We start from the raw sequence: 72,089 nt of genomic DNA, 5'->3' as shown, positions 1-72,089 counted from the left end.
AAAACACCTTATGTGAAGATAGTTTTTTACATTTTCATTTGTTATCAAGGTAACAAAATGGAATTAACCAATCACTCAATGACTAAATTAATTTAAGAATTGCCTAGCCACGAAAGCAGGAATGCATGATGAAATGGACTTAAACATTCATATACAGCTAGTTCTAGCAGGTGGGGTCAGTTGCCTGTAAGTTTTACTAGCTAGAGAAGTGAGTCCAAATGGCTCTTCTTTAGAAAGGTTCCTTATCCAAAATAAATGTATAGCCACATAGTTGGTACCTACTTTGTGACTCCTACATTAACTTCTGAAAGTTAACTGACTAAACACACATATATCAGCTCTGCAAATAGATAGAAAGGGAATAAAAGGCAAAACATGGAATGAGATAATATGTAACGCCTACGATAAGGAAGACAGCTATATGTATATGTGTGCATGTTTGTGTGTGTATCTGTGTCTTTGTATATCAACAAAGAATGCACCACTTTACACTATGTTTTCAATAAAAATTCGGGGCCAATGTTTGCACTTCCTACCTTTGGGATTTTACTATTCAATCTTAGATCTGTGAATGGAAGTTCCTTAACAACCACAACACGCCATTTCCCAATAAATCCATCCCGACCAATTTTCTTCCTGTCTGATTCCTGAGCACTCAGAGTAATATCATCCCAGAATGCAACATAGCAAACCTGAATCCATTCAAAACATTCTGCATATAAGTTAAATGAAATTGCAAGCTACATAGCTATTAAGACAGACTTCTAGATGTAACCTTTCTAATTTATGCTCCTGACATTCAATTTTAAACCCTCCATAGTCAAATTAAAAACCACAACGTACCACAGCAGTTTCATTCACCTGTAAGTAAAAAAATTTCTAATGAAATGAGCAATGCCTAGCATACAAGGAAACTAATTTCAGTGCATGTATAGGGTTCAAAATTCATCACGTTTTATGGTTAAAGGAGTTTCCAGTTTCCACAAAAAATTCAAGAGAGATCTGTATTTCAATTCATCTTTTAAGTGAGAATGAGCATCTATTGCCCTAGACCAAGTCAAATACATTAAGATGAAGCTTAAAACATTGAAACTTTTCTCTTTGATCAAGCATTTGATTTCCAGTAAATAAATTAAATACGTGGTTTCTGTGAGCTGCTGAGACAGGATACCCTCAGCAATCATATTTAAGTCACAATCTTAGTTAACCTACCTTCCCCACACCAATAAAAGGCATTACAACATACAAATTAGATGTGACCTTGCCAACAGAGAAAGACTAAAAATCAAACAAAAACGCAAGATAAAAGGGCAAGAACAGCACTGAGAGTTTCAAGCCCTCATTGAGTAATACCGGAATTTAAAACTGTACAGGAAACCAACGCCTAAGAAAAGCAGTTACAGTTCTTATGATTGCACGAGTAAATAATGAAAGCAAGAGGAAAAGAGAGCTTAACACCAAATCAAACTATGTTTCTTAAGCTGCGAGGCACCAAAATAAAAAACATGCTTCCAAAATACCAACATTTAAGAGGCAATCCAAACTGGAAATGGAACTGCCAATACATGATAACTAGGTTCCCCGAAAAGCAAGAAAACATCAATAAAAACACGAAAATAATATAGATGTACAGGCACTAGATGAAAGCTCAAATCCTTGATGGCTCCGACATTGACTTCCCACATGAGCAAACTGAAAATCGTAGAATCACAGCTACATAGTTCGGGACAACTTTAAATTATAAAGAAGAAGGAAAGAGGAGCAAAACCAAATCAAACATAGCCAAAGCTCCATTACCCCTAAAAGTAAATAAAACCAGACAATGCAGCCTGAGAAGACATCCAAGCTGCACTAATAGTAATATAGATTTTTTTATATATAAAAAAATTGTTAAGTTAAAAATATGCATCATTATTTTTTTTTTAAATGACAACAAAGAAAATATATATATATATATATATTTATAAGCGAAAATCCAGGAAAAAAAAAAAAAGGGGGCGCAGCAAAGCCAATAAGGTTATGATTAGTAACTATAATAAATATAAAATTCTTTCCTTTCAAAAAAAATATAAAAGTCAGTCATACTAATGGGAAAAGTACCAATATGAGATTATTGAGAAAACAAAACAGAAGCCTGATCCCAACCCCAATGTCAGTCCAACAAATTGTTTCTAACTCATACATATCTAAATTCCACACTTAAACCTTCTAATTTTAGGAGAAAGTACAAAAAAATCAAGAAATAAAGAAAGCTTATTGCCTAAGGGCCCCATCAAACTTTGTTGCCTAAGAAGATATACAACATTAAATTTTTTTGAACACAAGAATTAAGTTAATCAAGTCATAGAACCCCAAAATATACCCTTGCACAGTCCAACCAAACATTTTTTTTTTTCAAGAAATAAAAATCCATATAACTTTGAAACCCTATACAGAACACATAAGGAAGCACAGACCTTTACTTTTCTGACATTTAAAGAGCAGCCATGTTGAAAGAATACAACTGCTCATCATATTATTCATATAACAATGAATCATAAATTGATTATCTTAAGTATGAAAAAGTTGTCATAAGTGCAAGCCGATGGCAATAGAAAAGGAACCAAGACAATCATGCTGAGCAGTGCTAGAGTTTATTAAAGCCAGACAAATGTAGCTTGAAATGCACACAATGCAATACCAATTTTCATTTACAAAATGAATTTAGATTCTTGAACACATAATAACCTGCTAGACAACAAGGCAAAGGAAAGTTTACATATTTGTGCTCCTAATAAAGAGAACCAAATCGATCTATTGCTGCAACATACAGGCCTTCAAAAACTGCCAAGCAAGATAATCCATTAAATAAATTGAAAAAGGGACATGATCATGTTCAAAGGATCATTACATTAAAATACTCATAAGCAACACATGAAATCAAAAGAGAATGATAAAAAAAAAACTTTCTTATAACCTAAGAGCAAGAAAGATTAAAGACTTCTACACACTGTTGCGCAACTAAATCACAATTTCCCCATCTATAAACACATCGAGATTCAAGACTTTAGACCAACAACAAACCGCAGGACATAAAGATCCAACAATAGAAGAGAAAATTATATAATTTTGAGACCCTACCAACTCACCTATAGAGCAGACATAAGGAAGCAAAGCCCCACACTTCTCAGGCATTTAGAGAACAGCAAGTCTTTAAAGCATGCAGATCTCATATTTTATATGACTGCCAATGACAACAAATTTCCATACTGACAAAAACTCCAAAAATCATAAGAGGTAGAGCGAATGACCAAATTCACTGACTAAAATCTCAAGTTATAAAAAGTATTGATTAAGTACAAGTAGATGGTTGTAGAAATAGGAACCAGTGCTAACGTTATGAATTATGATGCAAATACCAAGACTCAAATTAAAACCGTTTAATTCACATAAAGCCAAAGTGCTACAAGATAAATGCAAGAAAGTTGGAATCACTTTCACCTCTTGTAAACAATCAAAATTAAATTATCAACATTGTGTCCAAAAAAACCACAAAGAGAGCACCACCAGCTTATAAAGACCTGTCAATTCTTGGTGATCAAGGATACCAAAGTTACGATCCTATAGAACAGATCCTGTTCAAGTAAGGTCGTGACCTGTCAATTCTTAACATAGAGGATACCAGAATCTCTGAACCAAGTGAAAGAAGCCCCCTCTAATGGTAAATCAACTAAATAATTACTCTCTATAAAATCCAAGATTGCAAACATAGCTGGGCTAAAAGACTCACAGCCAAGCCTCTCAATTGGGTATCTCATAATGTAGCAAAAACTTGGCAATAGAAGCCTGTTCTCAACCCAATTTCAGTCCAACAAATTGTTTTTCTAACTTATATATATCTTACTCCAACACTTAAAACTTCAAATTATAGAAAAAGAAAAATGAAATCAAGACATAAAGAGAGCTTATTACCCGAGGTCTCCCATCAAACTTTGCCATCCAAGTTGATATACAGCATGAAATTTTTTAAACACAAGAATTGGGGCACAGAGCCATAAGCCCCAAAATATCACCCCCCCCCCTCCCCCCCCCCCCCAAACAAAATCCAACTATACAAACCACATCCATTGAAGTTATAACTTTGAAACCTATACAAAACACACAAGGAAGCATAAACCGGTACTGTTCTGGAATTTAAAGAGCAGCCATGTTTAAAGAATGCAAATGTTTAACCTATATGATTGCCCAATAATGAATCACAATTTATTATATTTATTTTTCACAATATAGACCAAAGCTCCAACAGACATAATAGGTGCAACAAAGATGATCTTAAGTTCTAAAGTTGTCATGAGTGCAAGTTGATGGCAATAGAAAAAGGAACCAGGACAATCATGTTGAGCAGTGCTAGAGTTTATTAAAGCCAATCAAATGCAATTTAACATACACACAATGCAAACAACAATTTTTATTTACAAATTGAATTTTAAATACTTGGAACACAAAATAACCTGCCAGACAACACTAAGGGAAGAGACCGTATATATATTTGTGCTCCTAATAAAGAGGATCAAATTGATCTAGAAAAGTGGACATCGATCCAATATACATGCCTTAAAAAATCTGCAAAGAAACAAAGTCCAAAAAATAAATTAAACAAGGGACAAGATCATGTTCAAGGGTAAAAAACGTGAAATAAAAAGAGAATGATAATCAGAAGAATTCTACTCACTCTTGCTGCATAAGTAAATCATAATTTTCCTCTAGTAGAAACATCATGATCAAAGCCTTTTGAATGTTCAATTTAGTGTGTAAAACACCTTGAACATTTAGACCCCCAAAATACAAATTACCAATTCAAGCTTATTATCAAACAATGTATGTGCGGAATAAAAAAATAAGCTAAAACAGAATTGATAAAACAATCTAAACCAAATAAAATCACAACCACAACAGAAATTAAATGGCAAAAATTAAGGGAATAAAGATGCAAACACAAAGACAACACAGCAATGTGTTATCGAAGAGGAAACCGAAATCCTTGGCATAAAACCTCTCCGCCACCTTCCAAGCGGTCAATAATCCACTAGAGAATGAAGTTGAGATACATAAACAGCAGAAGACCCTCTAAGCCTAATCTACCCAATGTACCTAAGTCATCCAAGCTTCTTGCTCTAACGAGGTTACGCCGAACCTTTGTCTTCTCTAACTTACCAGATCCCGCTATAGCTCATAGCATCAACCAATATCAATTGGTCCCTTCCTAACTGCTTCCCAAGCACCAAAATAACCTTCTCACAGATATGAGTATGGTGAGAAAATGATTTGGCTAAATGTACCTCTCAAGGATATAACAATAGAGAGGGTGAGAGTAGAGGAATTTAGAGAATCAAGGATGAAAATTGTGGATGAGTCGATCTTGTTTTTCTCTAGGATTTCTCTCAAAATATTCCAAAAGGTCAGTTTTTCCCAAATAGAGTGGTCTGGCGACTTGACTGGTCGCGAGTCTAAGTCGCGAGCTAACTGCCTGGCCAGATTGGAAGTTTTGTCTTGTAGTGCTCTAGCTGGCGTGACTCTTCAGCTCCTCTGCATGCTTCACACGTGTGCCTCCTTTGGCAATTTGCCAACTGCGAGCCAGTCACGAGATCCTGCTAAGTGCACACTCTTGAGCTTTTCTTCACTCTCTTACACACTACCCTTACATGATTTCCACCTAAATACAAGGTTTCTAAATGCTGAATTACAAGCAAATTGACACGGAATAAATCCAACAAAATAGTTGATTAAATTCAACCTTACACCTTTGAACTAGCAATAAATAGCAGAGTATAATGAAACACCAAAGTTTAGCACAAACTAAAGAAATATTCAAGCAGAAACATTAATATTCACATGTTGGGGAGACAATGATGAGATAAATTGATAAAAAGAGATTATTACCGTAGGTCCTTATATAAAAATTCAACACTTCTATGCACTCTGTTGTAAACTAAATCACCATTTCCCCTATTGTAGAAACATCAAGATTGTGTATCACAATTTCCCCATCTATAGAAACATCAAGCTTCAATCATTCTGACTACCAACAAATAGCAAGATATAATAAACCTCCAGTTGTAGGTTGACGAAAATGACATCGATGATGAAATAGACAACAAATAGCAAGACTTCAATTAACAAAATGAAGCCACAGGCCGACCAACTAAAAAAACACACAAGCAAAAACACTATCATTCAGCTATTACGAAGAATAGTGAAATAAATTGATAAAGAGAGATTATTTCCTTAGTTCCTCATAAAACTCCATCCAAAGTAGACATATTAAACAAATTAATTTAGGGGTAACAAAATCATAAAAAACTTCTCCTATAATTAGAGAACAGCTATTTTCAAGGCATAAAGACAAGATAAAGCAAAAAACTATACTATTGATGTAGAACAGACAGCACATGCCTTCCTTGAACAGCAGGGGCGCAGGAAGTCACAACGCAAGATCAAAGGGGGGTGCCAGTAGGGGGCATCGGGGTAACAGTGTCGGAATTGCATGAAATTTAGCAGGTTGAAGGGAAACGACGTTCTGATCCAGATTCATGACAAATGCCATGAACGTCGCCAAAATTTAGGCGAATTCCTTCATTAAGGCCCCGATAACAGCGTTTTTGCTATTTATAGTAATATTTGTTTTTCCTTAATAACTTTTAGTTTAAAAGTCAGAATAAGGTCCCGTCTGTTTTGGGACGACCCTTAAGGTCAGTAGTTTATGATTCTGCAGTTAACTCAATTTTGCCATTTTTGGTAAAATTCGGTAATTTTGTCCCCTAATCGCTTAATTAGCGCGAACTAGGGTTTTAAACGTTTTTTCTTAGTATTTATATGTTTTGTAGCTGTCAGAGGCAAATTAGACTATTATCAATAAACACAGACTTTTATCAAATTTTCTTCTGGTGGATTCCAGTTTATCTCCTTATGGATTCAGGAAAACCCCTCGTGGATTCGAGGTTTACTACCAGAAACTAACAGTTGTTTTGCTTTCACATGACAAAAGTCTATTCCTCATATGTCTACAATATTTCAATAGAAACCATCAATTATAATGATAAATCAATATATATATAAAAGCAGAGACCTCATAAAAGAGAGCATGAGATTCTACCATGTGGCACTCTATGAAGAGAATTGAGATACCCTTAAGCCATATTAGAGATAAGAACAAATTTAAAAGTAGAGACTCTTTATTTCCTTTGGTTCAATGTTTCAAGACTAATTTTTTTTTTTTACATTTTTTATTCAATGTTTTAAAACTACTATTTATTTCATTTGGTTTAATGTTTCAAGACCTTCCATCTCTCACACACACAAAAAACTCTTTGCATTTTCATTCATCATTTTCACTTTTACTCCTTTATATATACATGTCCATAGCCTTTTATATCATCCTATCTCAAATACACTTAGACAAAAAGTGATGTCATTTAGCTTCAACCTTTCAATGACATATACATAACTCCAACGTTACAGTATTATTTGATTGTAACCCGTATTAGTAGGCTATGACCAAGGAAGGGGGCTTGCGTTTTTTATTCAGTGACGGTAGCTTATGGTTTTAATGTTGAAGTCAGACATTGTAGATTTTGGTTTATTTATGATTTTGGTTTGAGAAAGTTATAAATGTATTTTATTTTAGAACTAAAGAAAAATAAAAAGAAGCATTCTAATTGATTATTTATGAAGTTAGCTTTTTTTTTTCTTTTTTTAATTTTCTGTTAGAATTCATAATTTATAGGTTTCTTTGTATATAGCCATATTGGTAAAAACAAAAATCGATGTTGACTTAAAAGTTTTTTTTTTTTTTTTTTAAAGGATACAAAAGTCCAACTAAGGCCAATTAAATTTTGATAAATGAATGTGTTTTTAGCAAATTTCTCTTCATTTAATCACGTTTTCTTTATGTTGATACTTACAAATGATTTCCTTAATTCCATTGAGATAATTAATTAGGTGTTTATGATCAAGGTCTCCATATTTGGTTGTGAGAACAGAGTGATTGAGAAAGTGTTTAGTAGGTTGCTTAAATTTATGTAATTTTAGGATATAAAACTATTTTATATTTTAAATTCTTATTTGTAGATTTCAAAATCATTTAATCAGTTTGAAAAATAAAAATCTACTTTTAAGGGTAAATATTATAATCTTACAATGTTATACAATTTTTTAAAATAAATTATGAATTAAAAAAAAAAAAAATCAAGTTTCAAAGTGTTTAACAATATTGTGGGCAAACATAAATATTATAGAGCAAAATAAGTATTAAGTATTATATGTAGATTTTAATATACATAAAAATGATTTCAAATGAATTTGTAAAGTAGTCCGCGCATCGCGCGGAATATCATCTAGTTATTCTAACTATAAAAGCCCTGGTCTTCTCTATTGCCAAATATTTGACGACAACGATATCAATCAGCAACAATCCAAGTTCACAATAATGACACAAATATAATGTTAATTCCACGTAATTCCCAAAAAGTCAAACTAATCTAGGAGAAGAGAAAGAAGAACTTGTATTGTTTTCCCTCTACAACCATATTCAGGTCACACAGTCATATTCTTGCCCCAATCCAATCAAAGGCATTGTCGGATTAGCCTGTGAATTCATTATTGAGGTTGCAAATGCAGAATGACCAAAAATTTAAATAAGCCATCAAGAAAAAGAAACAAAAATTGCAATAGAAGTTGAAAACCCTCACTCAATGAGACTAGAATTATAATCCTCCTATGAAAGCTAGTCACAGACCCAAGTATTAGAAAGAATTAAAACAAAAAAATATATATCCTTCAAACTCTTATCATTGTAGAAGAAATAAAATAAAATAAAAAGGGAGGAAAGGAAAGCCTATTACCAAATCAAATTCCACGGCTTAAACTACTAAGTACCTAAATATATATATAACCTGCTTCCTGCATAAACACAATAAGTCTCAAATCAAATTGGATTTGGTGGATGATCAGTTCCCCTTAAAGCCAAAAAAATCAACAAGAACAAGACAAGAAGACAGATGTAGGAACCTCATACCCTTGGTGGCATTGGCATTGACTTCCCGCATGAGCAAACTGGAAAATACAGAGTCCTAACCACACAGTTCAGTGCCACATTAAATTACATAATAGTACTTAAAAGCATATTTCATTCAGAAGCAAAAAAGCCAAATCAACCTTAGGTCCACCGCAAGCAAGTGCAGCACCCCTACAATTAAATAAACCCAAATAGTGCAGACTGGGAAGCACAAAATCCAAGCTAGGAAAAAAAAAAACCAGCATTATCATTTTAGAAAAAATGATTTGAAGAAGGAAAAAAGTCAAGCATGTAGGTAGGGTGGAGAATAAAGATCAAAAGTATAATCTAAAACACAGTGGCAAAAAAGTTATGATAAACAACTATAATCAATATAAAAAACTTTTTAAGTCACAATAATGGGAAAAGTAGCAATATGAAATAATTAAGAAAACCAAAGAAAAGTGTGATATCACTCCAACAATTTGTTTTCCTCACTCATAAATATCTTAATCCAATATTTATATCTTCAAATTTTAGGATAAGAAAAATGAAATAGAGTGATAAAGAGAGCTTAATGCCTTAGATCCCCAACAAACTTTGTTTCCCAAGCAGGATACCAATTGATTTAGAGAAGTCAATTTGCTACAACAAACGCCTAAAAAAGCAGCCAAGCACCAAAATCTACATAAAAAAAATTTGAAAAAAAAAAAGCAAAAAGAGAAATCAAGAGAAGGGAAGAGTTTGCTTATTGTTGCAGTCAACATAACACGAACTCCCCTCCTGTAGACATATTGTTATCAATAACACCAAACATCACCCTCACAAATTTACAAAACAAACATTGGCAGCTTCTAAAGAAGAATATTGTTGTTTAGTGCATTTGAGTCCAAAATAATAGCACAACCTTCAAACTAACAATGGACTAGGCAGGATGTTGACAGTATTTCCTCATTTTCAATGACTACAAAATCAAATCAGCAACAATTCAAATTACAAATTATGGTGCAAATCCAGAGAGATAAGTTAATTCCAAAAAGCACATTAAATCAAACTAGAACTAACCCTAACACATAGCATATATTTATATTAGGGTTATAACATGATTACAAAAATACCATTAATAATATTCTAAAATAAACGACAACTATAACTAACCCTAACACATTAAATCAAACTTAGCCATTTAAGTTGCTAAGCACCAAAAATAATATAAAAAGTTTCTTGAGAAACAATTAATTGAAAAACTAGTTCACTAGGATCCAACAATTATAAAGATAAATTATTTAATAAAGTTTAGTTACAAAATTGGTTGTAACCTTATGCTATAACCTTACTCAATATCTTCTTATTGGAGGTGAATTTTGATAAATTTACAACTGGATTACATCTTCTTCTTATATCCAATAGCTATACCACCAATAAATTGTTTAAATTGCAAGTTTTGCACCTAGATCATATAGTAAATAATATCCGATTTACACAAATTTTGACGTGTATTAAGAGCATAAAGAACATGCAATTCAATAGTTGTAATCTTTATTTTATGTAATAATGCTTATTTTATTGAGTAAGGTTATAGCCTAAGGCTAGAGCCAAATTTGTAACTAAACTTTGTCCTAAATTATTCTAACTCTAAAATCTCTTGTCTTCTCTATTGTCAAATATTTGGTGCCAAGGGTATCAATTAGCAACAATCCAAGCTTAAGCTCTTGAACCCTAGAAAAACAGAGAGATCACCAAGATAAATCTATATATAAGTCTAAAATCCCTTTGACATTTCTTGAAAGAAAACCTAGAAAATCACCAGGTTTTAAGAAATAAACCCTAATCTCTTAAAGACGTGTATTGAAAGATACCATCGTAATCGGTAATCTTAACTAAGGAAAAAGAAAAAAGCGAGTTATGAAAAATGTGAGGAGGGTTAGGTACGGGCGGGTATATATAGGAAACAAAGTCAGCCTAATCCAGAGTTGGTTTCTTATTACGCGTTTACGACTCTAACTCTGACTCGAACTCGGACTTAAGTCATCGCTAATTTAATTTAGAGAAAATTACAAAGTTGGTTCTTATCATTTACACTATATTTTAATTTGGTCGCTAACATTTCAATTGTGTCAATTTGGTACTTAATTAGTCCTTATCGTTATCTCTTGCATGAAAAAATTGGATGTGTCAAAATTTCCCAAAAGTGACGTATCCACTCATTTCATTCATTCAATGCTTGTAGTGAGGTTTGTTTGAAAAAAATATTTTAAATAAATTATAAAATGAGTAATGCTATTTCTATTAGCTTACCCATTTAGAAGTTTCTTTAATTAAAAAAATATTGAATGCATTTCGTCAATCAGATAATATATCTCAGACCTATCCAATGGCAAAACCCACAATTATTTCATACAATTAACTTTCAATTGCACACTGGGTACATAAGATTTCAGTATTTTGAGTAAGTATAAATACCCACCCAATACCCACAAGAAGTGGCAGAAAATAGAGAAAATAAAGAATTAAAAACAATTTGCTAACGGATGCTCTAACAAATAAAATTATGGGAAAAGATAAAAATAATTGCCTTGTTTAATAAGTTTTTATATTTCTCATGAAAGTGATATTAACATTTTCTAAAATAGTTCATTAATCATTGTCCTAAGGACGTTTGTTAACAAAACCCAAAAAATAAAAGGTAAACACACAAAAGGGGGAATTGACTCACTTTTGTAATAAGTAAGTTAATTTTTTGAGTTCCTCACCAGATCAAATTAAATTAATGGTACTTTTTTATTTTTTTTATTTTTTATTCAATTTTTCTAACTATAGTTACATATTAGTGGATTATATATCAAAGCTTGTCCACGAGCATTGCATAATTTTCAAAGTAAACCTCTATTAGTAAAAAAAAATTAGATGCTTAAGTTAATTTAATTTAAAAATAAATTTTAAAAAGTGTTTAGATTATGAAACATGCTCACTACAGTGTGTGTATTACACTATTATAATTAAAGTATTTTTGTCATTAGCTCTTTGATTAAAAATTATTAACATAGTTAATTTATTTTATGTAAAAGTCTATAAAATTTTGAATGGACTCAGATAATTTTGATATTATTAAAAAAAACTCTTATATTTACATATAATTATTTTTATTTTAATAATATTACCTTTTTATACATATAATTAGTTTTAATAATATTAATAAAATATTATTTTTATCTACACATAATTTTTTATAGAAGATATCTACATATAATTAATACTTTTATACTTATATATAATTTTTAATTAATCTATGCGTGCCCATATTATTAGTAAACAAATAAAAATAAAATTAATGGATACCACTCACATATAATGTCTCAGCTTCTTTTTTGCACTTTCCCAAAAGCACAAGGGAAAATTCAAATCAATTATCGTGATTTTGAGATATATGTTTTTTAAAAATTATTTTAAATGAATTATAAAATGAGTAAATGTTAATTCTATTAGCTTGCCATTTAGAAATTTTTTTAATTAAAAATGAGATCACACGTCCATAACCCCGCCAATGACAAAACCTATGATTATTTCATACATTTAACTTTCAATCTTGGGTCCACAAAAGGTTAAAAGTATTTTTATATTGATATTATTATTTAGGTCATGTTAAAAAATGCAGTAATAGTTAATAAACCATTTTAGAAAAGTTTTAAGTTATAACACCGCTTTTATGAAAAATATAAATAAAAAAAACCGTCATAAAAACTATTTGCTTTTTTCTTATCCTCTACAAAGCTTCTAAAAATATATCCAAAATCCAAGAAAATTCTTATGTACTCCTGAAATACGAAGAAATGGTGCTCCATTCTCTCAAATTCATGCCCAACATGAATTTAAAGAATGGACTCCTCCATAAATGTGAGAGAAGCACCATTTTTTATGCTTCAAGAGTACATAAGAATTACTCAATCTACATCCATTAACTTTTTCCTTATTATTTTTGTGCACCTAAAGAGGCAGTTTACAATAATGGAAAAAGCAGTTAACATGTTTGTGCACCTAATAAAGAGGACCAAGTTGATCTAGAAAAGCAAATCAAACATACATGCCTTAAAAAAACCGCCAAGAAACAAAATTCATAAAATAAATTGAACATGTGACAAGGTTCAAGGGTAAAAAATGTGAAATCAAGAGAGTATGATAAGGGCTTTCATATTGCCCAAGAACAATAAAGATTCAACACTTCTATACACTCTTGCTGCAAAAGTAAATCACAATTTTTCCACTCATAGACAAACCATGAGTTAAAGTCTTTGAACTAAGAATAAATAGCAAGACATAATGAAAAACCAGTGTTTAGTAAAAATGAAGTTGCAAACTGACAAACTAAAGACATCGTTTTTTTTTTTTGTTTTGATAACCAAGGCACTCACATGTTTGGGAAAGAATAATGATTTCAATTGATAAAAAGAGAATATTGCCTTATGTCCTCATATATAAAGATTCAAGAATTTTACGCACTCTATTGCGAAAATCACCATTTCCCCTCCCTATAGAGTGTAGACACATCATCACAAATCAAGATTGTGAATCACAATTTCCCTTCCATAGACACATCAAGATTCAAAAACTTCTAACTAACAACAAATAGCAAGACATGAATAAATGTATAAAACTCTAGTTGCCGGCTGACAGAAAATGATATCAATGATGAAATAAACAACAAATAGAAAGACTTCAATTAACAAAAATGAAGCTGCAGGATAACTAACAAAGAAAAAACACACAAGCTGAAACATTACTATTCAACTAGCTGAAACATTTTTATTCAACTATTATGAAGAGTATAAATGAATCAATTGATAAAGAAAGATTATTCCTTAGGTCCTCATCAAACACCATCCTAAGTAGACATACCACACCTAAACATATTAAACTGATCGATTTAGGGGTAAAAAAATCATAAAAATCCTCAATATCCCAGAGCATGACCCAACAATACAAGAGAAAAGTTCATAACTTTGAAACCCTACCAACTCACCTATGGAGTGCAAATAAGGAAGCACAGACCTAAACTGGTATTCAGAGAACAACCCTGTATAAAGCATACCGATCATATCTTATATGGCTGCCAATAACAATAGATCACCATCGACTAATGCAAAATATCATATGAGGCTATAGAGCTAATGACATTCAAAATTGTAAATCTTATGTTCTAAAAAGTTGTGATGAGTGCAAATGGATGTCAATAAGAAAAAGAAACCAGGGAAAACATGTTGAGTGTTGGAATTAGTTAGAACTGTACTACGTAGCTTGAAATATCCACAATAGAAACTCCCATTTTCATTTACAAAAAAAAATTAAATTTCTTAATCCATAGTAACCAGCCAGCTCAAAAGAAAAAGGAAAAAAAAAAAGTTAACATATTTGTGCTCCTATAGAAGAGTAGCAAATTGATTTAGAGAAACCAAACCTTGCTACAACAAACAACCTTTGATTCCATAATATAAAAAATAAATAAATAAATAAATTAGAAAGACAACTTGACTTTTAAAATGACTTTAAAATAGCTTGATTTTGCTCTAGGAATTTTTTTTAAGGTGGTCACTAAGAAATTTAAATTATACAAAATCTAATAAAAAGACAACTTGAATATATTAACTTCGCAAAAAAACACTCAAATACATGAAGGATTACAATTTTTTTCTACTAACAAATTGAAAGGAAAAATAAAAATACTAATAAGAAATAAAGTGGAAATTGAAAATACTGAAATGAGAATAATAAAGTGACCACAACAATTTCATAACAAATCTTATGCAACGAACTATTATGCAACAAATTGTTATTGGTTGATAAAACATGTCAATGTTGAGCCTAAATTAGAATTAATAACAGCTTACCACATAATATTTATTGTAAAAATATTATGGATGTGGCATTACTCTTATTTTTGTTGAACTCAAATTCTTGTAATTCTCAAGTCAAGGTGTTTAGCATTTTTATTAAAGAGTCAAAATAAGTTAATTTAATATATAATAATTTTTTGCATATTCAAGTCAAGATGGTCACAGAATAGATTAGTTTAAACCAATTATTTATACAATTTTTTTTCTAAGTATTTAAAAAAAAAATTGGCAAGTGAGGGCAGTCCCGGGACCACCCTCACATACAAGTGGAGCCGCCATTGAACTCAACACCACCCCACCCTGCTCAAACTCCCCCCAAAAACAAATCTTGAAAACCCCAGTGAAATTGATTGTAATATCACTTCAAAATCTATATAGGTAATAGTCAAGCCATTAATAAAGGGCAAAAAAAAAAATACCAAACTTCAGACTTTTACATAGATGTACGATTCCTTGGTTTTGATAAAGGCATACAGGTTTTTCACATAAATCAGGAAATAAAGCATAAGGAATCCACTACTTCATTTACAAACTCGCTATACAAAGATGATTCATATATAGCATATCCATGAGCAGTATATCAAACGGTCAACCTAGCATGCCATATAATAAGCCTGCTACGAAACTCCACATCCCCCGGAACCAACAGACACAAAATCCACGAAAGGTCACATATCTACCAAGAGCCCAAAAACTTATTTCCTAATAGTCCAATCCAAGACAAAACAACTTACAGAACCTGTTACAACATAGTTAATGTCTACAAAGAATGAGGTTTAAAACAGCAGTACAGTTTTTTTTTTTTTTTTTTTTTTTTAAATGAATCCAAGAATTACACTTTTAAGTAATAATATCTACAACTTTGCAAGCACCCCGGGCAAGAACTTGCAAAACCTGCTCCAAGCACGCTGCTTAAAACACCTACAAAAGTAGCCGATGCAGATCCAAAGAACAAATTCAAACAGAAGAGATATAACAATTAATACCATTTTAAGCCCAAAAGAGCACCAAAATGTCAATAATGTATGCTAGACAAGCTCCCAATAAAACTTCTGAGCTGTGTCCTACAAGATAAAAAATATTTCATTTTATATAATGAAAGAAAAATATAAGACAATAAAATCACAATTTATAGAGCATGGCACATACTGGTGCCTCAGAAAGCATAATCACATATGAGGTAAAAGAAAATAGAAAGAACCCTAACAAAGGATACCGTTAAAGAAAATAGAAAGAACCCTAACAAAAGATACATACCACGTAAATGGGCAAGGAAAAAAAATCTCTTGCTAAATACTAAAATTAACCAAAGCACCACTGTACAAGACCCGATCCCACTTCACCAAAACCATCTTTCAAAAGACTAACCACAAAATTGTTCCTTCAGTGGACCTGGGAATCAATGAAAGACAAGTGCCACTTTCATAAAAACAGATTGCAAGAATCAGAAATAACCGATGAAGTGCATGACACTAAGAATCACAACATAACTACAATCACATCATGCTTAGCCAAAGAAAGAAGCCTCAATTTAAGAATTCTACAAAAATAAACAAAAACCAGCATGTTCATTCCGGAGCCACAATTTCCGGAGAGTGGACATTTTTCGTTACTACACACAGTTTTAAAATGTAGACAAATAATTTCCAAGGAATTCTCAATTTTTCAAACCAAATGTCCATGATCCACTCATTTGCAATATAGCAAAACTTTGACATAATATTTTAGAATAATTACATATAGACATATACTACATTTAAAAAATAAAATATTAAAGGAAACATGAAAGAAGGAACGCCAAACACAGCTGCTTAAAACAGACAAAAAAAATTCAGACAAAAGAAATATCTTTCGCATGAACACAATACAACTCTTAAGGTTCTAAAGACCAAAAACATTACTATAAGTTAATAGGCCTCTGAGAACAGAGAAAGGAACACCAAATTAATCCTTTATTAGACTGATAGGGTAAGTGCACCATTCAATGCAAACGAGCGCAAATTGTAAATTGTAAATTGTAAACCAAAGCAAGTAACTTATCCATGGGAACTGAGATATTATTAGCTCCCTCCACTTCAATCAAATTTACACCATTTGTTGATAATGTTTGTCCTTATAAGGCAATCTCATAGGACACATGGCACTTAAGTAAAGATCAATCCAACAACATAATAGCATCACTTTCCATGAGACTCGAAATTGAATATCCTCACAATTTGGATATGCCCTCCAAAAGAAAAAAACAAAACACCAAAAAGTTTTCTTATAACCTAAGAGCAAGAAAGATTAAAGACTTCCACACACACTGTTGCACAAGTAAATCACAACTTCCCTCCTGTAGTAGACACATCAAGATTCAAGACTTCAGACCAACAACTTACAGCAGGACATAACAATCCAACAATACAAGAGAAAACTATATAACTTTGAAACCCTACTAACTCACCCATAGAGCAGACATTAGGAAGCACAACCCCACACTTCATAGGCATTTAGAGAAAAGCAAGTCTTTAAAGCATGCATATCTTATATTCTATATGGCTGCCAATGACAATAAATCACCATCTTGACAAAAGCTCCAAAAATCATAAGAGGTAGAGCAAATGATCAAATTCATGATTGAAATCTCAAGTTCTAAAAAGTCGTGACAAGTGAAAGTTGATGGTAGTAGAAAAAGGAACAAGTGCTAATGTTATGAATTATGATGCAAATACCAAGACTCAAGTTAAAACCACTTAATTCACATAAAGCCAAAGTGCCAAACTATTGCCAATCACAGGACAAAGCAAAAACGTCTATTATTCTACCTCCACATCCAAATATGGGTCACTATCACCATTGATAAACCTGTCCCATACAAGTAAGAGATAAGTTCCCACATTTGAATAAGAGATGAGTTGTCCCACATAGAATGATCAAAACTAAACAAGACTGTAATAAAAAAGGAAAAGAATTGCACANACAAACAAACAAACAAACAAACAAACAAACAAACAAGCAAGCAAGCAAACAAACAAATCAGACTCCACGCTCCTTCCTGAAGGATTTCTCAGACTCATGCTTCTCTAGCTTCTTCTCTGGTTGCCTCTCTAGCTTCTTCTCTTCAGACTCACACTTTCCTTATAACAAGTAAGAGATAAGTTCCTACATTTGAATTAGAGATGAGTTGTCCCACATAGAATGATCAAAACTAAACAAGACTGTTGTAAAAAAGGAAAAGAATTGCACAGGAAGTTTCACACCACCACTGGCTGAAACTAACATGAGGAAAAGAGAGATCTCATTGTAAAATCAAACTTCCACCATTAAGTCCAAAAAAATCATGCTTCCTCCTGTAGACATTTAAGGATTGAGATTTAACAAACACTCCTAAAATTGCAGAAGTAGACAAAAAAAATTAAAAGAGAAAAGGAAGAACTCATCTCTACAAGATAAATACAAGAAAGTCAAAATCAGTTTCACCTCCTGTTAACAATCAGAATTAAATTATCAACATTGTGTTCATAAGACCACAAAGAGAGCACAACCAGCTTATAAAGACAGGTGTTACTCAATGCTCATATATGATGAGGAAATCAATCGACAATAACATAAGATTACAAATTATGATGCAAGTTCTCCATGTAATTCCCAGAAAGCCCAACTCATACGGAAGCATAAACCTATACTTTAAAGGAATTTAAATAGCAGACATGGTTAAGGCAAGCTACAGCTATCTTACATAACTAACCAAAGACAATAAATCACCATATCAACCAAAGCTCCCAAAACCACAAGAGGTTTTAATGAATAATCAATTATCTTAGATTCTAAAAAGTTGCAATAAGTTCAAGTAGATGCACTAACAAACATGCAAAGTTGTAATAAGACTGAAATGCACACATAACAATAATCAGCCACCCAACAATAAGGGAAAGTAAAATTTTCTTATTTGTGCCACTAAAGAAGACAAACCAGTTCAATCTATAAAACCAACTTTGCAGCAACAAATTCCTTAAAAACTGCCAAGTACCAAAATCACCAAAATAAATTAAAATGGAACAAGATCATATTCAAGGGAAAAACTTCAAATACTTATAAACAAAAGGGAAAAGTATGAGAGAGACATAAGATGTTACACAAAATCTGTTGCTCCAGTATATAATGTGAAATCTTCAGACTAATAAAAAACTTGTTCAATATGGGATGCATCTGGCTACTTCTATTCAGTTATAAGGATATCAATCAAAAAAAAAAATCTATGACATCCAGAGACAAAAGTTAAATCCATGTAATTCTAAGAAAGCTTTATAATCCACTCGGAAACCGAAGCCTAGATAAGCAATCACAGGCCCAAATATTAGAAAGAATTAAATCAAGAAGTTCTTCCCTATAATTCTAATCATTATAGGAGACAAAAACGAAAACAGGAGGAAAGAGATCTTATTGCCAAATCAACTCCACTACTTAAGCTACCCAAAGGGGGAAATCCAACTTCCTGTAACCAATAAGTAGCAATGCCAGATTAAATCCAAATTAGATATGGGGCAACTATCACTAGAAGCAGAGATTAACAACAGAAACAAGACACTAAGACAAATGCACAAGCACTGAATGAAAGTGCAATTCCTCAGTTGTGCAGGCATTAATTTCCCACAAGAGAAAACTGAAAATACATGCATTCCAAAGCTACAATTCCGGACAACTAGTTATAAAAAATATTTTTTCAAAGAGGAAAGAAAAAAAGAAAAGAAAAGCGCAACACTACTCAAAACACAAAATCATATGTATGATTGAAAATAGACAAAATCAAATTAGCCTTAGTGAAGGCACCACAAGTGCATCTGCAATACATCATACCCAAACAAATAGATAAATCCACATAATGCAGACAGACAATACACACAATCCTAAGAACACAAATTGACATGTGTCCTGAAAAAAAAAAAAAAAAAAAAAAAATGAAGAAGCAAAAGATAACAAGAATAAAGAGTCAAGCAAGTAGTTAAAGAGGAAATTACCTTCTTCTTTTTTTAATGCAAATTTAAGAGGAAATTACTGTCGATCTAAAACACAAAAGCAAAAAGGTTAAATGACAAATAACTATATTCAATATAAGCCATTTAAGTTACTTAACAAAAAAATATATAAGCCTTTTAAGTTATAATAAGGGAAATGGAAGTTTACATATTTATCCTCCTATACAAGAGAACCAAACCGACCTAGATGCCAAATTTGCTGCAAAAAATGCCTTGAAAAGTAGCCTAGCACCGAAATCTATAAAACAAATTGAACAACCAGGAATAGTAAACACATTCGAGGAAGAGTATATCAAAAGATTAATAAGAGAAGAACGAAGACGAAAGAATAAAAGGAGTTTTCAATTGTCACATTCAATTACACAGCTCAAGCACCATTTTTAAGCAAGACTTTTACAAAAACTCTGTTGCTCAAGTACAAGAAAGCCCAAATCACAATTTCCCCTCCAGCATACACATCAAGTTTAAATAATCAAACATTTTTGTTTCAACATGCAAAAAAATTGTAGGAGCTAGAAAAGTACTCGTCACAACCACAAAATAAACATCACCAACTTATTAAGAAGTCTTGATGGCATCTGCTCACTCATTTTCTTTGAATTGGAAATCAATTAGCAACATATTATATGAATAATGATGCAAAATTCAAATACGTAAGTTAAAAGCATTTCATTTACAGAAAACCCCAACTAATGGCAATTACAAGACAAACCAATTACATATATAATTCTCCCTTGGCAACAAAAGCATTGGCATCAATCTACCTGCCCCACATCAATAAGAGGAATCTACCTGTCCAATACCAACAAGAAGCATGATCAAAATCCAACGTCACCCACTGAATAGGAATTCAAAAATACCTTAATCTAATACTTAAACCTCCACTAGTCAAATGAAGAAGAAAATGTAAATCTATCTACTCCTTCAATAAACCAATGCGAAGAAATGCATTGCAGGCTGACAAACTAAATATCATATCATATATATAATAGCAAAAGCTCAGAGAAAGTAAGGCCCTACAATTAAGGATGTGTTGACATGTCTCAGAGAAATTAAGGCCCTACAATTAAGGATGTGCTGACATGTAGGAAAAAAACCCAATTAGAAATCTGCAACATTACCAGTCAAAAAACACGGAATAAAAAGTGAAAGGTTTTGCCTTTCGGGCCTTTAGGATTTAAAAAATCAAGCGTTGCACTTCTTCCCTATTGAAAGAAAAATGCTTTAGCGAACCTTTACATTAAAAGCTTAAACACTTAAGCAGACCGTTAGCAGCCAACTTTTATCAATAAACACTGCCTAAAATTCTTTCAGCCAATTCATAGAAATCTGAAACAACGTGATCCTAGGTAGTTGCGAAATTAACTACAACGGCCATCTTCCATTCAAAACCTCAATTTATATTTACCTTTTGAACCTTTTTTTTCCCTGCGAAAACAGTGATAGAAGTTCTGAATTAAGGTTTTGCTCTTCTGCAAGAATAATTTACTCAGGAAAGAAAGTTGTTGGATTTACTGCAGCAAGTCGAAAGGTGAGAATATTTTGCAGCAAGTTGAAAGGTGAGAATATTTTTCATGTGCTATTTTTTTATGAGACCAAATAATATTTTAAAAAAAAAAAAAAAACTTGAATATGTTGGCAGAGAAGCACAGTGAAAAAAAAAAAAGGATGATGGGAAGGGAGTTCACAAAGGCCCACTGACGAGGAAGAAGTAAAGAACTAAAGAAGAGCGGAGGAAAGGAAAAGTGATTTAATAGGAATAGTAGAGGAGAGATAAATCTCAATCACGGATGGGATTGGGAATAGTAAAAGTAATTTAATAGGAACCTTCTTCGAAGGTTCATACTTTACAAAATACCTAATATGTGTCTTTGTATACAAAAAGACCATTTTATTGCTTTATTTTTAATAAGAATCTAATCACTTTATTTATTTATGCTTTCACTAAAAAAAAAATTTACAATCATTATATATTGGGTCTTAAAAATAAACACTATCAAATTTATTAAGTTTAATTACATTTACTTTGTCCGTACATCTATTTCTTTTTTTCTTTTTCTGGATCCATCACGATCCACAACAATACAAGAGAAAACTATATAACTTTGAGACCTTACAAACTCACCTATAGTGTACATAAGGAAGCAGATACTCACACTTCTCAGGCATGTAGAGAACAGCAAGTCTTTAAAGCAGGCAGATCGGATATATTATAAAGCCAAATTATTGCCAATCACAGGGCAAAGCAAACCAGTATTATTCTACCTCCACAACCAAATTTGGATCACCATCACTATCAATCTACCTGACCCATACAAATAAGAAATGAGTTGTCCCAATCAGAATGATCAAAACTAAACAAGACTGTAATACAAAAGGAAAAGAATTGCAACGGAAGTTTCAAACCATCACAGGCAGACACTAACAGGAGGAAGAGAGATCTTATTGCAGAATCTAACTTCCTCCATAAGTCCAAAAAAAATTTTGCTTCCTGTAGACGTGTTAGGATTGAGATTTTAACACACTAAATATTGCAGAAGTTGCCATAAAAACTTTCTTTCAAAGAACATATCTCTACAAGATAAATACAGGTAAGTCAAAATCAGTTTTGCCTCCAGTAAACAATCAAAATAAAAATAATCAACATTGTGTTCATAAAACCACAAAGAGATCATCACCAGCTTATAAAGACGCATGTGTTACTCAGTGCCCAAATTGTAGAGAGTCCAGACTAACAAAGACTTCAGACTAACAACTTGGTTCAATATTGACAAGATCTGCCAACTCACTTTCTATGATGAGGAAATCAATCGGCAATAACCTTAAGATTACAGATTATGATGCAAATTCTTCATGTAATGCCCAGAAGGCCCAACTCATGCCAATCACCACAGCACGTGATCTGCCCACACCAATAAATGTAACTACTACAAAAAAATCATATATCAGCTAGCCAAAACATAATGACTAAAAATCAAATGAGTCAGCAGGACAAGGGGAAAAGAATTCCAATGAAAGTTTCAAACCCTCATTGTGTGACTGGAATTTATAATCCTCAAGGAAACCAAATCCTAAGAAATGCATACATGTCCCAAGTATTAGAAGGAATTAGAACAATTGGAAAAATATCCTTATAATTCATTTGATTGTAGCATAGAATAAAGAAAACAAGGGAGGAAAAAGAAAGCTTATCACCAAACCAAACTCTACTGCTTGAGCAGCCTGGCACCAAAAAAATCCAGAGAGAATTTTTCACATGGACCCAAAATTGCAAAAGTTGCAAAAACGACTAGAATTGATGACATTCAAAACAAACATGTTTGAAGCTGGCTGCTTTTATCTTATACGACTGCCCAATGATGATATTGAAGACCTAAGGTTCTTAAAAGTAGTAAGAAGTGCAAGTAGACAGCAATAGAGAAAGGAACCAGGACAAAAATCCTAAGTAGTTCTATAATTAGTTAAAACCAAAAAAATGAAGCCTGAAAAACACACAATGCAAGCACCAATTTTCGTTTACAATGTTAATTGAATTTTTAAACTTATCATTACCAGTCAGCCAACAATAAGGGATTGTGCTCCTACAGACAAGATCCAAATTGATCTAGAAAAGCCACCGTCACAGAAACAAATGCCTTCACAGAGTTGTCGAGGACCAAAACCTATAAGCAAATTGAACAAGGAATAGTATATTATCATGTTAGTGGGAACACTATACTAAGGACTTATAAGCAAAATGTGAAATTCAAGAACCAAAAAAAAAAAAAAAAAAAGACTTTTTATTGTTGCAGTCAATGCAGCCAAGTTCAAAAAAAAAGTAAAGACTTTTATACAAACTCAGCTGCTCAAGTACAAGAAAGTCCAACTCAATTTCCCCTGCTGTAAAATAATCAACATTGTCCACACAAAACAACAAGATGGACATCTACAGCTTATAAAGAAAAATGTCAATCAGTGCTCAAATATGAGACCAGAAATAGCAAAAACTTCAGACTGAAAATGAACCTGATTTGATATTGACAGTATCTGCCCACTCACTTTCTACGACAAGGAAAGCAATCAGCAACAATCTAAGGTTACAAACTATAATGCAATTCTAGAGACATAAATTTGATCCATGTTGTTCCTACAAAGCCCAACACATGCAAATCATAACAGGATAAAGCCAAAGCCTGTATTATTTTTCCCTGGCAAAGATCGGCTACAAAATTTGTTAGTACCTGCCCCACAACAATAAGAGGCATTACCATATTCAGATTGAATGAGAAAAAAAATTAAACAAGACAGGACAGAGGAAATATAATTGCTAGGGAAATTTCAAACCCTCACTAGGTGGGACATTGAATTTATGGCAGCCCAAAAAAGCTAAGCCTAACAAAAGCAGGCCCAGATATTATGAAGAATTAAAAGAGGCAAAATTTGTATAATTCTTAAGATGGCAAGAGAGAGATTAAAGCAGGACGAAAAGAGAGCTTATCACTATATCAATCTCAACCACTTCTGCTAAGTACCCAAAAAGAAAAAACCGGTTCCTGTAGATTTATGAGGAATAGATTTTTAACATGCACTAAGAATTTCAAAACAACGAATAAAATGAAATACTATATTTCAGAATAAATATAATCCAACAAATATAAAGATAAATACTTATAACACTGAAAGCCTAGCTCATCCCTATTGCCAGATATCTGGTGACAAGGAAAGGAATCAACAACAATCCAACTTAACAAATTATGACGCAACCAGAAATATAAAGTGAATTCCTTGTAATTCCCAAAAGGTCCAAATACTGCTAAGAGAAAAGAAAGCAAAACCTGTATTGTTTTACGTCTACAACCAAATTCAGGTCACACATGGCTATATTACTGCTCCACACCAATAAGAGGCATCATTGGCTTAAACTGGGTATTCATTACTGAGGTTGCCAACACAAAATGACCAAAAATTAAATGAGCCAGCAAGTAAAAGGAACAAAAATTACAATAGAAGTTTCAAAAGCTCACTTAGGAGACTAGAACTTGTAACTCTCCTAGGAAAAGCATTCACATACCCTATTAGAAAGGCATTAAAACAAGAAAAAATTATCCTTCAAATTCTTATGATTGTAGCAGAGGAAAGGGATGTAACATAAAAAGGGAGGAAAAGAGAGCCTATTGCCAAATCAGACTCCACTGCATACCATAAAAATAATAATTAAAAAAAATGTTGCATTCTATAATTCAAATGATTGAAGGAGAGAATAAAGAAAACAAGGGGGAAAGAAAATATTGCTTATCACCAAACTAAACTCCATCACTTAAGCTGCCAACAACAACAAGCCTTAAGCTGCCAAGCACCAAAAAATATTCTCAGTGAGATATTTTCACATGCACCTACAATTGCAAAAGTTGCCTAATGAATAGAATAACTCTTCCATACAAGGTAAATCTTATATTTTTCTGGCATTCAAATAACCATTTTTAAAGCTGGCTGCTGTTACCTTATATGACTGCCCAATGACAAAATTGACGATCTTAAGTTCTTAAAAGCTGTAATAAGTGCATGTAGACAGCAGTTAGAAAAAGGATCAGGGACAAAAATGCCAAGTAATGCTGGGATTAGTTAAAACCAAACAAATGAAGCCTAAAATACATATAATGCAAGCACTTGTTTATTTTTATTTTTTACAATGTTAATTTAACTTTTAAAACTCATAATTACCAGCCAACTAACAATGTGGAATTGTGCTCCTATAGAGAAGAACCAAATAGATTGAGTCAACTTCACCAAAACAAATGCCTTAAAAGAGCTATCGAGGACCAAATCCTACAAATAAATTGAACAAGGAATAGTATAGCATCACAGTTAGTGGGAACACTATATTAAAGGACTCATAAACAAAATGAAAAATCAAGACAGTGTGAGATTTCTTATTGTTGTAGTCTACACAGTTTAAGTTCGAGAAAGATTTAAGACTTCTACACAAACTTGCCAGCTCAAGTACAAGAAATTCCAAATCAGTTTCCAACCCTGTAGGCAAATCAAGATAAAAATAATCAATCATTGTCCACATAAAACAACAAAATAGACATCACCAACTTATACAGAAGCATGGCAAAAACTTCAGAGCTCCTCGGCAATTGTAACCTATTGACACAAACCTTTCAAAATTCTATCAAAAGAACTATGATGCAAACCTAAAGACATAAGTTAGATCCATGTCATTCAAAGGAATCCCAAATCATGCAAATGAAGACAAGATAAAGCAAAAATTTGTATTATTTTCCCTCGGCAACCATCTTAAGGTCACAAACTTTGTCATTTTCCTGTCCCACAACAATAAGAGGCATTACCATATTCAAATTGAACAAAACAAGACAAAGGAACAAGAATTGCAAGGGAAATTTCAAATCCTCACCAGGTGAGACTCAACTTATAGCAATCCAAAACAAGGGAATGGACTTTCCATTCCCTCCATTAAAACTCCCAAACAAGAGAAGGGAAAAATATTCTAAAATTATTCTTTTTATTTCTTTCAATTCCATTCCATTCCCTCCTCCCAAGCGGTGCCTAAGAAAAGCAATTATAGGGACATGAATTAGAAAATTAAAATGAGCCAAAAATTGTAAGATCTTATGATTGAAAGAGACTAAGGATCAAAAACAAAAATCTTGTAGACATATAAGGAATAGATTTTTGTCATGCACTAAGAAAGCAAAACAACTAATAAAAAACTACAATATTTCAGTAGAAACCAATAATTATAAATATAAATTATTCTAAGTCTGAAAACCCCTGTCTTCTCTATTGCCAAATATTTGATGATAGCGATATCAATTAGCAACAATCCAATTTCACAATATATGACACAAATTAAGAAATATAATGTTAATTCCATGTAATTCCCAAAAGTCCAACTAATCTATGAGAAATGAAAGTAGAACCCGTATTGTTTTCCCTCAACAACCATATCCAAGTCAGGCATAGTAATATTCTTGCCCCGATCCAATAAGAGGCAATGCCGGATTAGCTTGTGAATTCATTATTGAGGTTGCAAATGCAGAATGACCAAAAATTTATACAAGTCATCAAGAAAAAGGAACAAGAATTCCAATAGAAGTTGAACACCGCACTCAAGGAGACTGGAATTATAATCCTCCTACAAAAGCCAGTCACAAACCCAAGTATTAAAAAGAATTAAGAAAGTAAACAACTATCCTTCAAACTCTTATTATTGTAGCAGAAATAAAATAAAAAGGGCGGAAAGGAAAGCCTATTGCCAAATCAGATTTCACGGCTTAACCTGCAAAGTACCACAAGAAATATATATATATATATATATAAAACCTGCTTCCTGTATAAACACAAGAAGTCACAAACCAAATTGGATATGGTGGATGATCAGTTCCCCTTAAAGCCAAAAAAAATTAACAGGTACAAGACAAGAAGACAGATGTAGGGACCTCATACCCTTGGGGGCATTGGCATTGACTTCCTGCATGAGCAAACTGGAAAATACAGTCCAAACCACACAGTTCAGGGCAATATTAAATTACATAATAGTACTTAAAAGCATGTCTCATTCAGAAGCAAAAAAACCAAATCAACCTTAGGTCCACCGCAAGCAAATTCAGCACCCCTAGAATTAAATAAACCCTAATAGTGCGCAGCCTAGGAAGCACAAAATCTAAGCTAAAAAAAATTTTAAAAATTAGAAATATATATATAAAAAAAAAAAAAAAACCAACATTATTATTTGAAGAAAGAAAAAAGGTCAGGCAAGTAGGTACAGGAGAATAAAGATCAAAAGTATCTAAAACACAGTGGCAAAAAGGTTATTATAAACAACAATAATCAATATAAAAAACTTTAAAGTCACAATAATGGGAAAAATAGCAATATAAATTAATTACGAAAACCAAAGAAAAGTGTGATGTCAGTCTTACAATTTGTTTTCCTCACTCATAAATATCATAATCCAATACTTATATCTTCAAATTTTAGGATAAGAACAATGACATACAAAGATAAAGAGAGCTTAATTAATGCCTTAGGTCCCCAACAAACATTATTTCCCAAGTAGGATACCAGATTGATTTAGAGAAGTCAATTTTGCTGCAACAAACAGCCAAGCACCAAAATCTGTAAAATAAATTGAACAAAAATACTAAATAGTATCATGTTTGGGCAAACAATGTTTTAAAAGACTCATAAGCAAAAGGAGAAATCAAGAGAAGGGAAGAGCAGTCAACACAGCACAAAAACCTGCTCAGGTAAATTAAAGTCCAAATCACAATTTTCCCCTCCTGTAGACATATTGTTATCAATAACACCAAAAATCACCCTCACAAATTTACAAAACAAACATTAGCAGCTTATAAAGAAGAACATTGTTGTTTAGTGAATTTGAGTCCAAAAGAGCAAAACCTTCGGACTAACAAAGGATCAGGCAGGATGTAAACAGTATCTTCTCATTTTGAATGACTACAAAATCAAATCAGCAACAATTCAAGATTACAATTATGATGCAAATCCAAAGAGATAAGTTAATTCCAGAAAGTACTCCTCATGCCCGTCACTACAGGATAAAGAAATATCAGAATTACTTTCCCATGACAGCCATATTTAAGACACGATCTCAGTTAATCTACCTGCCCGACACCATTAAGACGCATTACCACACTGAAATGCAATGGAAGTTTCAAAACCTCTATAAACCAACACCTAAGAAAACCATTCACATGCCCAAGTATTAGAAAGAAATTAAACAAGATGAATAGTGTCCCTATAATTCTTATGATTGTAGCAAAGATTAACAACGGACTAGGTTCAACAGTATCTGCTCACTTTTGATGGCTACAAAATCATCAGCAACAATTCAAGATTATAGTTATGATTAAAATCCATGGACACAAGTTAATTCCAAACACATCGATCCAACGTACATGCCTTAAAAATCTGCAAAGAAACAAAGTCCATCAAATAAATTGAACAAGGGACAAGATCATGTTCAAGGGTAAAAAACGTGAAATCAAAAGAAAATGATAATCAAAAGACTTCTACACACTCCTGCTGCAAAAGTGAAATCATAGCTTTTCCACCTGTAGACACATCATGATCAAAGCCTTTAAACTAGCAAGACATAATGAAACTCCAAAATTTAGCACAAACTAAAGAAACATTCAAGTAGAATCATTAATCTTCACATGTTGGGGAGAGAATGATGAGATAAATTGATAAAAAGAGATTATTGCCTTAGGTCTTCGTATTAAAATTCAAAACGTCTATGCACTCTTTTGCGCAACTAAATCACCATTTCCCCTATAGTAAAAACATCAAGATTGTAAATAACAATTTCACCATACACATCAAGATTCAAAAATTCTGACTACCAACAAAAATGGCAGTTATCTTAGGTTCTTAAAAGTAGTAATAAGTGCATGTAGATGGCAGTTAGAAAAAGGAACTGGAACAAAAATGCCGAGTAATGCTGAGATTAGTTAAAGCCAAACAAATGGATCCTAAAATGCACAAAATGGAAGTACCAGTTTTTTTTTTTTTACAATGTTATTTTAACTTTTTAAAACTCATGATTACCAGCAAGTCAACAATAAGGAATCGTGCTCCTATCGACAAGAACCAAATCAATCGAGGAAAGCCAACTACACCAAAACTAATGCCTTGAAACAGCTATCGAGGACCAAAACCTATAAATAAATTGAACAAGGAATAGTATAATATCACAGTTAGTGGGAACACTATATTAAAGGACTTACAAGCAAAATGTAAAATTCAAGACAGTATGAGTTTTCTTATTGTTGTAGTTTACACAGTTTAAGTTTGAGAAAGATTTAAGACATCTACACAAACTCAACTGCTCAAGCACAAGAAAGTACAAATCAGTTTCCACTCCTGTACAAAGATCAAGATAAATAATCAAACAGTGTCCACATAAAACAATAAAATCCAACTTACACAGAAGCATGTCATTAGCTCAAATATGACTCCAAAATGGCAAAAACTTCAGCCTGAAAATGGACTTGGTTGGACAATGACAGTATCTACCCACTCACTTTCACAACAATCTACGATTACGAACTATGATGTAGACCTTTCTGAAGGTATTAGCTCCTTAGTAATCGAAACCTATGATGCAAACCTTTCAAACTTCTATCAAAAAAAACTATGATGCAAACTCCTTAAAATTGCTGCTGAGGACCAAAATCTATAGAATAAATAGAATAGAGGATGTATAGTAGGGAACAGTATATTGAAGACACCTCGTTGAGTAAGATAGAAATTTATAATCCACAAGGAAACCAAATACTAAAAAAAAGCATATATTGCCCATTCTTAGAAAACAATAGGGAAAATATCCTCATAATTCATATGATTGAAGGAGAGAACAAGGAAAACAAGGGGAAAAGAAAAGATTGCTTATCGCCAAACTAAACTCCATCACTTAAGCTGCCAACAAGAACAAGAAGCCTTAAGCAGCCAAGCACCAATAAAAAATTCCAGTGAGATTTTTTCACATGCACCTACAATTGCAAAAGTTGCATATTGAGTAGAAGAACTCGTCCATACAAGGTAAATCTTATATTTTTCTAGCATTCAAACAATCATTTTTAAAGCTGGCAGCTCTTATCTTATATGACTGCCCAGTGACAAAATTGACAATCTTAGTTCTTAAAAGTTGGAATAAGTGCATGTAGATGGCAGTTAGAAAAGGAACTAGAACAAAAATGCCGAGTAATGCTGGGATTAGTTAAGCCAAACAAATGGATCCTAAAATACAATAATGGAAGCACCAGTATTTTTTTTTTTTACAATGTTATAATAACTTTTTAAAACTCATAATACCAGCGAGCCAACAATAAGGAATCTGCTCTTATAGACACAGAACCAAATCAATCAGGAAAGCCAACTTCACCAAAAAAAAAGCCATAAAACAGCTATTGAGGACCAAAACCAATAAATAAATTGAACAAGAATAGTATAATATCACAGTTGTGGGAACACTATATTAAAGGACTTATAAGCAAAATGTAAAATTCAAGACAGCATGATTTTTTTATTGTTGTGGTCTACACAGTTTAAGTTTGAGAAAGATTTAAGACTTCTACACAAACTCGACTACTCAAGTACAAGAAAGTCCAAATCAGTTTCCACTACTGTAGACAGATCAAGATAAATAATCAAACATTGTCCACATAAAACAACAAAATAGACATCACCAACTTATACAAAAGCATGTCATTCAAAGCTAAAATACGAGTCCAAAATGGCAAAAACTTCAGCCTGAAAATGGACTTGGTTGGACAATGACAGTATCTTCCCACTCACTTTCTACAACTAGGAAACCTTTCTGAACGAATTAGCTCCTTGGTAATCGAAACCTATGATGCAAACCTTTCAAACTTTTATTAAAAGAACTATGATGCAAACACCTTAAAATAGTGGCTGAGGACCAAAATATATAGGATAAATAGAATAGAGAATGTATAGTAGGGAACAGCATGTTGAAAGACAATTATAATATATATATAATAAAATAAAACGTGAAATCAATAGAATAACATAAATTTTTTTTTTAATTTACAATTTTGACTGCTGTACACACATCAAGATCAAAATGATAAAAAATTGTCCTCAAAAACTACAAAACGAACATCTCCAACTTTTGAAAAAGCATATGTACCTCAGTTGATAAATATGAACCCAGAATACTTCAGACTAAGAACAGTATCTTCGCACCCACTTTCTATGACATCAATCAGCATCAATCTAAGATTACGATATGTATTTCCCAGAAAGCACACACCAATAAGAGAGTGTTACCAAATATTAAACAAGACGAGATGCAATGGAAGTTTCAACCCTTACTGAGGGAACCAGAATTTATAGTCCCTTGAGTGAACCAGAGTTTATAGCCCCTTCAAAACCAAAGCCTACAAGCAGTCACAAAAGCGGTCACAGGCCAAGTATTAGAATGGATTAAACAAGCAGAAAACTATCCCTATAACTTATACCCAAATCAAACCCTGCCACAAACACACAAATTTTCTTGTAATTGACATTTTTAACATGAACACAGAATACCAGTAGTTGCAATAGAAGATAAATCCATATAGTTCTGAAAGGAAAACTCTCTTCCACAAGAGGCAACACAATATAGCAATAAATCAATACCGTCTCCCTCGCAGCAAAAAAACGATGACCAGCTTCTTGAACGAAACCCAGGTTAACCATAGAGCGATAAATCCATATAATTCTGAAATTCCTGCAATTTCTTGAAACAAAACCTAGACAATCGCCAAGGTATTAAGAGAAATACCTAATTCACAAGTATTAACATAAATCCAGGTAACTCTAACAGCCTAAAAACAGAGCACGCGTAACTCTAACAGCCTAAAAACAGAGCAATCACCAACGTATACAAGATAAATCCATATAAATCTGAAATCCCTTTGCAATTTCTTGAAAGAAAACCTAGAAAATTGCCAGGTATTGAAAAAAAAAATCCCTAATTTGCAAATATAAACCTAAATCCATGAAACTTTGAAAGCTTAAAGCTCTTCTACAAGATAGCATCAACAAAATCATATCCGATTTGTAACAAAGAAAACCTGAATCTCTGATTTGTAACAATATGAATTAATTGCGAAAACCAAAGAAAAGTGTGATGTCAGTCCTACAATTTGTTTTCCTCACTAATAAATATCTTAATCAAATACTTATATCTTCAAATTTTAGGATAAGAATAATGACATACAGAGATAAAGAGAGCTTAATTAATGCCTTAGGTCCCCAACAAACTTTACTTCCCAAGTAGGATACCAGATTGATTTAGAGAAGTCAATTTTGCTGCAACAAACAGCCAAGCACCAAAATCTGTAAAATAAATTGAACAAATATACCGAATAGTATCATGTTTGAGCAAACAGTGTTTTAAAAGACTCATAAGCAAAGGGAGAAATCAAGAGAAGGGAAGAGATTCCTTATTGTCTCAGTCAGCACAGCACAAACTACTGCTTAGGCATGTTAAAGTCCAAATCACAATTTTCCCCTCCTGTAGACATATTGTTATCAATAACACCAAACATCTCCCTCACAAATTTACAAAACAAATATTGGCAGCTTATAAAGAAGAATATTGTTGTTTAGTGAATTTGAGTCCAAAATAGCAAAACCTTTGGACTAACAAAGGATTAGGCAGGACATTGACAGTATCTTCTCATTTTGAATGACTAAAAAACCAAATCAGCAACAATTCAAGATTACAATTATGATGCAAATCTAGAGAGATAAGTTAATTCCAGAAAGCACTCCTCATGCCCATCACTACAGGATAAAGAAATATCAGAACTACTTTCCCACAACCCACACTAATAGAAGGCATTACCAAATATGAATTACATATAAGCTTGCCAAAATAGAATGACTAAACTCGAACTAGAAAGCAGGACAAGAATTTCAATGGACCGTCAAACCCTCGTTGAGTGAGACTGAAATTTATAATCCTCAAGGAAACCAAATCCTAAAAAAAAGCATATTTTGCCTAATATTAGAAAACAATAGGGAAAATATCCTTATAATTCATATGATTGAAGGAGAGAATAAAGAAAACAAGGGGAAAGAAAAGATTGAAACTTATAATCCTCAAGGAAACCAAATCCTAAAAAAAGCATATTTTGCCTAATATTAGAAAACAATAGGTTGTGTAACAAATACACATAAAAAAAAAAAAAAAAAAAAATCTTGCTTCCTGCATACGGACAATGTAACAATCCAAACTAGAAATAGAGCTGCTAGCACAACATAACCAGGTTCCACTAGAAGCAAAAAAAACAGCAATAGAAACAAGACAAGAAGACAAATGTACAAGTGCTACGTGAAAGATGACCACATGAGCAAACTGAAAATCAGAATTCCAGCTACACAGTTTGGGATAATTATAAATTATAAGATTTTACGTCTAAAGGAAAAAATGAAAAATTTTATAAAGAGCAAGACTACTCGAAAGCACGTTTCACCAAGAAGCAACCAAACAAAATCAACCTAGCTTAAGTACCACAAATGCATCACCACTTAAATTTAAAAAACTGACAAAGTAGACAAGCAAGATATCCAATCTCCAATAATAAAAATGTAGATTAAAATAATAACTGAAATATATATATATATATATATAACTGAAAACCAAAAACCTCTTAAGGGTCCAATAAGTAGTTAAGGGAGTATTAGGATCAAAAGCAAAAACTAAAACACAGTTGCAATAGAAGCCTGTTCTCAACCCAATGTCAGTCCAACAAATTGTTTTTCTAACTCAATACATATCTTACTCCAATACTTAAAACTTCAAATTAAGAAAAAAGAAAATAATGAAACCAAGACATAAAGAGAGCTTATTACCTGAGGTCCCCCGTCAAACTTTGCCACCCAAGTAGATATACAGCATGGAATTTTTAAAACACAAGAATTGGGGCAACAGAGCCATAAGACCCAAAATATCAAACCCACACAGTCCAACTATTCAAACCACACCCATAGAAGTAATAACTATGAAACCTATACAGAAGACACAAGGAAGCATACACATGTACTATTCTGGAATTTAAAGAGCAGCCATGTTTAAAGAATGCAAATATTTAACATATATGACTGCCCAGTAATGAATCACAATTTATTATTTATTCTTCACAATATAGACCAAAGCTGATGGCAATAGAAAAAAATGATCTTAAGCTCTAAAGTTTTCACGAGTGCAAGTTGAAGGCAATAGAAAAAGGAACCAGGACAATCGTGATGAGCAATGCTATGGTTTATTAAAGTCTGCAATTCTCATTTACAAATTGAATTTTCAATACTTGGAACACATAATAACTTGCAAGTCCTTTTTCTTCCATAGTCTCCTTGAATTGTGCTTAGTTTTACCTTCAAACATACTTCTTTGTCCCTCCCTGTTCTTCTCGATCATTGTAATTTGGATTACAAATTTCTGCCACTATTAGTATATTTCCAGTGTTGGGTTGGCTATTCCCTAATAAAAAGTTCTTACGTTATTTATCAAAAAATAAATAATAACCTGCCAGACAACAATAAGGGAAGACAGTATACATATTTGGGCTCCTAATAAAGAGGATCAAATTGATCTAGAAAAGCAGACATCGATCCAACATACATGCTTTAAAAAATCTGCAAAGAAACAAAGTCCATAAAATAAATTGAACAAGAGACAAGATCATGTTCAAGGGTAAAAAAAACGTGAAATCAAAAGAGAATGATAATCGAAAGACTTCTACACACTCTTGCTGAAAATGTAAGTCATAATTTTTCCACTTGTTGACACATCATGATTAAAGTCTTTGAATTAGCAATAGATAGCAGGACATAATGAAACTCCATTGTTAGCACAAACTAGAGAAACATTCAAGCAGAAACATTAATCTTCACAAGTTGGGGAGAGAATGATGAGATAAATTGATAAATTGATTAAAAAAAAAAATTTGTTGCCTTAGACCCTCACATAAAAATTCAAGACTTCTGTGCACTTCCCAATCTGTAGACGCATCAAGATTCAAGAATTCTGACTACCAACAAATAGCAAGATATAATATACCTCTAGTTGTAGGCTATCAAAAATGACATCAATGGTGAAATAGACAACAAATAGCAAGACTTTAATTAACAAAATGATGTTGCAGGCCAACGAACTAAAAAAACACACAAGTAGAAACATTATCATTCACCTATTATGAAGAGAATAGTGTAATCAGTTAATAAAGAAAGATTATTGCCTTAGATCCTCATCAAACACCATCCCAAGTAGACATACCATACCTACACATATTCAATAGATTAATTTAGGGGTAACAAAATCTTTACCCTCCCATCCCAGAGCATGATCCAACAATACAAGAGAAAACTACATAACTTTGAAACCCAACCAACTAACCAATAGAGGAGGTATAAGAAAGCACAAACCTAAACTTCCCTTGTAAATAGAGAACAGCTATTTTTAAGGCATGCAGATCTTATCTTATCAATCTGCCAATGACAATAAATCGATATTGAATATGATGAAAATTCAAAGCCCAACTCATGCAAATCACCACAGGAACTACCCACACTAATAAAAGGTATTACCACATACGAATTAGATATAAGCTTGCCAAAATAGAATGACTAAAGTCAAACTAGAAAGCAGGACAAGAATTTCAATGGAACTTTCGAACCCTCGTTGAGTAAGATAGAAATTTATAATCCACAAGGAAACCAAATACTAAAAAAAAGCATATATTGCCCATTCTTAGAAAACAATAGGGAAAATATCCTCATAATTCATATGATTGAAGGAGAGAACAAGGAAAACAAGGGGAAAAGAAAAGATTGCTTATCGCCAAACTAAACTCCATCACTTAAGCTGCCAACAAGAACAAGAAGCCTTAAGCAGCCAAGCACCAATAAAAAATTCCAGTGAGATTTTTTCACATGCACCTACAATTGCAAAAGTTGCATATTGAGTAGAAGAACTCGTCCATACAAGGTAAATCTTATATTTTTCTAGCATTCAAACAATCATTTTTAAAGCTGGCAGCTCTTATCTTATATGACTGCCCAGTGACAAAATTGACAATCTTAGTTTCTTAAAAGTTGGAAGTAAGTGCATGTAGATGGCAGTTAGAAAACGGAACTAGAACAAAAATGCCGAGTAATGCTGGGATTAGTTAATGCCAAACAAATGGATCCTAAAATACACATAATGGAAGCACCAGTATTTTTTTTTTTTACAATGTTATAATAACTTTTTAAAACTCATAACTACCAGCGAGCCAACAATAAGGAATCATGCTCTTATAGACACAAACCAAATCAATCAAGGAAAGCCAACTTCACCAAAAAAAAAGCCATAAAACAGCTATTGAGGACCAAAACCAATAAATAAATTGAACAAGAAATAGTATAATATCACAGTTGGTGGGAACACTATATTAAAGGACTTATAAGCAAAATGTAAAATTCAAGACAGCATGATTTTTTTTATTGTTGTGGTCTACACAGTTTAAGTTTGAGAAAGATTTAAGACTTCTACACAAACTCGACTACTCAAGTACAAGAAAGTCCAAATCAGTTTCCACTACTGTAGACAGATCAAGATAAATAATCAAACATTGTCCACATAAAACAACAAAATAGACATCACCAACTTATACAAAAGCATGTCATTCAAAGCTAAAATACGAGTCCAAAATGGCAAAAACTTCAGCCTGAAAATGGACTTGGTTGGACAATGACAGTATCTTCCCACTCACTTTCTACAACTAGGAAACCTTTCTGAACGAATTAGCTCCTTGGTAATCGAAACCTATGATGCAAACCTTTCAAACTTTTATTAAAAGAACTATGATGCAAACACCTTAAAATAGTGGCTGAGGACCAAAATATATAGGATAAATAGAATAGAGAATGTATAGTAGGGAACAGCATGTTGAAAGACATATATATATATATATATATAAAATAAAAACGTGAAATCAATAGAATAACATAATTTTTTTTTTTTAATTTACAATTTTGACTGCTGTACACACATCAAGATCAAAATGATAAAAAATTGTCCTCAAAAACTACAAAACGAACATCTCCAACTTTTGAAAAAGCATATGTACCTCAGTTGATAAATATGAACCCAGAATACTTCAGACTAAGAACAGTATCTTCGCACCCACTTTCTATGACATCAATCAGCATCAATCTAAGATTACGATATGTATTTCCCAGAAAGCACACACCAATAAGAGAGTGTTACCAAATATTAAACAAGACGAGATGCAATGGAAGTTTCAACCCTTACTGAGGGAACCAGAATTTATAGTCCCCTTGAGTGAACCAGAGTTTATAGCCCCTTCAAAACCAAAGCCTACAAGCAGTCACAAAAGCGGTCACAGGCCAAGTATTAGAATGGATTAAACAAGCAGAAAACTATCCCTATAACTTATACCCAAATCAAACCCTGCCACAAACACACAAATTTTCTTGTAATTGACATTTTTAACATGAACACAGAATACCAGTAGTTGCAATAGAAGATAAATCCATATAGTTCTGAAAGGAAAACTCTCTTCCACAAGAGGCAAACACAATATAGCAATAAATCAATACCGTCTCCCTCCGCAAAAAAACGATGACCAGCTTCTTGAACGAAACCCAGGTTAACCATAGAGCGATAAATCCATATAATTCTGAAATTCCTGCAATTTCTTGAAACAAAACCTAGACAATCGCCAAGGTATTAAGAGAAATACCTAATTCACAAGTATTAACATAAATCCAGGTAACTCTAACAGCCTAAAAACAGAGCACGCGTAACTCTAACAGCCTAAAAACAGAGCAATCACCAACGTATACAAGATAAATCCATATAAATCTGAAATCCCTTTGCAATTTCTTGAAAGAAAACCTAGAAAATTGCCAGGTATTGAAAAAAAAAATCCCTAATTTGCAAATATAAACCTAAATCCATGAAACTTTGAAAGCTTAAAGCTCTTTTCTACAAGATAGCATCAACAAAATCATATCCGATTTGTAACAAAGAAAACCTGAATCTCTGATTTGTAACAATATGAATTAATTGCGAAAACCAAAGAAAAGTGTGATGTCAGTCCTACAATTTGTTTTCCTCACTAATAAATATCTTAATCAAATACTTATATCTTCAAATTTTAGGATAAGAATAATGACATACAGAGATAAAGAGAGCTTAATTAATGCCTTAGGTCCCCAACAAACTTTACTTCCCAAGTAGGATACCAGATTGATTTAGAGAAGTCAATTTTGCTGCAACAAACAGCCAAGCACCAAAATCTGTAAAATAAATTGAACAAATATACCGAATAGTATCATGTTTGAGCAAACAGTGTTTTAAAAGACTCATAAGCAAAGGGAGAAATCAAGAGAAGGGAAGAGATTCCTTATTGTCTCAGTCAGCACAGCACAAACTACTGCTTAGGCATGTTAAAGTCCAAATCACAATTTTCCCCTCCTGTAGACATATTGTTATCAATAACACCAAACATCTCCCTCACAAATTTACAAAACAAATATTGGCAGCTTATAAAGAAGAATATTGTTGTTTAGTGAATTTGAGTCCAAAATAGCAAAACCTTTGGACTAACAAAGGATTAGGCAGGACATTGACAGTATCTTCTCATTTTGAATGACTAAAAAACCAAATCAGCAACAATTCAAGATTACAATTATGATGCAAATCTAGAGAGATAAGTTAATTCCAGAAAGCACTCCTCATGCCCATCACTACAGGATAAAGAAATATCAGAACTACTTTCCCACAACCCACACTAATAGAAGGCATTACCAAATATGAATTACATATAAGCTTGCCAAAATAGAATGACTAAACTCGAACTAGAAAGCAGGACAAGAATTTCAATGGACCGTCAAACCCTCGTTGAGTGAGACTGAAATTTATAATCCTCAAGGAAACCAAATCCTAAAAAAAAGCATATTTTGCCTAATATTAGAAAACAATAGGGAAAATATCCTTATAATTCATATGATTGAAGGAGAGAATAAAGAAAACAAGGGGGAAAGAAAAGATTGAAACTTATAATCCTCAAGGAAACCAAATCCTAAAAAAAAGCATATTTTGCCTAATATTAGAAAACAATAGGTTGTGTAACAAATACACATAATGGAAGCACCAGTTTTTTTTTTACAATGATATTTTAACTTTTTAAAACATACAATTACCAGCAAGCCAACAATAAGGAATCGTGCTCCTATAGACAAGAACCAAATCAATCGAGGAAAGCCAGCTTCACCAAAACTAAGGCCTTAAAACAGCTATCGAGGACCAAAACCTATAAAATAAATTGAACAAGGAATGGTATAATATCACAGTTAGCGGGAACTGGGAACACAATATCAAAGGACTTACAAGCAAAATGTAAAATTCAAGACAGTATAAGTTTTCTTATTGTTGTAGTCTACACAGTTTAAGTTTAAGAAAGATTTAAGACATCTACACAAACACAACTGCCCAGTACAAGAAGGTCCAAATCAGTTTCCACTCCTGTAGACAGATCAAGATAAATAATCAAACATTGTCCACATAAAACAATAAAATCCAGCTTATACAGAAGCATGACATTCGCTCAAATATGACTCCAAAATGGCAAAAACTTCAGCCTGAAAAATGGACTTGGTTGGACAATGACAGTATCTACGCACTAACTTTCTACAACTAAGAAATTATTTATCAACAATCTATGGTTACAAACTATGATATAGACCTTTATGAAGGTATTAGCTCCTTGGTAATCGAAACCTATGATGCAAACCTTTCAAACTTTTATCAAAAGAAATATGATGCAAACTCCTTAAAATTGCTGCTGAGGACCAAAATCTATAGAATAAATAGAATAGAGAATGTATAGTAGGGAACAGTATATTGAAGACATTAAAAAAACCTGACATCAATAGAATAACATAAAGATTTTTTTTTTTTTTTTACAATTTTGACTGCTGTACACATATCAAGATCAAAATGATAAAAAATTGTCCTCACAAAACTACACAACAAACATCTCCAACTTCTGAAAAAACATATGTACCTCAGTTGATAAATAGGAATCCAGAATACGTCAGACTAGGAACAATATCTTCTCACCCACTTTCTATGACATCAATCAGCAGCAATCTAAGGTTACGGACTATGATGCAAACCTTTCTGAACAAATTAGCTCCTTGGTAATCGTAACCTATGGTGCAAACACCTTAAAACAGCTGCTGAAGACCAAAATCTATAAAATAAATGGAATAGAGAATCTATTGTAGGGAACAATATATTGAAAGACTCATAAAAAAAAATGTGAAATCAATAGAATAACATAGAGTTTTATTTATAGTTAAAGTGAATAAAGCCCAACTCCAAATTACAATTCATATCAAGATCATCAAAATGATAAAAAATTGTCCTCACAAAACCACAAATGACATCTCCAGCTTTTGAAAAAGCATATGTACCTCAGTTCATAAATATGAATCCAGAATAGTTCAGACTAAGAACGGTATCTTCTCACCCACTTTCTATGACATCAATCAGCAACCAGATTATGATATGTATTTCATAGAAAGCCCACACCAATAAGAGTGTTACCAAATATTATACGAGACGAGATGCAATGGAAGTATCAACCCTTATTGAGTGAACCAGAATTTATAGTCCTCTTGAAAACCAAAGCCTAGAAAACAAGTTACAGGTCAAGTATTAGAATGGATTAAAACAAGCAGAAAACCATCCCTATATTTCTTCTTTAAAATAACCTAAAAAGCTTATCGCCAAATCAAACCCTGTCATGGACACAGAAAATTCTTGTAGTTTAGTTGCGATAGAAGATAAGTCCATATAGTTTGAAATGGAAAACTCTCTTCATCTAAAAATAACCAGCTTCATCGAGAGATTATCTATAGGAAAGAAAAAAAAAAAGTATTTTTTAAGAAGATTTCTATTCATAATCCCTTTTACTTGTCACTATTTCTAACTTACCCAAGTGAAATAATAGAAATATACAATTTTTAATGTTTTTTTTTCCACCAATCGAACTAATATCCCATGTGCTTAATTTTTTTCCCTCATTTTAAACTGCAGTTTTTAATAAGGAAAGGGGAGGAAGTCTTGGTTCAACACAGATGGCATCTACTCAAACACATCTATGACCAGGAAAAATACATAGATTAAAAGAATTTGATTCACAGAATTTTTACAAATAATAATGCTAAGACCAAATGTGTAAGTTAAAAGAATTCGATTCAAAAAAAGCCTAAGTCATGCCAATCACAGAACGGAATAACCTGAAGAACTCAATCTGGGCAACCACAAGATCAGCATCAATCTACCTGCACCATACCAATAAGAGAAATTACCACATTCAAATAAGCGATGACCTTCCAAACATAAAATGGCCCCAAATTAAACCACATTCAGCATCAATCAATCTCTACAGAAGTTTGGTGCAACAAGGAACAAGGATTCCTTTTGAGGGAACAATATATTGAAAGATATATGCGCAAAAAGTGAAATCAAGAGAACAAGAAAAAAGTTTTAAATTTTAGACCCATAATTACTGGCCAACCAACAATAAGGGGAAGGAAACTTCACGTATTATGCTCCAATAGAAGAAACAAATTGATCTACAGAATTGTAGCAAAAAATATTGATCAAGCTTGCTGCAACAAACACCTTTAAAAAAATAAATAAACCTCGCACCCAAATCTATTGAATAAATGGAATGAAGTCATAACTGGACCATTCTTAATCTACCTGTCCCTCAACAAATGCCTTAAAAAGAAACCATGCACCAAGTTATTCCTAGAAAGCCTAACTCGTGTTATATAGGATGAACCAAAAAAGCCGTATTATTTTCCCTGGGAACCATATTAAGGTCAAAAACTTTGTTAATCTACCAGTCCCTCAACATCAACAGGCATTACCACATTCGAACTGAATGACCAAAACTTAAACAAGAGAAGACAAAGAAACAAGAAGAATTGCAAGGGATATTTCAAGCCCTCCCTAGGAGAGACATGAATTTATGGCTGTCAAGGAAACCAAAGCCTAAGAAAAGAATTTACAAGCACAAGTATTAAAAAGAATTAAAACAATACAAAAAATTTATAATTCTTATGATTGCAAGAGAGAATAATGAAAGTGGGCAAAAAACAGAGCTTATCACCAAATGAAAAGTTCAATGTATTAAAGCTGCTAAGCACAAACACAAAAAATTAAAAAAACCTAGTTCCTGTAGAAAAACAAAGAATAGATTTTTAACATGTGAATTGCAGAAGTTGCAGAACAACAAATGAAAGAACTATATATTTCAAAAGAAATTAAACAAGCCAAAAGTTTTTTACGTTCTCATGATTGCAAGAGAGAAAGATGAAAGCAGGAGAAAAAGAGAATTTATCAACCTAATCAAACTTGGCTGCTTATACTGCCAAGTACAACAGAAGAAAAAAAGAAAAAAAAAACAGTTCTATATACATATAAGTAATAGAATTTTAACATGCAAAGAGAATCACAAGAGTTGTAAAACAACAAATGAAAAAACAACCATATTTCAAAGAATGCAAAAATATAAAGATAAATCCTTTCTAACTCAGAAAGTCAAGCTCTTCTCTGTTGGCAGATATTGGGGGACAAGGAAATCAAGTAGCAACAATCCAAGTTAACAAATTACGATGCATACCAATGTAACTCCCAGTAAGCCCACAAATGCCAAGAGAAGAGAAAGCAAAAGCTTTCCCTCATAAACCATATTCAAGACACACTACGATTAAAATTATGGACTACAGCAATAATAAGCATTGCCAGATTAAGCTATGAATTCATTATTGAAGTTGCCAACACATAATGACCAAAAATAAAATAGGACAGCAAGACAAAGGAAGAAAAATTGCAATAGAAATTTCAAACCCTTACTTTGCAAGACTTGGAACTATAATTCTTCTCAAAAATGAAACCTAGGAAATTCAGTCACAAACTCAAGTGTTAGACAGAATTAAAACAACAAAAATATATCCTTAATATTACTATGCTTGAAGGAGAGAAAAACAAAGGGGAAGAAAAAGGGAGTTTATTGCCAAACTCAGCTGCTTAAGCTGTGAAGCACCCAAAAAAAAAAAACATCTTGCTTCCAGCATGCAGACAATGTGACAATCCAAACTAGAAAAAGAGCTGCTAGCACAACATAACCAGGTTCCACTAGAAGCAAGAAAACATCAATAGAAACAAGACAAGAAGACAAATGTACAAGCGTGAAAGATGACCACACAAGCAAACTGAAAAACAGAATTCCAGCTACATAGTTTGGAATAATTATAAATTATAAGATTTTACTTCTAAAGGAAAATATAAAAAGTTTTATAAAGAGCAAGACTACTCAAAAGCATGTTTCATCAAGATGCAACCAAACAATACTTAAAACTTTTTCTAACTCATACGTATCTTACTCCAATACTTAAAACTTCAAATTAAGAAAAATAATAATGAAATCAAGACATAAAGAGAGCTTATTACCTGAGGTCCCCCATCAAACTTTGCCACCCAAGTAGATATTCAGCATGAAATTTTTTAAACACAAGAATTGGCAAATGCATCATTACTTAAATTAAAAATACTGACAAAGTAGACAAGCAAGATATCCAATCTCCAATAATAAAAATGTAGATTAAAATAATTAGTCATTATTATCATTGTATATATATAACAGAAAACAAAAACCTCTTGAGGGTCAAGCAAGTAATTAAGGGAGTATTAGGATCAAAGGCAAAAACTAAAACACAGCTGCAATAGAAGCCTGTTCTCAACCCAGTGTCAGTCCAACAAATTGTTTTTCTAACTCATACATATCTTACTCCAATACTTAAAACTTCAAATTAAGAAAAATACTAATGAAATCAAGACATAAAGAGAGCTTATTACTTGAGGTCCCCCATCAAACTTTGCCACCCAAGTAGATATACAGCATGAAATTTTTTAAACACAAGAATTGGGGGAATAGAGCCATAAGCCCCAAAACATCACCCCCACACAGTCCAACTATACAAACCACATCCATAGAAGTTATAACTTTAAAACCTATACAGAAGATACAAGGAAGCATACACATGCTGTTCTGGAATTTAAAGAGCATCCATGTTTAAAGAATGCAAATATTTCCCAATAATGAATCACAATTTATTATTTATTTTTCACAAAATAGACCAAAGCTGATGAGCAATGCTGGAGTTTATTAAAGTCAGCAACTTTCATTTACAAATTGAATTTTAAATACTTGGAACACATAATAACCTACCAGTCCTTTTTCTTCCACACTCTCCTTGAATGGTGCTTAGTTTTACCTCCATGCACTTCTTTGTCCCTCCCTGTTCTTCTTGATCATTGTAATTTGGGTTACTAATTTCTGCCAATATAGTACATCTCCAGTGTACTTGGGTGGGCTATTCCCTAATAAAAAGTTCTTACATTATTTATCAAAAAATAAATAATAACCTGCCGGACAACACTAAGGGAAGAGACAGTATACATATTTGGGCTCCTAATAAAGAGGATCAAATAAATCTAGAAAAGCAGACATCGATCCAACATACATGCCTTAAAAAATCTGCAAAGAAACAAAGTCCATAAAGTAAATTGAACAAGAGACAAGATCATGTTCAAGGGTAAAAAAACGTGAAATAAAAAGAGAATGATAATCGAAAGACTTTTAAACACTCTTGCTGAAAAAGTAAATCATAATTTTTCCACTTGTACACATCATGATTAAAGTCTTTGAATTAGCAATAGATAGGAAGACATAATGAAACTCCATTGTTAGCACAAACTAGAGAAACATTCATGCAGAAACATTAATCTTCACATTTGGGGAGAGAATGATAAGATAAATTGATAAAAAGAAATTATTGCCTTAGATCCTCATATAAAAATTCAATACTTCTATGCACTTTATTGCGCAACTAAATCACCATTTCCCCTGCTGTAGAAACATCAAGATTGTAAATCATAATTTCCCAATCTGTAGACACATCAAGATTCAAGAATTCTGACTACCAACAAATAGCAAGATATAATAAACCTCTAGTTGTAGGCTAACAAAAAATAGACAACAAATAGCAAAGACTTCAATTAACAAAATGAAGTTGCAGGCCAACGAACTTAAAAAACACACAAGCAGAAACATTATCACTCAGCTATTATGAAGAGAATAGTGAAATCAACTGATAAAGAAAGATTATTGCCTTAGATCCTCATCAAACTCCATCCCAAGTAGACATACCATACCTACACATTCAGATTAATTTAGGGGTAAAAAAAAAATCATTAAAACCCTCCTATCCCAGAGCATGATCCAACAATATAAGAGAAAACTACATAACTTTGAAACCCAACCAACTAACCTATAGAGCAGGTATAAGGAAGCACATACCTAAACTAACCTTGCATTTAGAGAACAGCTATTTTTAAGGCATGCAGAATTAAGAATTTTTGCAATAACAAGGTGTACTCAACATGAATTAGGAGTTAATGAAACCTTTCAAGGAATCCTTTCAAAAAATTATCAACTAATTAGAATGGTTCGTTTGGTTGGGTTAGGTCATACATATTGAAAAAAAAAAAAAGGTATTCCTTTATTTTCATTTTCGACTCATTATATATTGAACCCTTTTTTTTTCCTGTTCTGGCTTGGCTATCCCCCTAGCTGAGCCATTCCCTTTTAGAATACTAATACTGAGTCGGACATGACCAATAAAATAAAAATATATATATATATATATTCCACAAGCAAAAAAGGAGAGAGGGGTCTTTTTTGGAGCTAGAGGAAATGCATCTCAAGTACACCAATTAGTAGGTATGAGAGGGTTAATGTCGGATCCACAAGGACAAATGATCGATTTACCCATTCAAAGCAATTTACGTGAATGACTGTCTTTAACAGAATATATAATTTCTTACTACAGAGCCCGATCTTATCAATCTGCCAATGACAATAAATCAATATTGACAATGATGAAAATTCGAAGCCCAACTCATTCAAATCACCACAGGAACTACCCACACTAATAAAAGGTATTACCACATACGAATTAGATATAAGCTTGCTAAAATAGAATGACTATAGTCGAACTAGAAAGCAGGACAAGAATTTCAATGGAACTTTCGAACCCTCGTTGAGTGAGACTGAAATTTATAATCCTGAAGGAAACCAGATCCTAAAAAAAAAGCATATATTGCCCAATATTAGCAAACGATAGGGAAAATATCCTTATAATTCATATGATTGAAGGAGAGAATAAAGAAAACAAGGGGAAAGAAAAGATTTCTTATCGCCAAACTAAACTCCATCACTTAAGCTGCCAACAAGAACAGCAAGCCTTAAGCTGCCAAGCACCAAAAAAAATTCCAGTGAGATTATTTCACATGCACCTACAATTGCAAAAGTTGCATAACAAATAGAAGAACTCTTCCATACAAGGTAAATCTTATATTTTTCTGGCATTCAAACAACCATTTTTAAAGCTGGCAGCTCTTATCTTATATGACTGCCCAATGACAAAATTGACAATCTTAGTTTCTTAAAAGTTGTAATAAGTGCATGTAGATGGCAATTACAAAAAGGAACTGGAACAAAAATGCCGAGTAACGCTGGGATTAGTTAAAGCCGAACAAATGGATCCTAAAATACACATAATGGAAGCACCAGTATTTTTTTTTACAATGTTATTTTAACTTTTTAAAACTCATAATTACCAGCGAGACACCAATAAGGAATCATGCTCCTATAGTCAAGAACCACATCGATCAAGGAAAGCCAACTTCACCAAAACAAATACCTTAAAACATCTATTAAGGACCAAAACCTATAAATAAATTGAACAAGGAACGGTATAATATTACAGTTAGTGGGAACACTAGATTAAAGGACTTATAAGCAAAATGTAAAATTCAAGACAGTATGAGCTTTCTTATTGTTGTAGTCTACACAGTTAAAGTTTGAGAAAGATTTAAGACTTCTACACATACTCGACTGCTCAAGTACAAGAAATCCCATATATCAGTTTCCACTCCTGTAGACAGATCAAGATAAATAATCAAACATTGTCCACATAAAACAACAAAATAGACATCACCAACTTATACAGAAGCATGTCACTCAGAACTCAAATATGAGTCCAAAATGGCAAAAACTTCAGCCTGAAAATGGACTCGGTTGGACAATGACAGTATCTACCCACTCACTTTCTACAACTAGGAAATTAATTAGCAACAATCTAAGGTAACTAACTATGATGCAAACCTTTCTGAACGAATTAGCTATGCAATCCTTTCTGAATGAATTAGCTACTTGGTAATCGAAACTTATGATGCTATGATGCAAACCTTTCGAACTTATAACAAAAGAACTATGATGCAAACACCTTAAAATAGCTGCTGAGAATGTATAGTAGCGAACAGTATATTGAAAGACTATAAAAAAATAAAAATAAAAACTTGAAATCAATATAGTAACATAAAGATTTTTTTATTTATTTACAATTTTGACTGCTGTACACATATCAAGATCAAAATGATAAAAAATTGTCCTCGCAAAACTACAAAATGAACATCTCCAACTTCTGAAAAAGCATATGTACCTCAGTTGATAAATATGAATCCAGAACACTATCTTCTCACCCACTTTCCATGACATCAATCAGCAACAATCTAAGATTATGATATGTATTTCCCAGAAAGCACACACCAATAAGAGGGTGTTACCAAATATTAAACAAGACGAGATAAAATGGAAGTTTCAACCCTTACTGAGTGAACCAGAATTTATAGTCTCCTTCAAAACCAAAGCCTACAAGCAGTCACGGGCCAAGTATTAGAATGGATTGAAACAAGCAGACAACTATCCCTATAATTCTTCTTCAAGATAGCAAAAAATAGAAGCTTATCACCAAATCAAACCCTGCCACGGACACAGAAATTTTCTTGTAATTGACATTTCTAACATGAACTCAGAATAGCAGTAGTTGCGAAAGATAAATAAGGAAAACTCTCTTCCACAAGAGGCATACACAATAAAGCAATAAATCAATACCGCCTCCCTCTGCAATTTCTCAAAAAAACGATGACCAGCTTCTTGAACGAAACCAAGGTTAACCCTAGAAAACCAGAGTAAAGAAAACCAGAGCGATCACAAGAGTCATACACAATAAAGTAATAAATCAATACCGTCTCCCTCTGCAATTTCTCAAAAAATTCTCAAAAAAACGATGACCAGCTTCTTGAAACCAGAGCTATCAAAGCAAAGAAAACCAGAGCTATCACCAAGGTATACAAGGAAAATCCATATAATTCTGAAATTCCTGTAATTTCTTGAAACAAAACCTAGAAAATCACCGCCAAGGTATTGAAAGAAATACGTAATTCGCAAGTATTAACATAAATCCAGGTAACTCTGACATCTTAAAAACAGAGCAATCACCAACGTATTCAAGATAAATCCATATAAATCTGAAATCCCTTCGCAATTTCTTGAAAGAAAACCTAGAAAATCGCCAGGTATTAAAAAAAAAACCCTAATTTGCAAGTATAAACATAAATCCATGTAACTCTGAAAGCTTAAAGCTCTTTTCTACAAGATAGCATCAACAAAATCATATCCGATTTGTAACAAAGAAAACTTGAATCTCTGAAAGCAATCATAGACGTAATGAAAATATCATCGCAATCGGTACCGAACAGATAATCTTACAAAAAAATAAAAAGCAAGTTATGAAATATGAGGAGGGTTGGGTGGGTATATATAGCAAACTAGGTCGGCAAAATCCGGAGTCAGTTTCGTCGAAATCCAGAGTGGGTTTCTTCTTTTTAACGCGTTTCTGATGCTTTTTGACTTAGGACTCGTTGGCTTAAAACCAAGGCACCCTCGGTTTTGTGAGTTGGCACGCACACGTGTCTTGCTTTCTTTTATATTCACTTGCGTAAAGTCCAAGCAAGCACCCCAACAAGGACTCGGTTAAGTCATCTTTAATTTAATTTAAAAATAAATTTTGAAAGCACTTGGATTAAAACGACTATCCTGTATAGCCCATGCATCACAGAATATCATAAAGTTACTAATTTACAATAAATAAATATTTTTTAATGTGATGGGGTATTTTTATTTTATTTTATTGGAACATATGGTAGTTTCTTTTCTATATAAAAGCATTCGCAGCAGTATAGCTATAATGCTATATTGCTAAAATTTAACTCTACAGACACAAAAAAACCCCTACAGCAGTGGTGCTATACCTAAATATTTTAGATGAATTGCTATAGTGCACATCTATCAATAGATGTGCACTGTAGCTTGAAGCAAAAAATAATAATAATAATATTTTATTCACAGACGATACAAGTTTTGCCTTTTTTTTTTTCATTTCACTCTCTCTCTCGGTCAGACCATTCATTCACTCTCTCAAGCTCACAATCATCTCTCCTCTCAAGCTCACTGTCATCGCTGGCGTCCACCTCAAGCTCACTTCGGTACAACTTTTTTTTTTTCATTTTATCAAATCCGTTTCATTCACTCTCTCTATTTCACTCTCAGCTCTCATCTCAAGCCTCTCAAGCTCAAATCTCTCCTCTCAAGCTCGCTGTCATCGCCGGCCCATCCACCTCAAGCTCACTCCGGTATAGATTGCTTTTTTTTTTTTTTTTTTTTTTTTTCATTTTATCAAATCCGGTCTCGTTCACTCTCATTCACTCTCTCTGTTTCACTGTCAGCTCTCATCTCAAGCCTCTCAAGCTCACTCTCTCAACGTCGCCGTCGATCTGCCTCAACGCACTTCTCTTCCGCCGATCCACTTCAGGTCAGTCTCTGTCTTCTTCATGTGGATGTTTTGGGTTTTTGATTTTGGTATATTCTTCTGCAAGTGTGCCGCCGATCCACTTTGGGTTTTTGATTTGGATCCACTTCATGTGGATGTTTTTGATATATGATTCATGCCAATCCACTTCATATCTCTGTTTTTTATTTTTGATATATGATTTTTTATTGTTGCTCTGCATTATTGGCTTGGTGATTTTGGTAGATTATTTTGGTAGATTGATGATGATTATGGATGAATACGGTGAATGATGATTATTGGTTTGATGATGATTATTGATGAATGGTGAATTTGTATATTAGATTGATGATGATTATTGTTGCTTTGCAAGTGTGAGTGATGATGAACTTGCTGAATAATGTTCTTAATGGATGAATACGGTAGTTTCTCATTGATGATGATGATTATTATGGATTTTGTAAGATGGTGTGCTTTGATTTGGGTGGATTTTGTTGGATATGTTTTGTTGCACAAAACTAGAAACAGAGCACACGTTTCTATGTGCAGGGAAGTTTAATGAGAAATTGTTAGTTTGGTTTTGAGTTTTGATATAACTGTACGTTTGGGAATTTTCTGTGTGCAAGGAAGTTTTGAGTTTTGATATGCATAATCATGTTCTATTGTTTATAATTCTAAGTATTTTAAGTTTTGATATAAATGTAAGTTTGGGAATTTTCTGTGTGCAGGGAACTTTACATTTTTCTTTTCTAATTTTATGAAATCACGTAGAGACACACAATGGGATTTTATGGGTATCATGAATGGGGATATAGAAATTGATTCATAATTTTTGGGAACGTCTCAAAATACTCCTTTGTCAGTTTCTAATTCTCCACCTCCACCTCAACCTCAACCTCAAGTTGAAAATGCCTCTTCTTCAAAAGGAAAACGGGGCACTAACTTTAGTTTAGAGGAAGATAAACTCCTAGTGGTAGCATGGCTCAATACTAGTGTTGATGCCATAAATAGTAATGAACAAACACAAAATACATTTCGTAAAAAAGTTTGGGAGTACTTCAAGAAGTACAATACATTTGGTACCACACGTACTATTGTCTCCTTGATAAGTCGTTGGGGATCGATTAGTGAAAAGACAAATAAGTTTGCCGAGTGTATGGCTCAAGTTGATGCACTTCATCAAAGTGGTACAACCGAAGAAGATAAGGTATAAATTATATTGCAATAGTGTTAACATGTCCATTCACAAACAGTTTGAAGATATTAATCATGTTATATTTCTTTTAATTTTTTTAGATTAAAGATGCGAAGGCTTTGTATTTAGAGAAGTACAAGAAAGCCTTTCTTCTTGACCATTGTTGGCTCATGTTAAAGGATCAACCAAAGTTTGTCGATCCTAGCAGTGCTAAATCGAGATCATTCATGCCTCCAACTCTGAAGTCAATATCTATTGGCGAAGGTGATTGTGGGTCCGGACTTGGGACTCTTCCAATGTTGAGAGACCTATTGGTAGGAAGGCCAAAAAGGCCATCCGAAAGAACAAAGCCCCCGGAAAAGATGTAGGGGAATATTTGGCCAAGAAATTGAAATTGATTGAGGATGTAACTCGATTGGAAGAGAAGAAAATATCTATTGAGAGAAAAAAACTTGCAGTTGAGAAGGAAAGAAATGAAAAAAAACTAAAGATTGAGAAGGAAAAAGTCATGATTGAGAAGAAAAAATTTGAGATAATAGAAAAGTTGGAGGAGGAGAGAATCATGATGATAGATACAAGTGGCTTGACCGGAGCACAAAAAACATTTTATGAGCAACTCCAAGAGAAAATCATAGCAAGACGAAGTTCACATAATTAATGGAGTTTATTGTATTTTGGATGTAGTTTAGTCTTTTATGTATTTTGTAGTGGCTTATGTAAGCCTTTATGTATTTTGTTTTTAACTTTATGTATTTTGTAGTGGCTTATGTCACTTGACTTTAATCTTAAACTAAATGTATGTGTTTGTGTTGTGACTTGAAGTGCAATCCAACAAAGACTTTGAAGTGCAATCTTTTTTATCTTTTATTAAGTTCCATTCAATCTTGTGATAGGCACTGATATAATTGTTTGTAGACTAAAAAATGATACTATTATATATCTTGATATAATTGATATATGCTTGGTTTTGAGATGACAGGTCTTAGAATAAATCTATGAAGACATTGCTGTTATAGCCACTATAAGTGTCTTTGATCCAATTATTTCTATTCATTGAATATTCCTAGTATTATATGCTTGGTTTTGAGATGACAGGTCTTAGAATAAATCTATGAACAATGAGCATTCATAGTATTTCTTATTTAACCATTTACTTATCTTTTTAAGATTAAGGTCCTACTGAGAGGAATTTTTATTTTTTGGTTATATACTTATATTTGATAAATGCTGAGGATAAGCACCATATTATGTTTGTGTTGTGACTTATGCGTGAATTAGTTATATTCATTTTGTTGTGGCTTATGTCACTTGGCTTTAATCTTGCATCTATAGTAATAATTGCTTTACAATTGTCTTGAAGGTTGCATCCATGAATCACTATTTGGTTCGCAAGTTCATTTTTTACGACTCAGATGAAGATGAGATAATCGAAGAACTTGTCAAGGAAACATCACAACCTAAACGTTAACGTTCTATCCGACGTAATCATTTAGCAAGCCATGAGAGGCTTTTTCTTGATTATTTTGCTCCCACACTAATGTATCCACCTACTGTATTTCGTAGGAGATTTCGGATGAAGCGTTCTCTTTTTCTCCGTATTCAATCTAAGGTAGAAGCTCATGACTCTTACTTTATTCAAAAAAGAAATAGTGCCAACAAACTAGGTTTATCTTCATTGCAAAAGATAACTGCTGCACTTAGAATGCTTGCATATGGAGTATTGGGTGATTTCATAGATGAATATGTACGGATTGGAGAAAGTACTACATTAGAAAGTTTGAAAAAATTTGTTACTGCGGTAATTGATGTTTTCTCTGAAGAATACTTGAGAAAGCCAAACAATGAAGACATTGCTAGACTGTTAGCTCATGGCGAACGCCGAGGTTTTCCAGGTATATTAGGTTCAATTGATTGCATGCATTGGAAGTGGAAAAATTGTCCATCTGCATGGAAATGTCAATATTGTGGTCATATTCGTGAGCCTACTATTATTTTGGAGGCAATAGTATCATATGATCTTTGGATATGACATGCATTTTTTGGGTTACCTGGGTCAAATAATGACATTAATGTATTAGAGCGGTCTCATGTATTTAATGAACTTGCTGAAGGACGTGCTCCTACAGTACATTACTCAATCAATGGTCATGACTACACAATGGGATATTACCTTGCTGATGGCATATATCCAAAGTGGGCAATATTTGTGAAAATAATCTCATCTCCACAAGGACAGAAGTATAAATTATTTGCAGCAGCCCAAGAGGCGTGTAGGAAGGATGTTGAGCGTGCATTTGGAGTGCTTCAAGCACGTTTCGCAATTGTTCGTGGACCTGCACGATTTTTCCATCTTGAAACACTCCAAAAGATCATAAAAGCGTGCATAATTCTCCATAACATGATTGTTGAAGATGAGCGGGATGAGAATGAAGTAGTAGACTCAGATTATGAACAAATTGATGAAGTGGATAATCCTCCTCTGCAAGTGTTACGTGAACAAAGTGATGGATTTATGTTATACATTGAGAGGCATGAACGCATTAGAGACTGAGAAATTCATTTTCAACTCCAGTCAGACCTCATTGAACATTTATGGCAATTGCAAGGCGAGTCGTAGGAATTTTCTTTTTTGTATGTTGAGAATCATGAGTCATAGGAACTTGTGCTAATGAGTGAGTTTTATTGTAATTTGGTTTGAGTTATGTATGTGAGTAATGTATGGACTACATTGTTCCTGCTATAATATGTGTTCTATTTTATATGTTTTCTTATAAAGTTTCTTCATTTCATAGTTCACATTGTTTCAAGATTGCTTCTGGACAATTGAGACGATAGACTATCATGATGATTGAAAAATTGTTTTAGTAAAAAAAAAAAAAAAATGTATAAGTATAATTTAGGGTTAAAAAAATAACTTGTTTATACTAGACGATTATTTGCTATCATATGGCGGCGGCGGCGGCGGTGGAAGAGTCGATGGCGTTGGCGGCGGTGGCAACGGCGGCGGCTACGGTGGTGGCGGTGGCGGCGACTGCGGTGGCGGCGGCGGCGGCTGCGGTGGCAGTGGCGGTAGCGGTGGTGGTTGCAGATGGTTGTGATTGTTGTTTATTGTAGTAGATATATTATTTTATTATAGTCGATATTTTATTTTATTGTGATGTTTATATTATTTTATTGTGTTGAAAGCTAAAATAGATCCATTGTTGCAGCATGTGTGTAGGTAAAATAGATAAAGTAACTTTTGGTAGAGCTAAAAAGCTAAATTTTTAGCTCCACTGCTGCGAATGCTCTAACAAATCATATCCGCATGAAATCATGATGCGGGCTCGCTCACTACTGCAGGAATACCAGCTTGCTCAACTTTGGCCCACCCAGTTCAAGGAAGCCACGGATGGTCGTTGGGTCCCACCTACAGTCCCATGGTGAACACTAAAGTTTTCTCCCACCTCGGCATGACTAGAATCGGTGTGATCATTCGGGACCATTTTGGATCAGTCATTACCGCCTTAAGCAAGCACTTACCTCTTCCTTTGGGTCCTTTGGAAGCAAAGGCTAAAGCGCTAGATGAAGCCACTATTTTTGCATGGGACATAGGAGTCAGAGATGTCATTTTCGAAACTGACTCCATTAATGTTTGTCATGCTATGGAGAGCCCCACTAATGCCCCGGTATCTATCTCTACTATAGTCTTAGGACTTTTGATGTATGACAACCTAGGCTTCCCACCTAAGGTGTTTGGCTTCACCACCAAACAAACACAATGCAATCTTTGCAAATAATCTCAATAATAATAATCATAGCCTGTCTACAAAAGAAATCATCTGGAGCTTTATATGCAGCTTCCAGGAATCACAAAGATAAGGATAAACTCTCCTAAATAAATCCTAAATAATTTCAAATACTAATCTGATAATACTAAACAAATGATAATGATAAACTACTAATCCTAACCAAACTCAAATACCAATCCAAACTAAACAAATAACTATGTTACAATCTGAAATTATCCACTGAAAATCTAAAATGAAATACTGAAATAACTTTTGGTTATACTCCTGCATTATACTCTCCTGGTTTAAGAAAACTCGACCTCAAGTTTTGTAGTGATGAAGAATTAAGACTTTGGTGCATAATACTTCCTTCAGATCAAAAATCACCCTAGGAAGCACTGAGAGTAGAATAACCTTCAATTCCATGACACCATAAAACTCCTCTAGAAACACAAAATCAATGTGTTGAACAGGAACAATTTTATCTTGAATCATAGCATCAACCTTTTGGACTTCAACAACCTGTAGATGCTCATCAACCTCATGGATCATGAAGGGCTCAATACCACTTTCATTAGAATCAACCTCCACATCAAGTGCACCCTCTAAATCTTCGCTCACATGTTGAAATTTCTCTTCTTGTGTAGACTCTATACTAGTTTCTTCTTGCTGCATGAATGTTGAAACATCATCTATTGGCACTTGTACCTCTATTTCAACATTAGTCTTTGGTGGAACCTTAGCATCCTTTTTTTGAGTAGAAGAATCTAGCAAAACCATTATTTTTCTTAAGTCTTGAGCTATGGTAGAGAGTTCTTGACGGAAGGATGAGGTGTTTTCTTGTTGAATACTGTCTCTGTGGTGTAGAAAATTCCCATGAGAGGATTGAGGTTGATAATTCTCTTGATAGCATTGGGGAACATATTTCTCTCTAAGTATTTGTTTCATTTCATTCCAATCAGTTATGGCAGGCTTGCTCCTTACTTTGCGATGATTCACGATACTACGCCAAAAGTCTCTAGCTCTACTCCTCAATTTCAACCTGGCAAACCTAACCTTATTAGCATATGACACCTTATTAACATCTGGTAGACATATTTGATCAAAGAATTGATCCATCTCATCTAGCCAATTGATGAGGGTCCATGGATCTGGATGTCCATCAAATATTGGCGCTTCTAAGACTACCATGATTCACTGGAATAGACTTTCAACACTCTGAAATGAACATGGGCTTGGTAATCTGGGCTTTGGCTAGTGCTCTGTACTGAACATTATGTAGGGCTTGATGAGTGTGGCTTGTAAATGAACTCTACTGTCTGCTGGAACTTTTCTGCCTTTGACTTTTTTCTTTTTTGAAATACAATAAAGAAAGACTTTAATATAAAACTAAAGCCTACCAAACAGTATCACGTCAAACACTAAACACTGAAACTAAAGAAAGAAGTACAGGGTAAAACTAAAGAGAAGGAACTTCAGGGAGGAGTCATGATGGCTTCGCTGGAGTCGACAGCGAAGAGGCGGCATGGGCTCGTCGTCGATGGCTGTTAGCGGCACTCGAAGGTAGAGATTGGAGCTCGTGAGTCAGATCTCAATGTTTCATCAAGAAGCAACCAAACAAAATCAACCTAGCTAAAGTACCACAAATGCATCACCACTTAAATTAGAAAAACCGACAACTTAGTCAAGCAAGACATCCAATCTCCAATAATAAAAATGTAGATTAAAATAATAGTCTTTTTTTTTTTAAATATTACAAAGAAAGAAAAAAAAAGCTGTTGCGGACTGACGGATTTGGCCCTTTTTTAGACTGTTAGCCTATTTATTGGTCCGTGTATTCCGTCAGTTAATCTCGGTTGTCTTGCCGATTTCGTGGATCTGGTCATTTTTATACCGTCGGCTGTTTTGCTCGTCCATTTGTGGATTCGGTCACTTAGCCTCTTGTCCATCTTGGACTTTGGCCATCTTTAGACCGTCAGCTTGAAATGATTGTGGTCTTGACAATATTTAGTCTTTAGACCGTCAGCTTGAAATGATTGTGGTCTTGACAATATTTAGTCTTTTAGACCGTCAGCTTGAGAGCTGAAATGACTGACTTGGTCAGTCTCTTTTAAATCGTCAGCTTGAGAGCTGAGATGGTTGGGTTTGGCCAATCTTTTAAACCGTCAGCTTGAGAGCTGAGATGATTGACTTGGTCGTCAGCTTAAGAGCTGAGATGGTTGGGGACTGGTCAGTCAGCTTGAGAGCTGAGATGATTGACTTGGTCACTCTTTTTAAACCGTCAGCTTGAGAGCTGAGAGCTTGAGAGCTGAGATGATTGACTTGGTCACTTTTAGACCGTCAGTTTTTTGATCCTGTCCACTTTGTGGATGGACCGTCAGCCTTTGGATCCCGTCCACTTTGTGGATGGTCAATTTGTCAATCTTTAATATCCTCATATTTGTAAGTAGAAACACATCAGTAGTTCTAAGTAAATTCCTCTTATTGCCATGCATCTATATAAAAAGTAATTCAAAAACAAAATCTGCCCATTTTGGGCTTATTGTAGCAAATACTTAAGTAGAAAAAGAAAAACTGCCCTTTGGGCTTATTGTAGCAAATATTTGAGAAGGTAATCCGTAGGTCTTGGCGTCATACCAAAAAGCAATTTTTGCTTTATGTGGACGTCGCCCCTATTGGTAGTATTTCCGTAGGTGTTCAGCATTCCATGGATGTGGTAGCTTCCGTCCGTCCAGTGTTTCTAGATGGTAGGTTCCCTTCCTTTGCCGTGCCGTAACTCGGTAAGGTCCTTCCCAGTTTGGGCCGAGTTTCCCTTGAGTGGGGTCTCTTGCTGCTCCCATCACCTTTCTTAGAACGAGGTCCCCTACCTGGAAGTCTCTGTGTTTGACCCAGGAGTTGTAATGTTTGGCCATGCGGTCCTGGTACCGTGCAAGCCTTTGCTCTGCTGCCATCCTAACTTCGTCCACCAGATCAAGTTGCAGACGCATGGCTTCATCATTCCTTTTTTCGTCGTGGTTGTGCACCTTGTAGCTTGTAAGGCCGACTTCAGCTGGGATGACTGCTTCGTTTCCGTACGTTAGTCGGAATGGTGTCTCTCCTGTTGGTGTCCTTGCTGTTGTCCTGTAGGCCCATAGTATGCTCGGCTTGGGGGTGGGCGGGAGAGGAGTAGTGGTTCCGTATCCCTAGCTGCGAGCAGAAGTCCCTGAAGGAGTCGTTGTTGAATTGCTTTCCGTTGTCCGAGACTAAGATTCTTGGAATGCCAAACCTACATATGATGCATCGCCAGACGAAGCTCCGCACGTTTTTTTCTGTGATGGTGGCCAATGCTTCAGCTTCTACCCACTTGGTGAAGTAGTCAATACCGACGACTAGGAATTTCAGTTGTCGTATTGCCGTGGGGAATGGTCTCATAATGTCCAATCCCCACTGAGCGAACGGCCATGGTGCCGTCATTGGGGTTAGTTCTTCGGGTGGCTGCCTGATGATGTTGCTAAACCTTTGGCACTTGTCGCAAGCCTTCACATAAGCCTCGGCATCCTTTTGCATTGTTGGCCAAAAGTACCCAGCTCGTACTAACTTGTGTACCAGCGACCTTGAACCTGAGTGGTTTCCACAAATTCCCTCGTGTACTTCTCTCATGACGTAATCCGCTTCTTCAGAACCTAAGCATCGTAGGTAGGGGCGGGAGAAACCTCTTTTGTATAAAACATCTCTGATCAGGACGAACCTCGCCGCTTGAACCTTCAGTTTCCTTGCTGCCCCCTTATCATTTGGTAGTATGCCGTTTTTCAGAAAGGAGGTTAACGGCGTGGTCCAATCATGCTGGGGATCGAGCTCCTGTATGTCGACCGCACTGATGAGTGGAGAGAGCTGCGTGAAGGAGAGTGTACTACTAATGGCGACCATGTGTTCGGCGGAGGCGGCTTTGGCCAAGCGGTCGGCTTGCTCGTTTTCGCCCCGGGGATCTGCGTAATTTTGACCTTCAGCTCGTTCATTCTTCTCCTTGCTTGCTCCAGATACTTCTTCATTCTTTCGCCTTTGCATTCATACTCCCCGCTTATCTGGTTGACTAAGCACTTGTCTGTTGCTCTGGAGACGAACCTGTTTAGCGCTGCTATCTTGCCGTTGAGGCTTTGTACCTCCTTTACATTTCTTGGTGGTGCCATCTCCATTATAGCCCGGATCTTGTCCGGATTGGCCTCGATGCCTCTCTGGGACACCATGAATCCTAAGAACTTTCCTGCCGTCACCCCAAAGGCACATTTTTCCGGATTAAGCTTCATATTGTAAGAGCGAAGGGTGTTGAATGTCTCCCTGAGGTCTTCTAAATGATCTTCTTCCCTTCGACTTTTGACCAACATGTCGTCGACATATACCTGGACGTTTCTCCCGATCTGCTGTGCGAACATCTTGTTCATAAGCCTTTGGTAAGTTGCACCGGCGTTTTTTAAACCAAACGGCATCACCTGCACAACAAAAAGGAAAAAACCTCACAGGGAGCACCAGTGTGGTGCCGGCCAAATACCCTCCGAAGGTCAAGTTAGAACTTCTTTCAACTCTAGAGTGCTAGAGAGGGATTAAGTATGCGTACCTCGGCCTATGAGGGTGTTGGGGTTTTATAGTAGTAAAGGGTGGATCTTTCTTCCTTGGAGTAGAAGTCTTTTCCTTATAGGAATCCTTATGCGCGTAGATTGCGGAATCCTTTCCTTATAGGACTCTGATACTGGGCGTGGAATACAAGCAATTTCCCTAAAATCCATGCGTGATGGCCAAGTTATGGTCTTCATAGAACCGTCATCCTTTAAACCGTCAGCCTGCACTTCTCTTCAGCTAAGCTAGTGTCAGCTTCACGCTTCGTTCAGTTGCCTAGAGGCTTCAAATTGCCGTCAGTTGGACTTGGGACTTCAGCCCNTAAATATTACAAAGAAAGAAAAAAATAATATTATATATATATATATAACAGAAAACCAAAAACCTCCTAAGGGTCAAGTAAGTAGTTGAGGGAGTATTAGGATCAAAAGCAAAAACTAAAACACAGTTGCAATAGAAGCCTGTTCTCAACCCAATGTCAGTCCAACAAATTGTTTTTCTAACTCATAAATATCTTACTCCAATACTTAAAACTTCAAATTAAGAAAAAAAAAATAGTGAAATCAAGACATAAAGAGAGTTTATTACCTGAGGTCCCCCATCAAACATTGCCACCGAAGTAGAAAACAGCATGAAATTTTTTAAACACAAGAATTGGGGCAACAGAGCCATAAGCCTCAAAATATCACCCCCACGCAGTCCAACTATACAAACCACATCCATAGAAGTGATAACTTTAAAACCTATACAAAAGACAGAAGGAAGCATACACATGTACTGTTCTGAAATTTAAAGAGCAACCATGTTTAAAATATGCAAATATTTAACATATATGATTGCCCAATAATGAATCACAATTTATTATTTATTTTTCACAATATAGACCAAAGCTGATGGCAATAGAAAAAAATGATCTTAAGTTCTAAAGTTGTCATGAGTGCAAGTTGATGGCAATAGAAAAAGGAACCAGGACAATCATGATGACCAATGCTGGAGTTTATTAAAGTCAGCAATTTTCATTTACAAATTGAATTTTCAATACTTGGAACACACAATAACCTGCCAGTCCTTTTTCTTCCATACTCTCCTTGAATGGAGCTTAGTTTTAGCTTCATGCACTTCTTTGTCCTCCCTGTTCTTCTTGATCATTGTAATTTGGGTGACAAATTTCTGCCACTATAGTACATTTCTAATGTACTTGGGTTGGCTATTCCCTAATAAAAAGTTCTTACATTTTTTATCAAAAATAAATAACAACCTGCCAGACAACAATAAGGGAAGAGAGTATACATATTTGGGCTCCTAATAAAGAGGATCAAATTGATCTAGAAAAGCAGACATTGATCCAACATAAACGCCTTAAAAAATCTGCAAAGAAACAAAGTCCATAAAATAAATTGAACAAGAGACAAGATCATGTTCAAGGGTTAAAAAACGTAAAATCAAAAGAGAATGATAATTGAAAGACTTTTACACACTCTTGCTGAAAGAGTAAATCATAATTTTTCCACCTGTAGACACATCATGATTAAAGTCTTTGAATTAGCAATAGATAGCAGGACATAATGAAACTCCATTGTTTAGCACAAACTAGAGAAACATTCAAGCAGAAACATTAATCTTCACAAGTTGGGGAGAGAATGATGAGATAAATTGATAAATTGATTAAAAAAAAATTTGTTGCCTTAGATCCTCATATAAAAATTCAAGACTTCTATGCACTTCCCAATCTGTAGACACATCAAGATTCAAGAATTCTGACTACCAACAAATAGCAAGATATAATAAACCTATAGTTGTAGGCTAAAAAAAATGACATCGATGATGAAATAGACAACAAATAGCAAAGACTTCAATTAACAAAATAAAGTTGCAGGCCAACGAAGTAAAAAACACACAAGCAGAAACATTATCATTTAGCTACTATGAAGAGAATAAAGAATAGTGAAATCAACTGATAAAGAAAGATTATTGCCTTAGGTCCTCTTCACTCTCCATACCATAGACATACCACACCTACACATATTAAACAAATTAATTTAGGGGTAACAAAATCATTAAAACCCTCCTATCCTAGAGCATGATCCAAGCCTTAAGCTACCATGCACCAAAAAAAAAATTCCAGTGAGATTTTTTCACATGCACCTACAATTGCAAAAGCTGCATAAAGAATAGAAGAACTCTTCCATACAAGGTAAATCTTATATTTTTCTAGCATTCAAACAACCATTTTTATAGCTAGCAGCTCTTATCTTACATGACTGCCCAATGACAAAATTGACGATCTTAGGTTCTTAAAGTTGTAATAAGTGCATGTAGATGGCATTTTAAAAAAGGAACTAGAATAAAAATGCCGAGTAATGCTAGGATTAGTTAAAGCCAATGAAGTGAAATTCGTACCGTACCGGTCACCAAACCGGTACGAAAACGTCTTAAAATGTACCGGTTTAAATACTAGATGTTTCGGATGTTTCCGTCTATACCGGCCATTTCAGATGGTTTTTGTGCTTCCGGCCGGTATAAGAAATGCTCTTCAAACCCAACCGCAAGCGCCTTCAACTTCTTCTTCGTCGTGTGTTATTTTCTCCTCTCCTTTTCGTCGGCGTCAACAACTCTTTGGAACACCCTTTCCAAATAACAATAAATATCAAAAAATTTAATTAGTTGTCATGTTTCAAAACAATGTTGAAAACTAGCTTCTCGAGTGTCTAAAACTCGAGTTTTTAAGTCTCGATTTGTAAGCGGATGGGCATGATGTGGAAAAAAATCCATGTGGAAATCGAGTTTTATAGACTCGAGTTTGAAAACGCCACTATAGGGCTTTAAAATGTCACTATAAGGCTTAAAAATGCCACTATAGGCTCCCTAAACTTGGTATGCAATGATTACCCTCATAAATTTTTTTTTTTTTTTTTTTTTGCAGAAAAACGCCGCAGGCTAAAACGTCACATAGGGCTTAAAAAGGCCACTATAGGGCTCCCTGAACCGATGGGGTGATCACACTTAAAATTTTTTTCACACCTCGAAAGGGCTGTTAAATTGTCAGTTTTAATAGTCGGTTTTGTCTTGATCTAGTCAGCATGCATTTCACTATGTTTAGCTTACGTCACAACTTGACCCGTCAGCCAGAACAGAAGCTGACGGGTTAAGCTAATGGTACCTGCCATAATTCTTCCATATCACTTTTATTTCATTGCCTAGCTATACCCCATGTTTCAAAAAGTAAGTGAAAGTCCACAGTCTACCCGCTAAAAAGTGGATCCGGATCCTCTCCATTTCCCTTTGAAATGGAGAGGCTCCAGTACACGGTGAGGATTTCGTCCAAAATTATCAAGGACCAAAAACTGGACACGTCATTTAAAATGTTAACACCACACTTAACTCAAGTTAAACTCTTAAACTCTCACCAGCCGTTCAAACTCTCTCTCTCTCTCTCAAATTTCAAAGTTCAAACTCTCTCAACCTCCACTTCTAGTATACTCAACTCAAACCCATCAGCAAAAACAAAGAAAAAACCTTAGCTCACCAGAGATCTCGACACCCATACACGCATCCTTTTTAGACCCAGATCAGAGAGAGAGTAAAGGTTGGGGTTTGGAGAGAATCGAGTGTAGAGAGAGACATTGATGCTTTTTAGACCCAAATCAGAGAAGGTTAGGGTTTGGGTTTGGAGAAAATCGGGAAAGAGAGAAGTTGATGATCTTTCAGGTTTGATCTATGGAGGGAAATGAGATTGAGAGACAAAGAAAGAGATTTTGGTCGAAGGAGAGAAGAAGCCACCGTTGGAGGTGGTGGTTGCGGTGAGCCAGCCTTGCCGATTTGGTTCAAACCCAAATCAGAGAAGGTTAGGGTTTGGGTTTGGAGAAAATTGGGAAAGAGAGAAGTTGATGCTCAATCTTCATACTGTGTTACGCTCCACCAATTCCGGCCGTGGTTCCAGTAAAGTTTCTCTATCTCTCTCTTTGATTTTTCCTTCTTTTAATTTTCTCAACAAAAAATTAGAGTTGTGGACAAATCAATGAATTTATGTGGTTTGTCAACCTTCCAGGTGGCAAATATTAAGTTACTAATTATAAGTATTGATTTTTTTTTTTTTCATTCTCAAATTAGTCGTTAATATATATTTATATTGAATTTTAACACTTGGCTGGAGCTGAACATAATAATTTGGGATGGACTTCTCGTCAAAAATAAATTCGGGATGGACTTAATTACAATTTTTAATAGATTATATAAAATATTTATTAATTTAATAATAAAATAGCAGTAAACCCAAAACGGTACACCGGTATTAACCAGTACCGAAATATTCCCTTTTTCGGCCAAACTAAAATGGCTTCCGGTACGAAATTGACTCCCTTGCTCTAGTATACATGAAACCCAACCGAAGTTTCAACAAAAGTGCTCTTGTTGAAAAGATTGCAGGGACCCCCATTGGCTTCTTCCCTTTTGGTTGTTCTTGGCTTCAAATTCTGTGACATTTATGTTCTCTTACGTAACAATTTTTCTTCTCATTCCATTCGATTATGATATACTCCGCATAGCCCTTTTCTTCCTCTCTTTTTGCTATTTTGCTTCGTCGACAGTCATAGTCCCAAATCCTTTTTGCTTTTCTTTTCCTTTTATTTCTGTTAGCTTGCTTCTCATTTTCTTACTATATATTATCTGCAATATGGTTGATTAAGTCCATGCACTTAAAATGCTAGCTGCATGGTTCAATGCTGATTCATTCATGGAAGAAGAATATATTGATGGAAAAATAAGGCAAGCGTGGAGCTGTATCATGTATGCATCTGAAACACGTGTTAATTTTTGGTGCTTTGAATAGTTTAGGGTAATCCTTACTTGAGTTCTGAGCTGTTTCTTCTCCCACTAAGAGATTGTGTGTATATATAATATAAATTGCAACAAAGTAGTTTGTTTCCAATCACATTATTTGATTTTTGAATTTGTGATCCAAATGATTTTGTTTTTATGAATAATTCTAGTGATATAACTAATCTCATACCTAATTTTATAATTTGTTGACTTGTATGATTGTGAATGGTCAACATTTTCTGTCTCGTGTGACCCACCACTTTATGCTGCACACTTTCAATCTCACAAGTCAATAAATTATAAAATTGGAAGTAAGAATGGTTGTATCCATAGGTGAACTATATTTCTTCAATCCCACCTGTACCCAGCAATCTTCCCCTTTCTCTAAAAAATTTGTACCCGTGTTCATTTATTTATTAAGTACTCCATCAAGACTCAAAACTTACTTTCTCTCTCCTCTCTCATGTGTGTGTTTGTTTTTTTTAAAAAAATAAATAAATAAATAAAAAATTTACTTTCTCTCTCCTTTCTTCTGTGTGTGTTTGTTAAAAAAAAAAAAAAAAAAAACCTTACTTTCTTGCCCCTCGTTCATCCAATGACCTAACTCATTGAAAATATTTCTAATTCTCTTAACGGGATCAAGAAAAAAAAATTCTGCAAGCTTAAATAATTTGATATATATATATATATATATTATCACAACACCCTTTAACAAATGTGACAGAATTTTGTTTGTTTTTTAAAAAATAAAAATATTCTACAATGCTATAATATCCTTTCTAAGGCTTTTTTGAAAATAAACCAAATAGTTGAAAACAAAAGCAAAGGCAAAAGGAAGATGTAGGTACGAAGCTAAAATTCTTAACTTGGGGGGCTAACCTTTAGGACCAAAATAAAATTATATAAAATTCAAATCACACGCGCATACACACACATACACACAAGGTCGTACACAATTGTGTGTTTACTATTCACCTATAAATTTGAGCAAATTTTTCATATTTGGTAAGAGATAACTAAACTAAAATTATTGAGAATTTCTTAGTATAATTTCTTCTTTTTAATTTCTATAATTTCATATGTTTTATTTAGATACTGATGGGATAGCAAAGTTGACAATCTCTGGTTCGTCCAAAGGAGTTGTCCATGAGCATTGGTTAGCTAAATGACCATAGACCATCTGGACGAAAGAGTCGTCCATTTGCAAAGCGCATGGACGACCACACAACATCAGTCTATGAACAAAGAGTCGTCCATGGGCAAAGCACATGGATGACCACATAGCACTTAGGCAAATCCTGGAGCAGTTAATCAACCCATACTCATCGCCACCAATTTCTCCTAAGTACTTAACTTCCACTAGCGGTTGCAACTTCTGTAGCTGTTGAGGAAGTTATTTCCGGAATTCCTGATTTCCACGAATCTGGGGGAAGTTACTAAACCAATAACTGCTCCAAGGTTCTCTATATAAGGACCGATATGAATCAAACAAAGGTAAGGACATTCTGATATTTTACTCCAAAAAAAGTTAGAATTCCATTCTTGTGAGAAACTGACTTAGCCATCGGAGGGTGTTAGGCCGGTCCGCCCCAGTCCCCTTTGACAGCGTGTTCATCCTTGCAGGCCTTCACTAGGACTATTAGCCATTGAAGCCAGAGCGTTTAACCTACTGATTCTTCACAGCATCAAATAGTATCTTTCATATTAAATTGTATAAGTTTTGATTACATATATATATATATATAATATCTACAAATTTTATATAAAAAATTGAATTTAAATAAAGTATTTATATGTTATTTGTAATATATTTTTAACTTATTATGAGATAATTTTTGCTTTGCTTAAAATTTTGGAGTTTAATTTCAAAAAAAAAATAAATTTATTTACCACTCACAATTCGACAAACTTGTAGAATATACTAAAGGATCAACACACTCTAAAAATTATATATATATATATATTGTGGGGGGAAAAGGCCCAGTCTAATGTAGTGGGCCTAGATCTCCATGCGAGGATTACTGTGCGTCCGAAGAGAAGGAGATGGTAAAGGCAAGGCTCATCTGGAAGGAGGATCCCCAGAAAAAAAGATGATTGCCGTCCGAGGAGACCGCCTTCCGTCCGAGGAGATTCTGTTCCTCGGACGCGAATAGTATTGATTGATCAAACGTGTGGAAAGTCCGAATGATTTTCCTAGCGACCCCAATGATCAAGATAAGCTCTGGGTATATCTGGAGAAGATAAAAATGAGGAAATATCTAAAGGAAAAGCTGCTACCACCGCATTTAAGACACTGCAGCAACTTCTCTGGCCGCATTTATGTGAAGAAGATCTCTGAACAGTGTAACCTCGTCTACCGCCACTCACAGAAAGCCAGAGGAAATACTTGACGTGACATATACTCAAGTAGAGTCACAGATGAGGAACAAGTGGACGATGGAGATGATGGGGAAGGAGGTTATATAAAGGAAAGAAGCTCTTGAGAAAAAGGGGAGAAGGAGGGAGAAGAAAACAAAAAAGCTTTATTGTAACCCTAAGATCTGTATTCACCACATAATCAATAATATGCCTTTTCGGACACCAATTCTTTACGTGTAAATTCATGTTGGTTTATACTTGAGGGTTGTGATTAATTCTTGTCGATTCCATAATCAACCTAGCTCTTTTACCCATTCTCTACAAATTCATTGTTTTGGGCTTGGGCCACAAATCCTAGCCCTACATATATATATATATATATATATAATCAATTTTCTTTTCAACTGATATCTTATGTGATTTTGCACTCTTTTCTATCCCATAAATCAATTAAATACTATAAAAGTAAGAAACATAACAAGAAATTGAAGAAAATAAAAATTTAAGTACTCAAGAAAATTATAAAAACTAAACATATTAAAAACATAATTCAAAGTGACAAAAAATAGAACTCTTTAGACAATATTTATTTATCATACAAAATAAGTTTTTTATTTTGGATTTAACAATAAATTTTATTTTACCTGCATGCCTTAAATAGAATTATATTATAATCACTAAATAATTTTCATGTATTATTTTCACAAAAATAAGAAATTTGAGTGGGAGATTTATTAAACATCTTTTGTAATCTTGTTATTTTTAATTATATTAAAACACTTCAAAATTTTCATACATTATTTTTTTAAAATAATGAATTTGAATAGAGCTATTTATAAAATTAAAAAAAAAAATTATATTCTATTTGTTTCTTGTGTGTGTGTGTGTGTGTGTGTGTGTGGGCGGGGGGAGGGGGGGGCATGGCTCTCGTTGGCCCTAATGCAACTCAGTCCCTGAAAGGGTGTTGAATGATGTGGATTTTGATTTGTGTGGGAAGGGGTTGGTTTGATTTGGTTTTGATCTGGGTTCTCTTGGTTTAGTTGTAAAACTAGATAAAAGAGAGAGCTCTTTGGATGATGCATGAATTTAGAATAGAAAAATTATTGTATTCCCATATTTTGGTTGAAGTGTAGAGTTGTTGCAGGTGAATGGATTTCCAACTGCTTTTATGTTCTTTTTTTCTTAGAGAAACCTACTTTTATGTTTGTCTTCTAACACTATTTGCAAAATTTGTTGCATATAAGAATGTCTCACTATTGTATAGTTTTTAAGACACTTATTCCTCTAACTAGATTGGGCCTTTTTTGGTGACAATCAATCTGAGGAAAAGGTATTTAGCATTTTGAAAAATTTCTTAGCTACTTCCTGAGTGTGGAAAAATTGTGCTCGTTACTCTCACATTCTTGATGAACCCCAACATAAATTTAATGAGTGAACTACACCATAAATGTAAAATGAGAGAACACAATTCTCTATGCTCTAGAAATATCTAAAAATTAATCAGTATTTAGACTATATCTAAGCTTTTTGGATTTTGAACCTTGGGTTCTTTTTTATTTTATTTTTTCTTTTAAAATTTGCTTTGTTATTTTTTAGCAAGACTTATTATATATTGTTGGAGCAAATTTTTTTTTTTTTTGGTAAGATTCGTTGTGTATTCTTTAATGCAAATAGATTTGATTTATGAACTTTACATAGAGAGATAAGGTATAGTTTTCATAAGATTCTTCAAGCAAGTTTCACAAATACCATTTTTAGATCTTTATTTTTCTTATTTTTTTGTCATAAATGTTTTTAATGTTGAATAAAAGCCTACCCTTTGTAAAAATTTAGGCCCAGCCCATTGACATTCCTACTTGAGTTTTCTTCCCCAAAACTAGGGATGGCAAAATGTACCCGACCAGCACGTACCCGGCCTCGACCCGACCCTAATGGGTTGGGTTTTACCCAGCTCGTTTAACTTAGGGTCGGGGCTGGGTTTTCATTAAAAAGCCTGAAGTGGGTTCGGGTATTAGGCATACCCGGCTTGAACCCGACCCATATATATAATATTAAAAAAAATTTTTATAAAAAAATCCTAAGTATAAATACTCACTTTTCCAACCCTAAATCCCTCAGACCCATTCACTCTCACCCTCTCTCTCACTCTCACTTGAACAAGACCGCTGCTGCTCACTTTGACGGTGTCGTTGCTCCTTACGTACCTCACCTCGCCGGCGCAGCTCCATTCTCCACCTCGACGGTCTTTCCTTCTTGCCTCCCTCACCTTGCTGCAGCCTGCAGACACCGCTGCTCCTCCCTTACCTCGCCAATCCCTCCTCCACCTCACAAGGCTGCAACTCTCTTATCTCCCTCACCTCTTGAACTCAAGCTTTTGCAATGAAAATCGTTCTTTTTGTTCAAAGAATCGAATTTGTATTTTCTAGTTTAAGTGCTATTTTTGTTGAATAGGATCGGCTTGTTTGATTTGATTTTGTAGGGTCTTCTTGTTCAAACCTAGGGTTTATGTGTTAATTCTAGTTTTTACTTTTGATGTGGGAAAATATTGTAATAAAAAAAGAAGGGTTTCTGATCTGTTGGTTGCTGAGAAAATAATAGGTTTTGTTTGTTTCCGATCTGCTCAGATCTGGATTTTCTTTAGTGTTCTTTTTCCTTTACTGTTTGGTTGCTAAGAAAATCAGTATCAAACAGACATTTTTTTTTATTGGGCCACAAAATGGGCCCTGAAGTACCATGCCCAACGGGGCCCGTGGAGCCCGCGGGGCCCGATAGGCCAGGTTTGGGGTTTTAAAAAAAGCTCATTCATTAAACAGGCCGGGTTCAGATCATGGGTATGGGCCCGCGAGTCAGGTTTGGGTATTAAAAAACCTGCCCCAAACCTGACCCGTTGCCATTCCTACCCAAAACTCATTCCTTGTTGTTTGTTTTGGTTGGTCATCAAGCTTCAAACATGGCTTCTAAGCTCATCAAATGTAGCCATCTCCGAGCCCTAAATTCCACAATCTACATCAACAACCACATTTGCTCTCCTCACTTCTCTAACCCAAACCCTAACCGAGCTCCTCTCAACAATAGGCTCTTCTCCAATGCCTCTTCTTCTTCCTCTACTAGAGGACTCCAACAAACTTCCTCTTTGAAAGACCTAGAGCTCGCTAAATTAGCATCCATTGCCGAAACTTGGTTAGCCTTTTTATTTCCTCATTTTTTTTTTAATCCTTTATTTGGATGGTGAGGGAAAAAAAAGAGAAAATGAAATTACAACTTGAAATTTTAAATTAACTTGTGTTATGAATAAGTGGGATTCTGAAGGGCCATTTAAGCCATTGCATGTGAGGAATCCTACAAGACTTGCTTTCATTCGAACCCAACCCGTTGCCATTCCTACCCAAAACTCATTCCTTGTTTTTTGTTTTGGTCGATCATCAAGCTTCAAACATGGCATCTAAGCTTGTATGGCATAGCCATCTCCAAGCCCTAAGCTTCTCCATCTCCATCAACAACCATATTCGCTTTCCTCACTTCTGAAACCCTAACCCTAACTGAGATCCCCTCAGCTACAGACCCTTCTCCAATGCCTCTTCTTCTTCTTCTACTGGAGGATTCCAACGAGCTTTTTCTTTGAAAGACCTAGAGCTCACTAAATTTGCCTCCATTGCCAAAACCTGGTCAGCCTTTTTATTTCCTCAATTTTTTTTTAATCCTCTATTCAGTTGGTGAGGGAAAAAAAGGGAAAAATGAAAGAAATTACAACTTGAAATTTTAAATTAACTTGTGTTATGAATAGGTGGGATTCTGAAGGGCCATTTAAGCCATTGCATGTGATGAATCCTACAAGACTTACTTTCATTCGAACCCGACCTGTTGCCATTCCTACCCAAAACTCATTCCTTGTTGTTTGTTTTGGTCGGTCATCAAGTTTCAAACATGGCTTCTAAGCTCGTCAGGCATAGCCATCTCCGAGCCCTAAGCTCCTCCATCTCCATTAACAACCACATTCGCTCTCCTCACTTCTCTAACCCTAACCTTAACCGAGCTCCCCTCAGCTATAGGCTCTTTTCCAATGCCTCTTCTTCTTCCTTTACTGGAGGATTCCAACGAGCTTCCTCTTTGAAAGACCTAGAGCTCGCTAAATTTGCCTCTATTACCGAAATCTGGTCAGCCTTTTTATTTCCTCATTTTGTTAATCCTTTATTTGGTTGGTGAGGGGAAAAAAAGGGGAAAATGAAAGAAATTACAACTTGAAATTTTAAATTAAGTTGTGTTGTGAATAGGTGGGATTCTAAAGGGCCATTTAAGCTATTGCATGTGATGAATTGTATAAGATCTGCTTTCATTCGAACCCGACCCGTTGCCATTCCTACCCAAAACTCATTCCTTGTTGTTTGTTTTGGTTGGTCATCAAACTTCAAACATGGCTTCTAAGCTCATTAGGCATAGCCGTCTCCGAGCCCTAAGCTCCTCCATCTCCATCAACAACCACATTCGCTCTCCTCACTTCTCTAACCATAACCTTAACTAAGCTCCCTTCAGCTATAGACTCTTCTCTAATGCCTCTTCTTCTTCCTCTACTGGAGGAGTCCAACGAGCTTCTTCTTTGAAAGACCTCGAGCTCGCTAAATTCGCCTCCATTGCCTAAACCTAGTCAGCCTTTTTATTTCCTCATTTTTTTTTAATCCTCTATTAGGTTGGTGAGGGAAAAAAAGGGAAAATGAAAGAAATTACAACTTGAAATTTTAAATTAACTTGTGTTATGAATAGGTGGGATTCTAAAGGGCCATTTAAGCCATTGCATGTGATGAATCCTACAAGACTTGCCTTCATTCGAATTCGACCCGCTGCCATTCCTACCCAAAACTCATTACTTGTTATTTGTTATGGTCGGTTATCAAGCTTCAAACATGGCTTCTAAGCTCGTCAGGCATAGCCATCTCTGAGCCCTAAGCTCCTCCATCTCCATCAACAACCACATTTGCTCTCCTCACTTCTCTAACCCTAACCCTAACCAAGCTCCCTTTAGCTATAGGCTCTTCTCTAATGCCT

At 34.2% G+C, this 72,089-nt stretch overlaps 1 protein-coding gene and 3 long non-coding RNA genes across 8 annotated transcripts; 2 read left to right on the top strand and 2 right to left on the bottom strand.

Moving 5' to 3' along the window:
* Nucleotides 1-30,244: 30,244 nt before the first annotated feature.
* Nucleotides 30,245-31,821, bottom strand: LOC136066428 (uncharacterized). The gene is made up of 2 exons (XR_010627932.1): nucleotides 31,618-31,821; nucleotides 30,245-30,457 (listed from the first exon to the last, which is right to left on the bottom strand). It is a non-coding gene; the product is annotated as an uncharacterized LOC136066428 (long non-coding RNA).
* A 1,864-nt stretch (nucleotides 31,822-33,685) lies between these two features.
* Nucleotides 33,686-49,418, bottom strand: LOC136066427 (uncharacterized). Of its 5 annotated transcripts, none has more exons than XR_010627928.1 (3): nucleotides 44,795-49,384; nucleotides 35,037-41,837; nucleotides 33,686-34,959 (listed from the first exon to the last, which is right to left on the bottom strand). It is a non-coding gene; the product is annotated as an uncharacterized LOC136066427 (long non-coding RNA). The 5 variants fall into 5 exon arrangements; XR_010627929.1 differs by lacking the exon at nucleotides 33,686-34,959 and having other exon boundaries at nucleotides 36,204-36,416; nucleotides 37,589-41,837; nucleotides 44,795-49,381; XR_010627930.1 differs by lacking the exon at nucleotides 33,686-34,959 and having other exon boundaries at nucleotides 36,204-37,839; nucleotides 37,991-41,837; nucleotides 44,795-49,380.
* Nucleotides 49,419-50,673: 1,255 nt separating this feature from the next.
* Nucleotides 50,674-52,364, top strand: LOC136066447 (uncharacterized). The gene is made up of 2 exons (XR_010627939.1): nucleotides 50,674-51,525; nucleotides 51,615-52,364. It is a non-coding gene; the product is annotated as an uncharacterized LOC136066447 (long non-coding RNA).
* Nucleotides 52,365-53,050: 686 nt separating this feature from the next.
* Nucleotides 53,051-54,064, top strand: LOC112029237 (uncharacterized). Its single transcript, XM_024061930.2, has 2 exons — nucleotides 53,051-53,405; nucleotides 53,592-54,064. The coding sequence occupies exons 1-2, from the start codon at nucleotides 53,051-53,053 to the stop codon at nucleotides 54,062-54,064; spliced, it is 828 nt and encodes a 275-aa protein (XP_023917698.2).
* The last annotated feature ends 18,025 nt before the right edge of the window (nucleotides 54,065-72,089 follow it).

Source organism: Quercus suber, unplaced genomic scaffold (assembly GCF_002906115.3).
Source record: "Quercus suber isolate HL8 unplaced genomic scaffold, Cork oak 2.0 scaffold_35, whole genome shotgun sequence".
Classification (NCBI taxonomy): domain Eukaryota; kingdom Viridiplantae; phylum Streptophyta; class Magnoliopsida; order Fagales; family Fagaceae; genus Quercus; species Quercus suber.
The sequence above is the reverse complement of the archived record's forward strand: the minus strand, read 5'-3'. Positions and strand labels throughout refer to the sequence as shown.

Excerpts from the sequence above, each read along its gene's own strand:
- LOC112029237 (XM_024061930.2), top strand. The coding sequence starts at position 53,051 with ATGTATCCACCTACTGTATTTCGTAGGAGATTTCGGATGAAGCGTTCT. Across the intron at positions 53,406-53,591 it reads CGAACGCCGAGGTTTTCCAG|AGCGGTCTCATGTATTTAAT; the intron begins GTATATTAGGTT and ends TTAATGTATTAG.